Source organism: Protopterus annectens, chromosome 2.part1 (genome assembly GCF_019279795.1).
Source record: "Protopterus annectens isolate FY-2018-M chromosome 2.part1, PAN1.0, whole genome shotgun sequence".
Classification (NCBI taxonomy): Eukaryota; Metazoa; Chordata; order Ceratodontiformes; family Protopteridae; genus Protopterus; species Protopterus annectens.
In genome coordinates this window covers 1007320497-1007392585 of record NC_056729.1, presented here as the reverse complement: position 1 = coordinate 1007392585, position 72089 = coordinate 1007320497, and positions in this window count along the sequence as shown.

The window sequence follows — 72089 nt, the reverse complement described above, 5'->3', positions numbered from 1 at the left end:
CATCTCCGATGGGTCCGACTTCCGTCAGCCAGTCCCAGGGACAGCCTGCTCCGACATCCCAGGTTGTTCCGTTGGAACATGATGTTGCTGGTGAGGTCTCCTCGGACATCCCTCCCGAGGAGGTTCCTCACAAGCGCAAGAGGAGGCACTTGGACTCCCGTGAGTCCTTGACCGAGGACACAGATTTGGAGGAAGGGAAAGGTTCCCCAAGATCACCCCCCGAGGACGTCTCATTTGGAGACATCATGGAGATGCTCAGGATTAGGGGGGTGGTCTGCCCCAAAGCCTACCTCGGACGAATCTGTGTTCCTGGAGGCGTTTGACGCAGGCCCGTCTATCTTTTGGGTGTCCCCTCCAGCTGACCCCCTGGTAGATCTGATCACTACCAGGGCGTGGAAGGAGCCAGACACTGTGGAGCCAGTCCCAAAAAGACCTGATAAAATACTCAGTCCAGTCTTCGACAGATCACACTGGAGTAAGGGAACCCCTGTAGATGCCATGTTGGTGGCGGTGGCCACTAAAAGGGAATTAGCCCAGGAGAGTCCCTCGGTCCATCCTCCAGACAAGGAGTCTTGGTCGATGGACCACTTAGGGAAGCGGGTTTTTAGTTCAGCTACCTTCTCAGTGAGGTCACTGAACTACATGGCACATGTCATATGACTGCAGCGAGACCTTATCAAAGAGTACACCGCGTTGCCCCCGGAGTCCATGTCGGCTAAGGACAAACAGTTGTACTCTTCCCGAATGACCACTCTTAGGTCTATTTCGAACACCTCTATGCGGCTACTGTCCCACGCCATGGAAGGGGCCACTAGAGCTAGCGAAGCAGGCGTCGTTATGAGGCGACAGGCCTGACTCCACCACTGTGATTTCGCGGAACCCTTTAAGGCATCTTTCACTAATGCCCCTTTTGATGGTTTTGCCCTCTTTGGCAAAACCGTACATGATACCTTGGTCCAGAGTGAGAAGGACGGGAAGACGTTGTCTGCCGTCGGAGTCTGCTTCTCTGCTCCCCAGAGGTCCTTTTCCAAGAAGCAAAAGGGACAGAAGAAGATGTGGTTCCAGAAGTCGCAACAGCCCGTTTCACTCCGAACCCCCAGTCCTTCCGCAGCAGAGGAGGACAGGGTGGATGCTGCCCTAGAGGCAGAGGGGGCCCAAAGAACTTTGGGTCCAGAGAATCATTCTCTGACTGACCCACGCAACAGCCCTGAAGGGTTACCCGACTGCTCCACTCTGGATGCAGTCGGGGGGGGGCACTTCTCGAGGCACCTAGCAGCTTGAGAGTCCATCACGGCTGACTGCTGGGTGCTTCGCATCATATCCAGAGGTTACCAGATCCCATTCTCTCATTTCCCTCGCAATCCCAGACACCTCCCTGACGTCCCACCTGAACAGAGGGAGGCCGCAGCTGTGGAAATCCAGCAGCTGCTAGAAAAGAAGAGCCATCTAGCTCATCCCCTAGACCAGTACGGATCAGGCTTTTACTCCAGGTTCTTCTTGGTGCCAAAAAAGACGGGGGACTTCACACCGATCCTTGACCTATCCCTCTTGAACCTGTCAGTAACCAAGGAAAAGTTCCGGATGGTCATGCTTCAGTCCATTCTCCCCCTCCTGCGGGAGAATGACTGGATGTGCTCTATAGACCTCAAAGATGCGTACTACCACATTTTGATGGACAGATGATCCAGGAGGTTTCTCTGCTTCCAGCTAGGAGCCAGCCATTACCAATTCAGGGCCCTTCCCTTTGGTCTCACCACAGCCCCCAGGGTGTTTACCAAAGTTCTGTTGATGATAGCGGCCCACCTGCGACTGCAGGGCATTCAGGTTTTCCCATACCTGGATGACTGGCTCCTGACCGCTCCCACAAGGCATCTACTCTGCGCAGCCAGAAACTCCTTTCTTCACCTAGCGACCCAGCTGGGGATCACTGTCAACATACAGAAATCTTCCCTTTCTCCAACTCAAACCATAGATTTCATCGGAGCCAGGTTGGACACAAACAGGCGTCTAGCCCTCTTAACTCCAGACAGAGTGCGGACTTTAAGACTCCATGTGCGGGCCATCCTCCTACCCCAGGCACCCCCGGTGGAATTGGTCCTGAGGGCTTTGGGTTCAATGGCGGCCACCATCAACCTATTGCCGATGGCGCGTCTGAACATGAGAGTCCTGCAATGGACTCTCCAAGTTCAATGGTCTTTTCTGCAATTGCCCCTGTACCACCCTATTCCCCTCAGCAGGGTTTGCAGGAAGGCCCTCTTATGGTGGCTCCAATCCCCGGACCTCCAGAAGGGGCGCCCCTTTTCTATGTCCCCTCCCCTAACCACAGTGACCACGGACGCCTCTCGCCTCGGGAGGGGGGGGGGGCATTGTACAGGCAGGACAGTCCAAGGCACGTGGAACAGCACGGAGACCTTTTTGCATATCAATGTCCTAGAGATGAGGGCAGTGCTTTTGGCGTTGCAAGCACTACAGAGCCTTCTTCCCATAGGAACGATTGCAATCCAGACAGACAACATGGCAGTGGTCTGGTACATCAACAAACAGGGAGGAACCAGGTCTTATCCCCTTTGTCGAGAGGCCATGCGAGTGTGGAAATCGGTGATTTCCACCAACCGCTTTCTCATAGTGATGCACATTCTGGGACGGTCCAACATTTTAGCAGACAAGTTGAGTCGCACCATCCTCTCACCGTATGAGTGGTCTCTGAACCTAGAAGTAGCGAAGCAGATATTCTCCACTTGGGGTCAACCTTATTGCGGTCTTTTCACCTCTCCTTCAAATGCGAAATGCAATGACTACTTCGCTCTAATTCCCCCACCCGGGGAATCACCACGAGATGCTCTGGTGCATGCTTGGCCCCCCGGACTCCTTTATGCTTATCCTCCTCTTCCGCTGAAGTTGAAGTTTCTACAGAAAGCCAGTCAGTTGCGGAACAAGATAATCCTCATTGCCCCATTCTGGCCTCACCAGGCTTGGTTCCCGTATCTTTGGTCTCACCTAGTGAATCCTCCCTGGATTCTGGATCCCATTCCGGATCTCATATCCCATCCATTGGATCTTCTGACCCCGAACCTGGACAACTTCAAGCTCACAGCTTGGTTGATCCAGTTCCAAGGTTAGCTAGGACTCCCGGTATCTCTTCCCAGGTCAAAGCTATTCTTGTGGCGGCACATAAGCCATCCACCAGAAAGGTCTATGATAGCAAATGGAAACGTTTTTCTATTTGGGCGGAGCACAGAGATTTAGATCCTTTCACAGCTCCATTGCCTGCGGTGTTAATTTCCAATCAGGACTCTTCGATCAGGATGCCAGCTCCAGTACAGTCAAGGTTCAATTGGCGGCTATCTCTCACTACCACGTAGGAAGTGACCTTGGACCGTTGATCTCCTCTAAGTTATGCAAGGCCTTTCTGCAGGGTACTTTCCTACTCAGACCCCCCGGTAAAGGAAGCAGTCCCTCCTTGGGACTTAACTTTGGTATTGCAGACACTTACAACCCCCCCCCCCCTTTGAACCTGCAGCTTCAGTAGATCTAAAATTTTTATCATGGAAAACTGCCTTTCTTGTAGCTATCACCTCAGCTCGAAGGGTTTCTGAACTTCAAGCCCTTTGTGCGAAACCACCTTATTTGTCCTTCCACAAAGACAGAGTCTACCTCAGGACCAATCCCTCCTTTCTTCCAAAAATTGCATCCGAATCAAATATTAATCAGTCCATTAACCTACCAGTTTTTTTCCCAACTACCAGAACAAAGGGGAATATAAGTTACATTCGTTGGATGTGCACAGACAACTGCGCTTTTATTTACACAGGAAAGCTGGTCATTGGCAATCAGATCAGTTGTTCATTTCCTTTGCCAGATTTAACTTAGGAAAGGCTGTTTCTAAAGTCACACTGTCCAGATGGATTTCCCAGTGTATTCTGTTGGCATATGAAAGTACTGGTTGGCCCACAATTCCAGGAGTCCATGCCCACTCTACCAGGTCTATCGCTACCTCGGCGGCCTTTCGTTCTAGACTCTTGTTGGATGATATCTGCTCAGCAACAACATGGGCTTCGTCTCATACCTTCATTAATCACTACAAGCTGGATATTGTCTCCAGAGGGAGAGCATCCTTTGGCTCTGCAGTGCTCCGGAACAACCTTCCTTGAGGACCGCCCAAGATTTAGGTAGCTGGGGACTCTGTCCCATAGGTTGATGCACAAATGAAGTTAACTACTTCAGATTAAGAAGTTATGTACTCACTATAACATTCCATCTGAGTAGGTAAACTTAATTTGTCAGCAACTGACACCCCCCTCCGTCCCCCTGACCTTCGGATGTTCGAGATGTTACCTTCCTTATGGCAAGGGTATGTAGCTAGTTTTGCGGGTGATTTTTGTATACTTATCTAGCTGTGGGCAAACTCGATCTGAGGTCAGGTAGAGTTGGCAGGAGATTATGGGTAGGGGGAGGAGCTTGGAGCTCGGATCTATGCTGTTGGAAACTGCCGGCTTGGATCCGATATAGATCTGAAGACCCATAGGTTGCTGACAAATGAAGTTTACCTACTCAGATGGAACGTTATGGTGAGTACATAACTTCTTAATTTGGTTGTGAGTTCTTTCTGTGAGCCGGTTTGCTGTCCGTTGTGTAACATAAGGATTTACATTTACTTTAATTAGCTTATCAGTGATGTCAGAATGTGAAATGGTATCAAATGCTTTGACCAAGTTCATGTTTTCAGGGTGAACTGATTTGCCTGAATCCAGTGTCCTGCTGGACTTGTAGTCCACCAGGATTATGATGTAGGATCTGCCTTTAACAAACCCAAACTGGTTGGGGTCCAGAGTTTGTAGTTACTCTCACCCTTTCGTCATCCAAGCACTTGGTTCTTAGTATCCTGTAGCAGATCCCCATAAAATGTTATGCAGAGTTGAATACTGTAATTGTGGCATACCAAACTAAGAAACTGTTTTTTAAATGAAACCCAGTACAATATTACCATGTACAAAATCATGTTTCATTGTTTTTCTCTGTGTTACATCCTGCCAGTAAATTTAACCCTTCAAATTTCTATTTCAGCTCTGTCTTCACTGGCAGTTTACATGGACCATCCTCTCTATTTTGTCATTAAAATACTGTTACCCAGACTTGTGTATAAACCCTTGCATACTGCATTAGGATCAACCCATAATTCCACAATAATTCAAACTATAGAAAACAAAACTATTTGATTTGTACATCTTGACAATCATAAGGAACATCACTGCTTCACTATATCCAAATATAAATTGATGCCAGTGCATACTAGACCTTTATGTTTAAGTAAACACATGTACATATAAACTACTAAACAACAGACACTGCCCACATTTGGAAAGCAGGCTTTTTGAAAAAGAACCAACATACTCTCTTAGAAATATTCTAGCGAAACAATGCAAACGGATCCAAACAGGAGCACACCAGGTGTAAAGGTTCCTTAACGCAAATTTATTTTATACACAATATAACAGCGTTTTCGCTACACAAGGATGCACAAGCGAAAACGCTGTTATATTGTGTATAAAATAAATTTGCGTTAAGGAACCTTTACACCTGGTGTGCTCCTGAATCATGCATTGTTTCGCTAGTCTGTTTCTGTATCTTGTGGTATCTCTTAGAAATATTGATGGACTACTTTTTTGCTTGGCCACAATTCAAATTTACTCTCACAGAAAAAGCATTCTCCAAAGTTACAGACATACACTAGAAAAATTTGCCACCTGATATTTGACGACCTCAAACTCTTCAAAAAAAAAAAAAAGAAACAAACAAAAACTTGAATTGTATGCAAGCAGCCTAAATAAATGCTGCTGCTTCCATGGTAGTGGATAAAATCTCAGTAATGGGCTTTGCAATGATATGGGCAAGTGCCAGCATAGCCAGCTGGAGTTTTGTAAAGAATGATATGTCCTTTGAATATCAAACTGCTTTATATAAAGATACTTGTGTTACAAATATATTAGAGCTGTATGTCATTTGTATATCAAACTGATTTTGTATATATGCTTGTGCTGAAAATGTATTTGTGAGCTTTGCTTGTGTTGAAATGTATCAACAGTGCACCCTGCTGAAATGAAGAGAAATGTACATGTATTATTTTAGCTGAATTAATTGTATATGTTTTAATAGAGGATGCTGGCACAGCAGAGGTTAACTTTAAGAAAAATAAGGGAAATGTAAATGAGCTGTTAAACCATTAAAATGCACAACACAGTGTTAAGTAGGACCGGAGATGCTGGGTCTGGGGAAGAGCCTTTGTCCATTAGCTTAGTGAAAAGAGGGGAAGCCCCAGGCACTGCCTTAAACATTTGGATATGTATTGAGGCTGTTTGGCTAAATTCCTTTGTCAGCTTCAAAGGGGAATACCGTGAGAACCTAGAGTCAGGTGATTAGATGAAGTCATTCTGCCAGCCCTCTTGGAAATTATATTTCAGATAATACAAAGAGAAATCTCAGAGTATTGAGGATTCTGTTTGGGAAGCTTGATTAGAAAAGGCCCTCACCCACAGGAATATAGTGAAGCTTGCCAAAAAAAAAATATTAAAAACAACAAAACCAGTGATTGCAGAAATTAGGGGAATAGGTTCATAGGTTCATAGGTTCATACTAGGCTATCTGCCCTAGGGCATTTATAAGCCTAGCCAGAATGTGTTTGGCTTTCGCCACCCATTTTAAATTTATTTTGCTATGCCCTTTTTCGAGGTTAGTATACTGTGCCTCTGTCTAACAGTGACACAGAAGTGATACCCAGGGTAAACCTACGATCTCCCATCCACTCATCAAGATTCCTCTTGAAGAGAGTCATTGAGGGACTCTGCCTAACCTGGACTGGGATTTTATTCCAGAGTGAAGGGAGCCTCTGGGTTATGAATCTGTCCCTCCAGCATGTCCTATTTATTTCAGTGCTGAGGTTCAAGTCTCTCGAGCGCATAGCTCAATGGGATTTGGATTTTCTGAGGTGCAGCATGTCCATTAATTCCGGGTTGGACATGGCTTTATACGTCAGGCACAGATCGCCCCTGAACAGGCGGTATGCAACTGAGTAGAGCTGGAGTTTCTTTAACCGGGCAGCATATGGCATCTGTTTGAGCCCTTTGATCCCCTTGGTGAGGTACTTTTGGGGTCTTTCCAGTTGCTGCAGGTGTCTGGTAAGGTACATCCCAAAAGGGGCATTGTACTCAATTATGGGCCTGATGAGGGATGAGTAAAAAGGCACGATGACCTCCCCTGATCTAGATGTGAATCCCTTCATGATTAGGTGGGCTATATAAAATGTTTTTCTAACCACTTTGGCCAAGTGGTTGTCAAATGAGAGATTGCTATCAACTTGGGTCCCCAGGTCCCTAATTACTTCTTCTGTACTTAATGGGTTACCACCTATGTGGTAATTTGTGGGCACTTTGTTTTTGCCAAAGGGGATGACTATACACTTTTTGGCATTTATCTTGAGGCCATGGCTCTGGCACCAGTTGTCTGTTTCTATGAGGCCCTTTTGGAGGATACTTGTGTCGGCTGGAGAGTCGATTATGGCGCCCAGTTTGCAGTCATCTGCGAACTTGGTCAGCCACAGTCCTTCCATGTTGGCCTGTACCTCCGAGAAATATATACCAAACAAGAGAGGTCCCAGGACTGAGCCTTGTGGGACACCACTTGTAACTGGTTTGGAGTCTGACATGGCTCCAGCAATTCTAACCATGTGGGTTCTGTCCTTGAGCCAGTTTGCAATCCATCTAGTGACATAGGGGTTTATATTTAAGCTGGTGAGCTTATCTATAATGCTCCAGTGGGGTATTGTATCAAAGGCTTTTGCGAGGTCCAGGTAGGCTGTGTGGACCACCTTCCCCTTGTCAATGGCCTTGGTGACTGTTTCAAAGAAATCAACCAGGTTTAAGAGGCAGGATCTGCCCTTAACAAAGCCAAACTGGGTAGGATCCAGTGTCTGTAGGTCCCCAATATCTTTATTTATGAGGTCCATGATGATCCTTTCCATAGATTTGCAGACCAAGCTAGTCAGGCTTATGGGGCGATAGTTTCCAGGATCCATTGAGGCACCACCTTTATGGAGAGGGACCACTGTTGCTGTACACCACTCTTTGGGCACATATCCTGTAGTAAGGCTGAGATTGAACAGTAGTTTTATGTTTGGGTTTAGCTCTTCTTGGAGTTCATGTAGGATGCAGCCTGGGACACCGTCTGGTCCCATTGATGCTGTGTTTTTTGCTTTGGAGAGGGCGGCTCTTACCTGAGCATCTGAGATGTCAGGGGGGCAGCACTCTGCTGGGATAGGTATTTGCCCTTTTGGTGGGGGGAGAGAAGTTTGCACTGAACCTGTCAGCTAGGATGTTGGCAATGTCTGTGGGTTCGGTGTATTTTTTGTCATTTTGGACTAATTCTGAGCATATCTGGGAATTACCACCCAGGTTCCTAACATAACTAAAGAAAGCCTTGTGATTATCCTTAGTGTCCTGTGCAATTTTTGTCTCGAAGCTGGCCTTAGACACTTTTATGAGTGCCTGTAGTTTTTTGCTAATACTGATCAGTGATGCCTTCCCTTTTTGGGATTTTGCTCTATCATTTAGTAGCTTCCTCCTTCTATTGTATAGTTTGTTTATGGCTGGGGTCCACCAGACAGGACGTCTGCCTTTGGAGGATTGGGTCTTGGTTTTATTTGGGATCGCATGATCCATGCATTCCTGAAGGTGTTCATAGAATGCATTTATAAAGGATTCTGCGGTCTGGGCCGTATTTTCCACAGGCCCGGGGGCTTTGAAGGATTCCACCTCGGTTTTGAGGAGTGTGAAATTTGCTTTAGAGAAGTTTTTCACTGTGGTTTTCTGGGCAGGGGTGGGGTCGGGATGTGAATATCCAGTGAGATTAGTTTATGGTCTGATCTTACTAGTGAGGGATACACTTCTGGTCTGGAGCATAGAGTCCCCATGTTGGTGATGATCAGGTCCAGTATGCTTTCCCCTCTTGTGGGAGTGGTAACAAGTTGTTCCATAGCATTTGAGTTTATAAATTCTAGGAACCTTTGGGCTAGGGTGTTGGAGCTAGAGTAATGCTCCTAGTCTATGTTTGGGTAGTTGAAGTCGCCCAATATAATGGTGTTTGGAGAGACCTTCATATTTTCCAGTGTTCTCAGGAAGGCTGAGTGGGGTTCCTGGGTTTGGGAGGGTGGTCTGTAGCAGGCTATAAACTGCAAGGCAGTTTTACCCACTGTTAGTTGCACATGGATAGTCTCTGATGCTTCGTGCTTTGCCACCAACCTGGAGGTGTGGGTATCTTTGATGAATATCGATACTCCCCCTCCTTTTGTGGTTCGGCCCAAGTTTTGGGGCCGAAAAGCATGGTATGAGGTATAACCTGGTAGTGCTGGGGTGCTCTTGGGGGCCCTGAACCAGGTTTCTGTTACTGCACAGATATTGATGTTCTCCATGCTAAGGAGAGTTTCAAGTGCGTGCATCTTGAGGTTTAGACTTCTGGCATTGAGTAGCATTACTCTTAGTTTCTTATCCCTTGTGATACCTATGGAGGTGGGTTTGTCTTTTGAGCCTTGCCTAAAAAAGGCACTATGGGGGTAGCAAGAGCCTTTGCCAATATCTGAAAGCCCAGGGGTGACAGGTGCAAGCCGTCCCTAGCGAAGCATCGTGGCTTGCCGAGCATATCATCCCAAGCTGACAGGCATTGAATCCCCTTTGAATGACACCAGTACTTAAGCCAATTGTTGAAATTGATCATCTTGTCTTCATATTGTGGCATCATTCTTGGTGAGGGTAAGATGCTACTCAAGGTCAGAGTCATACCGGCCTGGGCTACATGCTCAGAGAGCTCCTCTATGTCTCTTTTCAAGTAGTCCAGGGAGGTACATCTCAGGTCATTCACACCAGCATGGACAATGACTGAGTCATATTTGTACTTGCCTTGGAGTGACCTGAGTGCTTGTGTTATGTGGTGGATCCTAGCGCCCGACAGGCTGCTCACCGTGACCCTCTCCTTGTTCAGCCTGGTGAGCGGGACGTCAGTGTGCCTGACGATAGAGTCGCCTATTACAAGTGTATCAGGTGTGTTGTTTAGTCTTAAGGGCTGTGGCTGTTCTGCACACTGGCTTTGTGAGATATGTGTTGCACGTGTTTTGTTTTGGGGTAGTGGTTGCTTGGGTGTCTGCTTTGGAGGTCTCTGCTGCTTAGGCAGATCTTTATTTAGAGCCTCCAAGTATGTTTTTGTGTGATTATGTGTTTGGTTTGCTATCGTGGTAGGTCTATGTGAGACTGGAATTGTAGTGAGTGTGGTTTCCTTCTCCTCCTGACTGGTTATGCCAGTACTGAGTTGAGAGAGCTTAGCCTCCAGTTTGGCTATATGGTTGCATCTCTCACATGTGTTGGAAGTTTTTAGGAGGAGGAGAGGGTTGTCTGTGTACATGAGGCAGTTGTAACATTGCCTCAAGATTCCCAGATTCACCAGCTGGACCGGAGAAGAGATTGACAACTGACCTTTGGACATGCTAGAATAATATTGGGAATTCCTTTATAATTGAAAACAAGGGCCAGTTGGGAGTGAGGGTGTAGTGCTTTTAATTTTTAGTGCTGACTTATATAATTGCTTTAGTGAGCAAGTGCCAGGTAACTTAAGTGCAATGTGTTACAGGTAACTTAAATGCAAAAATGACAAACAGTAACTTTCTTTCAAGTGAAACAAGGAAGTAAGTACAGTAAGCAATGCAGATATCACTAGTGATCCACAGAAGCTCTGAGAAGCCGCGTATTAGGTGGAATTAGCATTCCAGGGAAATAACAAGCAAACAAACAAGCATATAAACAAAGCTAGATTCAGCAGGCCTGGATCTAGTCTATGCTACAGCAAACAAGGTGTACCAATTTCAGTAAGATACAGTTCAAATATTCAGGCACTATAAACCTTTAACCAGAAATTCCCAGCTCAGAAGGGCAGAGTCCAGCCTCTTCTCCCACAAGAGTGCAAACCACAAACCTTCTTAATGTAAAATAACTGGCCTGAAGCCCAAGTGCTTAAACCAGAACTAATGCACTCTTAGAATAACAGACACTGGGCTCTCAATCAGCAGTTCCCAACTTAGAAGGATGAAAGCTACCTGTCCTGCCACCACAGTGCATGCCACAAACCTTCCTAATGTAAAACAACTGGTCTGAAGCCCAAGTGCTTAATCCAAAAGACTTAGAATGATAGCTACACTTTAATCAAGTTACTACCAAGCAGTAATAAATACAACTGAATACTTTAGAGAATGTATTATAAAACACTCAACTCTCTAGCACCTCAATAAATACACCTTTGACAGAGTTTAAAATACAGCTACATGAAGACACATATAAAACAAAGCAATTAAATTGCTTAATTAAATAATAATTCAATTAAATTAATTTCCAGTTAAGGTCACTGTTTAGTCCCTTAGGGACTAAAGTATCAAACTTCAATATGAAAACTGCCTCCTTATAAAGCAGTTGATTTTTCAAAGACATACCCAAATTAATTTTAACTTTTTCAAGAATACTACTTTTCAAGCAACTACCATCTCCCTGATGAAACAAATCAAAATGTGTTGCCAATAGGCTCTCTATTTTTTATTTTTTTATATCTCTTAAGTGTTCTTGTAACCTAACCCTAAACGTTCTTTTAGTTTCTCCTACATAAAACAAATTACAATCACATTTTCAAATATATATGACACCTTCAGTAGCAGAAATGTATGTGTCTTTAGGGCTAAATGGAACCTGATTAATTTAAGAAAAAATGGTTCAGTATACCTGCAAACAGAACAATGTAAGCCCAACATCAACAGGCTGAGTAAGCTGTACCTGTGCCGGTAGTATAAAATGACTGTGTACCACCAATCTTTATTGTTCCTACCCCTTTTGTAAGATATAATGGTTCTACTGGGCAAAATATGACATAAATCTTTATCCTGCAACAAAAAATTCCACTAGTGTAAAACAATATCCACCAATCTATTAACAGACACATTCTAACCTGTAAATGAAGCAAAAATATCCACTGAACACTCAAAGAATGACAGCCAAATCTTAAGTGTATAAAATATTTAATCACCACATTCATTCACAGAGGGACTTCTTTAGAACAGCACAATTAACTCTTGAACAAGAAACAATATATATATATATATATACATCTTGTGTTAATCAACCATTTATCAAACTAATACATTTAATTATCAAAATTCTCACACTAATTAAAAATATAAAAGTGTAAAACATTATATAAACTAGTGACATAAAATCACATTAAAACCTTCACCTTGTATCTTTTAAAAACACTTGATGTTAATGGACCTGTTCAAGCCAGGAAAAAAATCAGCTGCTAGCTTTAATTGCCAAAAAAGTTTCCCTTTTTATGACCGTTCTTTATGTCACCACCCCTTTTATCTAGAGGTACAAGTTCAACTACCATAAACAAAAACTGATGAAACTTGTTACATTCCAAAGAATGTTTGTATAATGCATTCCTATCATTTTTTGATTTTATTGCATATTGATGTTCCTTGACTCTGACGTTCTGGTGGTCATACCAATGCAATAAGCATTACATACACTACATATAATGTAAACCACTCCTTTGGATTTACAATTAAATTTATCCAGTATTGGAATAGTGTAGTTCAAATGTTCCAAAAACAAGAAAGGACCTTCCATAATAAATCTACAATTGGAACGTTGACCATATTTATACATACCTTTAGGTTTGGTACTTAGAAGTCTGGGGTTATTAAAGTTAGTGTCATCTCTCTGTAAAACATTCTTTTAAATTATAGGAGTTTCTAAAAACAAATTTAGGTTGAGTCCCCACTCTTTTGATTAAATTTGTGTTTCCTTCTAATATTTTCCAATTATGGATATTTGAACATATGTACCCCCTGTCAAATGTGATGTCTACATTACATCTGACAGTATTTTTATTTGAATTGTGTTTTGGGGTCAATTTTTGAAAACTTTTCAACAAAATGGGAGGGAAAAATTATTTTCTCTTTGATCTAATCTCTTTGGCTATTCTAAACAACATATTAACATCATATCCCCTCAACTTAAACAACATGTAATATCTCTTCTCCAAAATCACTATACACTGACGTTATCCCTGAGGCTCTTATTAGTTGGCCCCTAGGAATGTTGTCTTTAATAAACTTGGGTTGATTGCTTAAATAACTTAAATAATTATTACTAAAGGTATACTTTCTAAAAATCCTACTCTCAAAAGTTGTCACAAAGAACACTTTAGAAGATACACTAGTCCCATTTCTATTCAACCTACCTGTTACATTATTATATTGATTGTAATAAACATCAGTAGTACATTGCCCTGAATATAATTGATCAAAGGCAGCTTGAACAAGTTGTGTATCATACCCCCTCTTTTTAAACATCTCACAAATACTAAATAACACATAAAAAGTATCATGGTCATTGCACAACCTACTAATCCGTAACTTTTCAGTATATGGCAAAGCTTTAATTAAATGGGGGGGTGACAACTTCTTCCATCTAAATAATGATTAATATTATCAAACTTTCATAGGTTCATAGGTAGGTACTAGGCTATTGGCTCTAGGGCCTATACAAGCCTAGCCAAAAATGTACCCTGGCTTTCGTCACCCAAGAAAATTATTTTCCTGTGCCCCTGTCAAGCAGAACCACAGAAGTGATCCCCAGGGTGAATTTCCTATTACCCATCCAATCATCAAGATTTTTCTTGAAGAGTGCTAATGAGGAGCTCTGTTTGACATAGATAGGTAGTCTGTTCCAGAGTATGGGAAGTCTCTGGGACAGGAATCTATCCCTCCAGCAAGTTTTGTTTATTGTGGTGACAAGGTTTAGGTCCCTAGAGCGTGTAGCTCAGAGGGATTGGGATTTCTTTAAGTGGAGCATGTCCAACAGCTCTGGGTTTGACATAGCTTTGTATGTTAGGCAGAGATCGTCTCTGAGTAGGCGATATGTGACGGAGTAAAGCTGGAGTTTTTTGAGACAGTCTGCGTAAGGCATCTGTTTGAGGTCAGTAATCCTCTTTGTGAGGTATTTTTGCAGCCTTTCCAGTTGTTCATAGGTTCATAGGTTCATAGGTTCATACTAGGCTATCTGCCCAAAGGCATTTATAAGCCTAGCCCAGAGTTTTGTGGCTTTCGCCACCCCTTTAGTTTGAAGGAAACTATGCCCATTATTTTGCTGTGCCTCTGTCAAGCAGTGACACTGAGGTAATCCCTGGGGTATATCTGCAATCTCCCATCCATTGGTCAAGATTTCTCTTGAACAAGGCCAGCGAGGTGCTCTGCCTCACATGTACCGGGATTTTGTTCCACAGCATAGGGAGTCTCTGGGTGATGAATCTGTCCCTCCAGCACGTCCTATTAATAACCGTGTCAAGGTTTAAGTCTCCCGCCCTTGTAGTTCTGAGGGATCTAGATTTTTGAGGTGAAGCATGTTCATCAATTCTGGGTTGGACATGGCCTTGTATGTCAGGCACAGGTCACCTCTGAGCAAGCGTGCGACTGAATAGAGCTGGAGTTCTTTCAGTCGGGCAGCATAAGACATATTTTTGAGACCCTTTATCCTTTTGGTGAGGAACTTTTGGGGCCTTTCCAGCTGCTGCAGGTGTCGGGTCAGATACATTCTGAATGGGGCATTGTACTCAATCATTGGTCTGATGAGTGATGAGTACAGGGGGACAATGACCTCCCTTGATCTAGATGTGAATCCCTTCATGATCAGGTGGGCAATGTAGAAGGTCTTCCTAACTACTTTAGCAACGTGAGTGTCAAACGAAAGGTTACTGTCAACCTGGGTCCCCAGATCCCTGATAACCTCTTCTGTGCTCAGTGGATTGCCACCTATATGGTAGCTAGGGGTAACCTTGTTTTTCCCGAAGGGTATGACTATGCATTTCTTGGCGTTTAACTTTAGCCCATGGCTCTGGCACCAGTTATCCGTTTGTATGAGACCCTTCTGAAGGATATCTGTGTCAGATGTGTTCTCGACTATGGCGCCCAGTTTGCAGTCATCTGCAAATTTTGTCAGCCATAACCCTCCTGTGTTTGCTTGTACTTCTGAAAAGTAGATGCCGAACAAGGGTGGGCCCAGGACTGAGCCCTGTGGGACACCACTTGTGACAGGCTTTGAGTCTGACATGGCGCCAGCAACTCTGACCCTGTGGGTTCTGTCACTTAGCCAGTTTGCAACCCATCTTGTGATGTATGGGTTTACATTTAAGCTGATGAGTTTTTCAATGATACCTGAGTGGGGTATTGTGTTGAAAGCCTTTGCCAGGTCGAGGTAGGCTGTGTGGACTGCTCTTGTTTTCCTCTTTTTGCTCTTGTTGTAGATGTCTTGTGAGGTACATACCAAAAGGGCGTTGTACTCTATAATGGGTCTAATGAGTGATGAGTAGAGGGGAACAATAACCTCTTTTTTTCTGGATGAGAAACCTTTTGTGATGAGGTGTGCCACGTAGAAGGATTTCCTGACCACTTTGGCGATGTGATTATCAAAGGAGAGACTACTGTCCACCTGTGTCCCAAGGTCACTTAATACACTTTTGGTGTTAAGTAGACTACTGCCTATGTGGTAGTTCATGGGTACAGAATTTTTACCAAAGGGGATGACAATGCACTTTTTGGCATTGAGCTTGAGACCATGTCTTTGACACCAGGCATCTGTCTCAGTGAGGCCCATTTGTAGGATGTCCACATCGTTAGGAGTTTCAATTATGGCTCCTAGTTTGCAGTCATCTGTGAATTTAGTTAGCCAAAGACCTTCTGTGTTAGCCTGTACTTCAGAGAAGTAGATACCAAACAGGAGAGGACCCAGGACTGAACCCAGTGGTACTCCACTTGTCACTGGTCTGAAGTCTGATTTGGAGTCTGCTACTTTCACAGTATGGGTTCTTTCAGTAAGCCAGTTGGCAGCCCATCTTGTGACATAGGATTTATACCTAGTTTAGTGAGTTTATTTATAATTCCAGAGTGGGGGATGTGTTGAACGCCTTGGCAAGATCTAGATAGGCTGTGTGAACCACCTTTCCCTCATCTATGGCTTTGGTGACTACTTCAAAGAAGTCTATCAGGTTTAGGAATTGGCTTTGGAGAGTGAAGTTTTTACCTGTGCAGCCGTGATTACAGGAACTTTGCATTCTTCCGGTATAAAGATGGGCCCTTTAGGGGGTGAGAGGGGGGTAAAGTTAGCACTGAACCTATCTGCCAGGATGTTGGTAATATCAGTTGGTTCTGTATGTTTAGTGTCATGCTGTAACTCATAGCAGATCTGAGTGTTGCCATTGAGATTTTTGACATAGCTATAGAATGCTGTGTGGTTGTCTTTAGAATCAGTGGCAATTTTGTTTTCATAGCTAGCTTTGGTGGATTTTATGAGGGATCGCCGCTTCTTACTGAGTCTGACCAGGGAGTTCCTCCAATCGTGGGATTTTACTCTTTTTTTGCAACAGTTTGTTTCTTTTGTTTTAGAGTTTGTTTATGGCAGAAGACCACCAGATTGGCTTCCTTTTTTTTCTATGAATATGTATCCTAATTAGGCCATGATTTTGACCACACAACTCAACATCCAAAAAGGCATCCTTAGGGCCTACTTGTAGGCTATCAAAGGCTAATCTAAACCTATTATGATGTAACTGGTAAAAAAACAATTCACTTCATCTCAGCCCCATTACACAAAAAAAGATCATCTATAAACCTATAATATCTGACAACATACCTTTGAAAAAAAACTGATCGTGGCAACTCTAAAGGGGATAATGGAGCTTGTAAGCCAGGGCAGACAGATTCAGATGAAATAAACACTATGGAAAGAAGAGAAAATTGTACTGAGTGTTCTCTTCGTTTGACTATTGTTAATAACTCTTTTGTAGTTCATAATATCTCAGGTAGTCCATTAACGGATACTGAAATTGCAGTATTGAATTGTAGCCTTAATACCCACAGTTATTCCAAGGTTACACATACTAAAGATGGAAATGTTTTGTTTTTTTTAGAAAACTGCATTTAATGTGGCATTTTTGTAATACAAGTAATTCTGATGTAATGCAGTGGGATACAGTTAGTGTATCTGAACTGGAGAGTGACGATACATTTTTTTCATGTAATTCTTTTGATGATGATATTATGAAAAATGGTTATTGCCATTTGAATACTGCTAATGTTGGGTATAAAAGCAAGTATATTCCACCTTATGCAAATGATGCTATATGACATTTTTCTGCAGTGGTTAATTTTTCAGTAGAAACATATTTTCATGATTTTATTCATAAAAGAAGTGAAGTTATATATAATTTAACTAAGAATGAATGGTTGGAATTTAAACCATTGGGTGAAAATAAAAATTTAGTGTTTAAGCCTTCTGATAAGGGTAGCAAAATCATTGTCATGCATTTTACCCAGTACTTTAAAATGTGTTATGAAAATCTACACAATAGTGAAGTTTATAAAGAGGTCAGTTGGTCTGAATATGAAAAAGCCCTTAATAATTTTATTGATTCAAAGAGGGTTTAGACTGGGTTATATTTCTAAAACTGAATTACATAATACATTTTCTACTGAAGGTTGTACGATGGCAAGTTTTTATTGCCTCCCTAAGATACATAAGAGTGGGATAGAGCCCCCTGGTCACCCTATTGTATCGGCTAGTAATTATTTTTTACACAATGTGGGTATTATGTTACATGGTTATTTATTACCAGAAATGGAGAAATTACCATCATATATTAAAGACACATTTGATTTTTTAGATAAAGTTAAACATGTTCAGTGGACAAGTTCTAATTATTGGGTGACTGTAGATGTTAAGAGTTTACATACAAATATTAAACACCAATTTGGCATAGAAGCTCTTAGATATTTTTTAAAAGATAGCCTAATGTCAAAATATTTATTTATTTGCAGTTTGTTTGCCAGAATGATCCACTGGGCCACGAGGAGCCCGTTTTCAATGGAGTCCTAGGGAGAAAAGCTCTGAAAAGTACAGATATTACAGTATACAAAGTTATACGATTACAAATATACTACAATTATAAAAATACACAGTTACAAAGTTACAAAATTTGGCATTTGCAAGAGCAAATTAATACAATGCATTAAAAAGAATTCATTTCAGACAAATTAAAGTTCAATATAGATTGCTAGATCCTGAAGTTTTAATGCTAGGCATTATAAGGCTATAGGTGATTGTTCACAGATTATCTGGCTTGTAGAAAATATCTACAGTCAGGGAAGTTATACAGGATGGGAGCAAGAGTATTCCCATTGTGAAGTTAGGTGTGAGTGGAGCAAGGATTTGAAGGCAGCGAGATTATTGGTGGTTTGGATGGGAGGTGGGATAGAATTCCAATGATGTGCTGCAGAGAAGGATAGAAAATGTTTGCCAGTTAGGCGTGCAGGTCTATATGCGTCAATTAAGGTTTGGAAGATGGATTGTAGATGTCTATCAGGTAGATGCATTTGGAAGGTAGTGGCAAGGGAGGGGCAGAGAGAGGAGCTGAAAATAAGTTTGTGTGCTTGGATAAGTTGAATATAGGTAAGGTAATTAGGCAGATCAAGTCAGTTCAGTTGATGTAAAGAAATGAAATGATGGGCAGTGGATCTATGGCCTGTTGCAAATTTTGAAATTTTATAGTAACTCTTTCTTTCTTTCAGCTTATCCTAGTTAGGGGTTGCCACAGCAGAACAACAGTCTGCAGAATGATTGGCAGTGGAGTTTAATGATGTTGAGTTGCCAGCCTGTGCCCAACCTTCCACAGAAGGCACACACACGCACATGCACACACTCACACCTAGGGCCAAATTAGAGTGTCCAATCCACCTATAGCATGTGTTTGAGATGTGGGAGGAAACCAGAGCACACAGAGGAAACCCATGTGACCACAGGGAGGACATGCAGACTCCGCACAGAGGGCACCCCAGCTGAGAATTGAACCGGAGAACCTCTTGCTGTGAGGTGGCAATGCTAACCACTACACCAATTTTATAGTAACAAGAGGAGAGTTTTGACTTGAGAGAAGATTGTAGATTAGTAAGGATAGAGGCACCATATAGTAGGGCAGGGATAAGGTAGGTGGTAGCAAGAATGAGCCTGGTAGAAGAAGAGATATAATGGTTTTGGGGATAAAGTATGCCCAGTTTCTTATGTTTTTTTTTTTTTTGATATTTACTAATAGATGGCTATCAAATTTTAACTGATCATCAAGGAGGACTCCTAATAGTTTTGCAGTGGGACTATTTCAAGAAGGGTATTGTTTTGGCTGGTGATAGAGAAATAGTTTTTATCTAGGATAGTAGTTTTAGAATGGATAAATAACATGAGTTTGGTCTTGGTTGCATTGAGCGCAACATTATTATCTAGCATCCATTGCTCAGTAGAAAGGAATGCATCTTGGGTTAGTTTTGCTAATGAGGAAATGGAGGAGGCAGAGCAGATTATAGTTGAGTCATCAGAGTATTGGATAAGGTTGGCATTTGGGATGACATGATGGAAGTTGTTTATGAAAATATTGAATAGCAGGGGACCTAGAATTGATCCCTGTGGCAAACCTGTGGAAGTATTTAGGAAAGGTGAAGTTGCTTTTTTCCACCTAACTGCTTGTTGCCTATTTGACAGATACCTGGTGAACCAGTTGCTAAAGGAGTGGGATAGATTCAGTTTAGCAAGCTTAGTGGGGAGAAGGTTATGAGAGATGGTATTAAAAGCCTTGGAGAGGTCCAGGAGGAGGTTGGACACGATATGACCAGAGTCACGGGCCTTGTTGACTCTTTCTAGGAAGGAGAGGAGAACAGTAGTGGTGCTATGGCCAGGTCGGAAACCATGCTGGGTAGGAGTAAGAAGACCATTATTTATGAGATAGGGTAAAAGTTGTAGGTGGATACATTTTTCGAGTAGTTTAGAAATGGGAGATAGGATAACGATAGGTCGGAAATTAGGAATATCATTGTTGGTTTATTTAATTGATTTGTTTTATTTTTGTCTTACTAATAATTTTTTTGAATTTAATGGTAAAGTTTTTCATCAAATTAAAGGTACGGCCATGGGGGCATCCTTTGCCCCCATGTATGCCAATATATTTATGGGGCATTTTGAAACTGAACATTTATATAAGATCAGTTTTGTTTTTCAAAGGTATGTTGTCAAATATTATAGGTTTATAGATGACCTTATTTTTTTGTGTAATGGGGGCCAAGATGAAGTAGAATTGTTTTTTTTCACCAGTTACACCATAATAGGTTTGGATTAGCCTTTGATGGCATACAAGTAGGCCCCAATGTTGTCTTATTGGATGTTGAGTTGTGTGGTCAAGCCCATGGCCTAATTAGGACACATATTCAAAGAAAGTTTGATAATATTAATCATTATTTAGATGGGAGAAGTTGTCACCCCCCATTTGATTAAAGCTTTGCCATATACTGAAATGTTATGCATTAGTAGGTTGTGCAACGACCATGATGCTTTTTTATGTGAGTTATTTAGTATTTGTAAGATGTTTAAAAAGAGGGGGTATGATACACAGTTTGTTCAAGCTGCCTTTGATTATACCTTGTGGACATTGTTCTGTTTGCATGTATGCTGCACCATTTTTTCTTATATTAATTAGGTTCCCTTTAGCCCTAAAGACGCATACAGTTGTGCTACTGAAGGGGTCATATGTATTTGAAAATGTGATTGTAATTTGTTTTATGTGGGAGAAACTAAAAGAACTTTTAGGGTTAGGTTACAAGAACACTTAAGAGATATTAAAAATAAAAAAAATAGAGAGCCCCTTGGCAACACATTTGATTTGTTTCATCAGGAAGATGGTAGTCGCTTGAATGGTAGTATTCTTGAAAAAGTTCAAATTAATTTGGGTATGTCTTTAAAAAATTGACTGCTTTATAAGGAGGCTGTTTTCATATTGAAGTATGATACTTTAGTCCCTAAGGGACTAAAATTGCCTTGTTTTATATATGTGTGTCTTCACGTAGCTGTATTTTATACTCTGTCAAAGGTGTATTTACCAAGGCACTAGAGTGTTGGGTGTTTTATAATAAATTCCTGGACTTTTTGGAATCACTGATTTTGTTTTTTTTTTTTATATTGTGAATCTTAGTTTAAATATTGTTTTTCTTTATTTGTCTGAGTCTGTCCATCAATGTTCTTTTCAATATTTCCTGTGATCTAAACTCTGTGGTTTACTGTGACTATATAGTCAGTATGTACTCTTATTATTTATTATTAAATATATTTAAAACTTTTATTTGTGGCTGGTCCTTTTAGAAAGTGTCTAACCTTTGAGAGTACTGATATTAATTTGGTGACACTCTGTGGTCCACTCCCGAAGGCCTAGCTCTCTTGGTGAACTTATACCATTGGTATTAGTATTAATATTACACAGTATAATGGGATACCCTTTTAAGAGCCTTATAGCAGCCGACTGGTGGCAGTGATAACTACCTTATAGTCTGGGCAAAGTTGGTGGAGTGAGTAATCTGTGCCAGCCTTTCCCGGGTGTATGAAAATTAAAAAAGAGTTTGTGTGTGTGTGTGTGTGTGTGTGTGTGTGTGTGTGTGTGTGTGTGTGTGTGTGTGTGTGTGTGTGTGTGTGTGTGTGTGTGTGTGTGTGTTACCTACTTGGGGCAGGGACACTAAGCACTGGGTTTACAGAAAGGGTGCTGGAGGACTTGGCTTGGACACTTGCCTGAGGACCTAACCCTACAGCTGTATGGGGATCTGGAGGGAGACAGACAGAGACATCCAGAACTTGGGCTGAGTGTATTCCCTGTTTGTTCTTAAGGGAAATTGTACTTGATGCAAAGAGGTCTGCATCTGGAAATACTGAGTATATCCATTTGTATTCCAAGTGCACATCCCTCTCCAGTGTCAGTGGTAAGGATTCAGGCTCTTTGATTACTGGCCCAGCATGGGGATGACAATTGGTGGCCATCACATATTGCTAGCAGTGGTGGACATCACATGCTTCGGCTGCTCTCGCCTATATCCTTGGTTAACCATTGCATAGGTACATTTCAGTGAGTATTTTAGAATTTCCATAGTAGTGATTTAGAGTAGCACCTTGTTAGAAGGTATTGTTTATTCTTAACTTTTTTATTAATCTTCTGTACATCAGATGTTGCAGATACTTGCTATATAAGCTGCAATGTGTGCATAATGATATTATAAGTAATTGTGTGTAATTTCATGTACTATGCTGTCATTATGCCACTGTTTTTGTAAGCCTTGTTACTCATTTGTCTTTTATTTTTGAATTGCATAAACTAATTTTATTGTTTATTTGCAGTCTTCTGTGTCTATTGACCTGGGCAGAACCTGAAAATGAACCACCGGGATCAGTAATTTACCCTGGTTAACAAATAAAATAAAATAAAATACTTTGTGCTTTGTTTAATGTGCACCTCTGGCACACATTGTAATAATATGCCTTAATTTGCTATAACTGCATTTTTGTATGTGTTAAACATTGTCTTGCCTATAAGGCCTGTATGATGGCTGAAAAGGGTTCTCAGAACAGTTCACTTACCTGGTTAATAAAACAGAATAAACAAAAAAAAAGTAATTAAATAAATATGAAGTTCCACATCTCCAAATCCTTACTAACTCTTGCCTAGTTTCTGTTAGTGGCTTCTCTTACACTCTTCTCATATCCCACTTGGAAAGCAAAATACATACATACATACATACATACATACATACATACATAAATAAATAAATAAATAAATAAATAAATAAATAAAGTCAGTGAATCGCTGCATGCTGTGCATCAGGATGTCAAATAAAATAATTTATTTTCATCTTCCACTTTTTAAATAAGAAAAAATCTCATTTACATGACATGCAAAACTCAAAACTATTTATATTTATGCGTCCTTGATTTCCACCGACTTTTATACCTTAACCATAAAAAAGCCTTTTCAACTGCTGTGAATTAGCTACTAAGAATTTTACCATGCAGACTAAATTAAGACAGTTATAATGTAGTGTTGGATTAATTCCATCCAGTCCTCATTGTTTTCACCTTTCTATAGCAGGCCTTTTTCTATTTGATTAAGTCTTGTATCTCATGCGATATTAAAATATTTTCAACAGTTTTGTTCCATAGCTGTAGGTAGAGTGCAGGCTATACTTAAATATCTCCTGTAGTTAGCAAGTCTAGTTTAATTGAAGGTAATAGTCATAAAAAGAGACTATGAGAGAGTGAGAGGTGTATAGTTTCATAATTTCTCTACTTACCTGTTAGTCATCCGCCTCCACCATAAGCATTCATCCTCACCACCAAGCTCTAACCTTAACATTTCTCCTACTCTGATAAGAAAAACGTATGGCAAATTTAGTTTTATTTTATTTTAAAATTCCTTATAGTATTAGCAGGCTGGTCAAAGGGTCCTTTTCTGCAACAATTCCAGCACCAAGACAGCAACTGTTTACTATAAAATATGTGTTTGAAATAGCAATGTTCTTACATAAAGTGATGTTTCTGATATTAATACATTATCAGTAAAGCATTCCTTTAATTTAGTTAGTACAATAGAACATATTTCCATGGTTAGCATGTTGTTTAAACATATTTCCATGGTTAACATGTTGTTTAGTTAACATCCATTTGATTATCAATGATTAGCACATTTTGAGAAAGTATGCAGTTTAGTATAGTATAATAGGTAATTTTGTCTGTAAGTGTGCTACCCATTGCTAACAAATATTTATACTGACAGGGCGGTGAAATATACTGCATGGAGTAAAACATTCTAGATAGCCTTTGCTTGACCGTTAAGAGTTTACCACAATTACAGATCATTATTTACAGGATTTACTGCACCCCCCAAGATTAAATTCTGAGAATGTATTCACATTTATTAAGGTATATTGCATAGAAGTGCATGTAGTAGGAATAACTATAACAAGAAAATACAAACACAAAAATGAGTGTTACATAAATGTTTACCTATATTTTTGTACAAGTCTATGCTCTCCTGTCTTTCCCATCCTCATTCGTCTTTCTCCTCTCCCTAGCCTGATCCTATTTCTTTATTCTCCAGCTCTTCCTTTTTCTCAGTGTTTAAGCTTCTCTTAAACTCCAGTCATCTACTGCATCATCCCTGTTCCCCACCCACAACTGTCCTGTAAATAATGTACATTTTCTACATACTGCATGGAATTTGTTTCTTAATGCCCATTTATATTTTGTATTGCATATTTTCCTGTGTATTAAAATGAAAAATGTTTTGATTGTTCTTACGATGTGCTTTTGTTATTTCTGTTTCACATAACCCTGAAATAATGTTGAAATATATAAATGCTCCCAGCAGAGTAAATACCTCTTGGCTCAAGAGTACTATAATGCAAAAAAATCCAAATAAAACAGCTAAGAGGCAACCACAGCTCAATGACAAATCCAGTATAAAAGATATACAAAGTAGGAAATATTCCATTTGTATAAAACAAGTTCTAATTTTAATTTGCATGCATCAGGTAAGCGCTTTCACATAAAGCTTCATCAGACCGTTAGTATTCAAAAAATTTTTTGGTAGTCATCCCTTTATATAATCATCATGTGTTGAAACCTATTAGTCAATTAAACATTTTAAAGGTACGCTCTTAAGTTAAAAACAGTGCTAGAACTACCTTTCTTTCACACAATATGGCATAAAACACTTAAAAACTGTAGGAACTGCTCCTACAGAGACCCTTACTTCTGCGATACGAACTGACTGCCCTACGACTTAGATGTATACATAGTCGGGTTATAAGTGAAGCTTGAAATGACCAATTCATTAATGTCTATATACTATACTGACTATTATATATATGCACGAAGAGCCTATAAAAATTTTTTTATATGAGAAATACATATCTATATATAATATACATGGAGCCTATAATCTGCTTCCTTGTGCAGCATCCTATTCATTAAAGACTTTTATATTTTATATAAAGACATTTCAATTATAATACTCTGTTTAATACAACATCTAAGCATAGAATGTGATATATAAAAATGTATATAACATCATACGACTTTACGATGGTATACACCTTCAAGTTGGAATTCATATAAACGGAACATGTATATATTCCTATCTAATTTGTGGTGCTGCCTTAAAATAGATACAGTGTAAGGGCAAATAGTTATACATATATGCCCAAATTATTTATAAAGCCCTACACCATAAAATCATACGACAGGGCAACAATAGATGGTTAGTACATTACTATATGTTAATATAACATTCATATCAAAATTAATGCCTATAATTTATAAATTATATTTACCAAGCTTCGATATTAAATGTTGGAAACTTTATGTAATGTAAAGACATGTATGTATACAGTGGTATATGGATGATCTATTGCTGTATACTAGTAAAATATTTATATTGAAATTAGGAACCTAAAAATATATGTATGTGCATTTTCCTATCTAACGCTATTTCTAAATAGCCAAGTTTTTAATTATTTCATCATTAATGTACACCAATTAGTGTGTGAATAATCCTCATAAGATGACCTTCCTATATAGTATGGCTACTTTACAGTTAAGCGTCTAGCTCTTAATACAGGTTTGATTGAGGCTCTCTCATTGAGACCTTTGCCTTTGTCTGCCCTCATTCTCATAATCCAGTTGATTTCTTTCTTTTCTGTATTATTTCGTATATTACCTTCTCTCATTAGGGGAATTGTATGATCTATAACCATAAAGCGGAAAGCATGCTCCTGTCCTAACGCCATGATGTGTTTGGCCAGGGCATTGGTACCATGGCCTATGCTAATGGCATAAAGTTGTTCTCTAATTCTAGTCCGAAATGCCCTGCCGGTTTTGCTGACATAAAAAGATTGGCATTTCTGGCAAACAGCCAGATATACCACATGATCAGTACCACAATCTGCGGACACATGAAACCTATAATATTGTCCTGTGTCTGGATGTACAAAACTATCTCCTGTTTCAATACAAACACAAAAATTACATTTACCACAGCAGTGAGTACCGATGTAGATATGATTATTGGTATTTGCTTTTGGATGGCACACTAGTCTTTTAAGATTAGGTTTGTTCTTATATAGGAACTTTGGTTTTTCCCCAACTATATTCCTTAGTTCCTCATCAGTCATAAGGATGCGCCAATGGTTACTAATCAATTCCATTAAATCTTTATTATCACTGGTATAATACATTGGTATTTTTAATTGAGGCCTACTATCTTTCTGCTGATTAGGCTAGTATTCCTGAGCTGAATAATATGGAGCTGCTCTATTTTCCCTCAACCGGTTAATATTCTGTAACCCTGCTTCAATCTCGAATTCTTTATATCCACGTTTAAGAAGTCTATGTTTAAAAGTGTTAATTTCTTGTTGGTATCCTTCTTCTGTCACATTTAAGCATGATAGTCTCATACTTTCTCCCTTAATAATATTATTAAATATATTTATATTTATATTAAATATATATACTACGTCGATGAAGGAGGGTGTTCCTATAACATGTTTTCCTATGAACTCCTGTATTAACATAGGTATTCACTACCCTTTCTATAAAGATGTCTAAATATTCAATTCTAGTATCTGAATAATTGAAGGTAAATTTTAAGTATGTAGTCATATTATTCATAATACCAATATACCATTCCAGTTTTTCTGGGTCACCTTCCCATACAAAAAAGACATCATCGACAAAACGTTGATAGAATTGAATAGGTTCCTGATGCCATATATTCTGGAAGAGTTCTTCTTCTTCCCACATGGCTAGAAACATGTTGGTGTAGCTATTGGCACAAGATGTGCCATAGCCACACCATCATGCTGAATGTACATATTATTGTCATGAACAAAGACATTATTCTCCAATATGATTTCCAAAAACATGCTTATAAGATCTATTTTCTGTTCTGTGTATTCACTATGTTTGGCTAGGTATTTCTTAATGGTAACTACTCCTAGCTCATTAGGTGTAATAGTAAACAAAGATTGCACATCTATAGTTACAAATAGCATGTTAGGTTTCATTTCAGTTTGATTAAAAAATCCATATAAATCAGATAGGAATTGCTTTGTATCTTTAAGTATATATCTATTTCTATCTATTACAGGTCTAAGGTGTCTTTCCACATACAGGGAAAAAGGTTCAGTGCTCCATCCCCTACCAGAGACTATAGGTCACATCGGGGGATTGACACCATCTTTATGTATCTTGGGTATCCCTTGTATGTTTGGTATCATTGGATATTCGACTTCCAAAAATTTTGCCAGTTCTGTATCTATGATGTGACTATTAAATAATTCAACTATTGTTCCATATATGTTAAACTTGATTTCATCTAGTCTCTGTTTATTTATTGTATCATAGTATTCATTATTACTAAGCATGTCAGTCATAGTTTCGTGATATTTTATCTTATGCATGACCACCAAGGGTCCACCCTTATCGGCTGGTCTAAAGACCACTGTGTCATCCTGCTGCAATCTTTGTAATGCTTTCCTTTCATTATATTTCAAATTATTTTTACTATTTTTCCTACATATCTTGCACAGTCTTCGCTATACTTTTTATAGACATCATCTTCAACTAAATTATAGAAGGCTTCCACTTAGGGGTGATTCTGTGGTATATATTCACTAGATCTCTTAAACATCTGATGGCGACTGCTTTCACTGTTTCCATATTGATATCTCAACATAACATTTCTGGTAAATAATTTAACATCAGTTAACACATCTGTGATTTGGCTGTGTGTAGTAGGAATAAAACTCAAACCCTTGTTTAATACATTAATTTCATCATTATTCAATCTCCTATGTGAAATGTTCCAAATCAAACAGTCTTCATTTGATTCCACATCTTTTTCAGGGTTTGATTGGGCCCCCTCTCCTCTGAGAGTTTCCGCTTTTGCCGCCCTCGACTCATCGAGCGGTCTCTCCTGACCCCCTTCTCCATGGTTATGGAAAGGGGGAATTGTTGAAAAACCAAGGCATTATTTTGCCCATTGCTGGCTCTCTGTGTGGGCCCTATTACTTGGTTAATCTTGGGGCGCACAGCCAATGGATGTGTTACATCGTCAGGTGTATTGTTAGGTAATTCCTTCTGAGTAACTGTCTGGGATAGATTACTTTCAACAGCTGAGTTATGGGCTTTAGGTATTGTATTTACATTGATGCCTGAATCAGTCACATTGATGGAATTAGGACTGGTATCATTCATTGCCAAGTCATTCCTGCTCTTATTACTAATATTGTCTTTACTTATTTCGCCATTCAAGGAAGTTACAGTAGTAGATACATTCCTAGCTGTTACTGGCATCTGTCTAGATATTTGACCAGTTCTTGGCCAAGTAAAGACCTGGCCTAGATGGAAATCTTGAGTGTCTCTATCTATTTTGTTTCTTTTTTTGTTGTAGCAGTCACCTCTCATAAACTAGAACTCCATCCAGTACATTAGAGAGTGCATTGTCTATTAGAGTATTTGGGTAATTAGAATACAGCTCTTGTTGTTGCCCCAATATGGACGTAATTAACTCCTCCTCTACAGGCTTGAAAAACTCTAACAGCAATTGAATGTAGATCTTACTCATCTCTATGTTACGTTTTTGCCATTTGGTGAGTAGTTCTGGATATTGCTCTCCATATGTGGGCATTTTCAGGACCCGCAAGCCTCTCGGTATAATACCTCTGCTGAGGCAAACCTCAAAATGCTGTTGTTGGGTGGATAAGCGTTTCAGCTTTAAAAGGTCAATTTCTAGCTTGTCTATCACTGTCTGCATTCGCCCTGCAAGTTCCGATGCAGCTGAAGTTGTAATTACATTATTATTGGCTTCATAAAATAGTAAAGAGTTAACATCCCTCCTCACACATGTCAGAAGTTTGGTCTTTAGTCATTTGCCTCCAATATGCATTGCATATGACCCAGTTTCATTTACATTGACGCCATTCACAAACCCTTTCGGATCAATTGCACCCGCCCCAAGGTTGGCGTTATCTTCTCCTCGCACAGACCCGACTGGTCTGTAATCTAACTCGATGTTCTCATTAATTTCTGCCATGTCTGCATTGGATGCATAAAAAGAAATGCAGACAGTGTCGAAATATATAAACACTCCCAGCAGAGTAAATACCTCTTGGCTCAAGAGTACTATAATGCAAAAAAGTCCAAATAAAACAGCTAAGAGGCAACCACAGCTCAATGACAAATCCAGTATAAAAGATATATAAAGTAGGAAATACTCCATTTGTATAAAACAAGTTCTAATTTTAATTTGCATGCATCAGGTAAGCACTTTCACATAAAGCTTCATCAGACTGTTAGTATTCAAAAAATTTTTGGAAGTTATCCCTTTATATAATCATCACGTGTTGAAACCTATTAGTCAATTAAACATTTTAAAGGTAAGCTCTCAAGTTAAAAACAGTGCTAGTACTTCCTTTATTTCACACAATATGGCATAAAACACTTAAAAACTGTAGGAACTGCTCCTACAGATACACTTACTTCTGTGATACGAACTGACTGCCCTACGACTTTGGCTATTTAGAAGTAGCGTTAGATAGGAAAATGCACATGCAAATATTTTTAGGTTCCTATATATTTTTAGGTTCCTAATTTCAATATGAATATTTTACTAGTATACAGCAATGGATCAGCCATATACCACTGTATACTTACATGTCTTTACATTACATAAAGTTTCCAACATTTAATATGGAAGCTTGGTAAATATAATTTATAAATTATGGGCATTAATTTTGATATGAATGTTATATTAACATATAGTAATGTACTAACCATGTATTGCTGCCCTGTCATATGATTTTATGGTGCAGGGCTTTATAAATATTTTGGGCATGTATGTATAACTATTTGCCCTTACACTGTATCTATTTTAAGGCAGCACCACAAATTAGATAGGAATATATATATATATATACATGTTCCGTTTATATGAATTCCAACTTGAAGGTGTATACCATCGTAAAGTCGCACGATGTTATATACATTTTTATATATCACATTCTATGCTTAGATGTTGTATTAAACAGAGTATTATAATTGAAATGTCTTTATATAAAATATAAAAGTCTTTAATGAATAGGACACTGCACAAGGAAGCAGATTGTAGGTTACATGTATATTATATATAGATATGTATTTCTCATATAAAATATTTTTTATAGGCACTTCGTGCATGTATATAATAGTCAGTATAGTATATAGACATTAATGAATTGGTCATTTCAAGCTTCACTTATAACCCGACTATGTATACATCTAAGTCGTAGGGCAGTCAGTTCATATCGCAGAAGTAAGGGTGTCTGTAGGAGCAGTTCCTACAGTTTTTAAGTGTTTTATGCCATATTGTGTGAAAGAAAGGAAGTTCTAGCACTGTTTTTAACTTAAGAGCGTACCTTTAAAATGTTTAATTGACTAATAGGTTTCTACATGTGATGATTATATAAATGGATGACTACCAAAAATGTTTTTGAATACTAACGGTCTGATGAAGCTTTATGTGAAAGCGCTTACCTGATGCATGCAAATTAAAATTAGAACTTGTTTTATACAAATGGAGTATTTCCTACTTTGTATATCTTTTATACTGGATTTGTCATCCAGCTGTGGTTGCCTCTTAGCTGTTTTATTTGGACTTTTTTGCATTAACCCTGAAATAAACCTATAAATGGTCCTTCTGGATCAATGGGTTCTGCCTCAATTTACAAATAAAAAATAAATAAGCACATTTACATAATTACAGCAATGCGTATTGTCTTTGACGAGTTATACTGTTAATGTAACAAATTCCTAGTAAGTGCACCACGCGTTTATAAGTAACAGAGTTTAAACTTGTCATTGTCTTGGAGGATGGTGCATCTGTAGCCTTGTTTGAGTGGCTTAAAAGTTTTCTTCTGCAATTTGAATAACTGGTTAATTTTCTGATATCCTTATGAAAGTGGCTTGAATTCATTGGTACTGATTTGAAGAAGCTCTTTTTTGCTTATAGACTGAGTGAGCTGCCTTTGCAATGAGAGTGCATTATCAAAACTGTTCGATAGCTGGAAATGATTTAATGCAGATCTTTTTGATAAGAGAGGGAACGTATTTACTGTATAGCAGTTTTAAGGTGGCTGAAAAAACAAGGAGTGGCCATGGCAGCGACTGGGTGTCTGACTTTTTCTTGGTAAATAATCTGATATACATTATTATGTTAGGGTGATTTGTAGGGTGCGTTGCAGCAGCAGAGTTTAGTGCATGTGTTGGAAGGTCATACTTAGCTCTAAGTATAAAGTTAATAATGATGTGGCGGATTTCACTGCAAGGTGGTTGGAGACACTGTAGTGAGCTTTAAGTTGATTGGAAATGTTCCTATTATGTGTTCTGTGCACTGGGCAAAGAATTAGGTCCAGTAGCACTCCTAGATAATTGATTGTACTCGATTTATTTTATTACCAGGATTATGTATGACAGTGGTTTGGCCTGAGCTTCTGTTTTTTGACAAAAAGCATACTGACAATTCAATGAAATGTTGAGTAAAAGCCCATTTGCTGCAAACCAACTATAATTAAATGTGAATTCAGCTTGAAGTTGTGCTTCAATCTTATTGGAGGAAGGTAACAATCTATAATGTCACCGGTGTACAGGGCAATAGCTTTGGGTGGTACTGCTGCAATTTTGTCATTTATGGACTGGGGAAAAAGTAATGACCCTAATACTGAACCCTGAGAGGCGACTGCTGTAAAGATTTCCAGTTTAGATAGTGTTACACTTTTGTTTATTTGTTAGATGTTAAATCATTCAGGCAGTTTTATAGCCTATTCAAAATGTGTGGGCTGAAGTTTTAGAGTCTGTGATTTTTTTGGGGAATAGTATGAGCTACACTCTCAAAGTCTGCCTTTAAGCATATAAAAAAGATGTTCTTTCTCAATGTTATAGTAAATCTTACCTGTAGTGGAGTAAATTGCTACAAATATACTATGTCCATTTTGAGATCCATGTTTCTGGCCAGACAGTAGGCCTTATTTATTATGGTGTTCAAAAATTTAGGCATGCAATTTTTTTTCAGATATCTTAATTAAGAGAAAATAATAGAAGGAGTAGGTATTCCTGTGGGGTGAAGAGCGAGGAAGTTTTTGATATATGAATAATTGTCCCAAATATTTTTCAAAATACCTATTTATTGGAAGTAAGACTATCCCCATGTCATATGCCATCCTAATGAATTATAAAGTGCTTACTTAAACATTGCTTCATGTGAATTTAGCAGCACGTCATGAAGAAATTTCTCAAAAACTTTACTGATATCACAAACAAGTTTGCTTCCACATTGTCCCTATATAAGCTATCCAACATTTCCCTGATTTAACAATAGCAGACCTCTGATAGCTTTTCCTCTACCACTGCCATAAACTTTGTTCTGCACTCAGCCCCTTTCACACTATTTTTTTTTATCCTAATATGTAAAAGATTCATCCTATAACTTGTGAATATTCAAGAATCAGTAGTCTCCAGTTGCTAAACTGTCATTAATTGCTGACTTTCAGATTAAGCAGAGAATACCCACCACCACTGTATAACAAACAAATCCCTCAGTACACCATTTGTTAATAATCTTGAAAACGTTTTTTCTTCTGTGAAGGGGCAAACTTTAAAGTCCTGTTTTAACCTTTACTTACCTGGCAAATATCAGTGTTTAATGTCCTTCAAAATATTGTCCAGTTCACATAATTTCCTTTTACAGAGCAGTCATCTTTTTCAATCAACTTGAAATTAATTGGACTGTATGGTCTCCACATGCATTTCACCAACAAAAATTCTGTGTCTCCAGCTAGAACCTATGACAGCCAGTCACCTCTGTTTCCAGTGCTATCCAGAACTTTTTCTAACACTTTTATTATTTTTAACCTTAGTACTTAGCAAGGGTAAATATCTTCTCTCCTGCTTCTCAACATGTACTGCTGTCTCCTAATCCAGTTTCATCCTATCTCATTTCCTCTTGTACAGTTCCATTTTAGAGCCCTTATACTTCAAAATCCCCATACCTTCATGAGCATCCCTCAGTAATCTCATGTAATTTTCTATTTCCTCTTTTTTGACTGCAACCTTTATTTATGTTTAAACTCAAGCCACTAATTAGTCTAGTGCCCTATAAATGTCCCTTGTATCTAAGTGGTTCTTCCATAACCTACTTAACATACATATAGACTCCCTCTACCTGCAAATTATCTTTATCTGTTCTAACTATATCCTTGTCCCCAGTTGCTTCTAGCTTTTCCTAGTAGCTTTTGTATTTTAAGCCTGTCATCTCTTCACTTAGTAACTTCTGAGTGTCTTTCCAGTTGCTTGATATCTCTATCCTATACTACAGGTTTTGGAGAGGGGACATCCACAGCATCACTTATTGGACACACACATTTGCTAGATAGAAATGAATGTTGGTATATGCACCATCCAAGCAAGGAACAGGCCACATATAATATGTTGTTTATTGCAAACTGAGCTGAATATGGCAGTTGAAGTCCATTATTGTTTTAAGTAGTAGTAATTCTGGTTGGATAAATGCCAGGGGAGATTTGGTAAAGTGAGAATATGTGAACTGTCAATGTGTTGTACCAGCAGAGATACAAATTAGTTGTGTAAGTGCAATACTGCATAGACTTGAATAACAAAAGAAGAAGAAAGCTATGGATTTAGTTGACTATACAAAGTACTGCTTAATAGCACCAAGCACAGTTTCCCTTAAGAGCACACAGGGAATACACTCCTGTCCTGGGGCTAGGTTTCTTTCTGTCTCATCAGGCTGCAAATAAGACTCCTCACTGACCACATCTGTAGAGTTGAATCCTCAGCTGAGTGTACCAAGCCAAGTCCTCCACCACCCTCTCTCAGAAACCAGTGCTCACAGGTTCATAGGTGTTTACTAGACTAACAACCACAAGGGCCTTTTTAAGCCTAGCCCTGCATCCCAAATCTCTGGTAAGTTCTGATACTCTTGATAAGTGTAAGCATGGGCCCGGGAGATGAACCATTTACAGGTTACCTGTGTCTATTAGAGACATAGGTGCCAAACCAGGGATGAATTTCCGGTTTCCCATCCAATTGTCCAAGTTGCACTTGAAATGGGTTAGGGAGGAACTGTGCTTTACACAGAAGGAGAGCTGTTCCATAGACGGGGTAGTCTATGGGATACATACCTATCTCTCCAGCAGGTGCTATTTATATCACAGGCAATGTTTAAGTCTTTAGAATGGGTAATTCTGGTGCTGTTTGCTTTGTGGCTATGCAGGAGGTCTGTCATTGTGGGATCTGTGTTCCTGTTCCAGACTGTAAGGTAGGTACTGTCACCAGAACACTCCAAAAGCAGTTATTCTAAGGCTGTTACAGGGGTACCCAATTATAGTGAGTAAAATTAACACTAATACATATGGTAGTGTTTGACAAATGCAGCAAGGCTTTCAGGACCAGCCACAGAGTCACCAAATAAATATAAGTACTCTCAAAGGTTAAAATATTCTCTAAAAGACCAGCCATAATGAAAAGTTTAAATATATTTAATTTTATTTATTTTACATTTTGTGACCCGGATAGTCCGACTGGATGCATGTCCATTTTCAGCGGAGGCCCGGGGAGAAAACCTCCAAGGGTAAGCAGATACAGCATTACATAATGCCAGCATTATATATTACAAACAGACTATTTACAGAGATTGCATAAGTAAGCAAGTTAGTTCCACAGGTTACAGTTAATCCTGAGCACAAGTCAGGATTAAATTAAATTACACAGTAAACTGGTTAACAGATTTTTACACATTCCAGAGAGAGTTAGCCAGGCTTGATACATTGACATAGCCAGTTAAGTGACAAATGTTGTTTGAGTCTAGTTTTAAATTGACCTAAGGTAGAAAGTAAGATAATATCAGCTGAAAGAGAGTTCCAGGGTCTACTTACAGAGTTTGCAAAGAGAGAGTCACCGGCTGTGTTATTAATTTCGCTAGTCTGAATTAATAGTTTGTTAGAGGATTGAAGCGGTCTAGGATTGTTATAGGGGGTGATAATATTTTTAAGTGAAGGAGTATTGTCCGGATTATAGAGGATTTTATAGGCCATAATCAGTTGGTTATACTGGATTAGGCTGTTTAGTTCAAGTCACCCAAGCTGATTTAGATTGATGCAATGATGTGTCCTAAAAGGCAGCCCAGTGGCAAACCTGGCAATGTGGTTGTAGTAAACTAAGAGTTTGTTAAGGACAGTCTTGTTTAAATTCGAGAGTAGAGGGGATGCATACAGAAGGGTTGAAAGAAGGTGAGAGCGAGCTAAGGCAATTTTAGCTGGAGGGGTTAGGAAGGCTTTTATGCTGTAAAGTGACCCTAGTTTTTTATTGATGGTTTTGATAGTTTGGTTAACATCTAGGTCGAATTTTAGATTATTATCTATGATGACACTTAATAGTTTTGTAGAGGGGTCAGGGGAGATTATTGTGCCATCATTTGAATTTATGGTAAAGGTGAAAGCGGTAGACCTATGTGTTGGTGAAAATAACAGCATTTTAGTTATTTTGGGATTTAGGATCAGACGACATTCAGAAAGCCAGTTTTCTATTGTATTAAAGGTGGTCTGGGTAGCTGACCATAACTCTATTGGAGATGTGGCCAAGCAAATCAGAGTAGAGTCATCAGCATATTGGATACAGCTGACTTTTGGGATGACAGTATAAAGGTCGTTAATGAAGATGGAAAACAGCAAGGGCCCTAGTATAGAGCCTTGTGGTACTCCAAGGGTGTTAGGTAGAAGATTAGAGAGTTTGTTCTGCCAGAGGACAGCCTGCTGTTGACCATTCAGGTAGGATTGAAACCATTGAAGGGCTCTAGTATCTAGACAGAATGTTTGCAGGGTGTGGATTAAAAGTTGGTGATCAACCATATCGAATACCTTGGAAAGATCCAAAAAGAGTGCTGAGGATATAGAATTATTGTTGCGATTATGGTTTATGGTGTTGGTAAAGGCTAGGAGGGCTGAAGTAGTGCTGTGATGAGGACAGAAGCCATGCTGAGTGTCTGCCATAAGGTGATTCTGGATTAGGTGGTGCATGAGTTGTTTATGAATACATTTTTCCATAATATTTGCAAGTGGAGAGAGTATAGCTATTGGCCTATAATTGGAGAATTCAGTAGAGCTGCCTCCTTTGTGAAGTGGGATTACATAGGATATTTTCCAGATGGTGGGAATTTTAGCTTCTACTGTGGTTCGATTGATTAATATTAAGACGGGGTAAGCAATAGCATCAGATGATATTTGTAGGTACTCGGCAGGGAGTTGCTCAGCAGAAAGTGTAGTGGGTTTTAATTTTTTGATCAAGGTACGGATAAGTGAAGTGGTGACTGGTTGGAAGCTGAACGTGAGTAGGTTTCTAGGGGTGGTACTTTCAGGACCAGGGGAGCTAGGAGGTAGTTGGCTAGCTAGGGCTTGAATTGTCTCAGTAAAGAATCAGTTAAAACTGTCAGAAACATCTTCAGGGGGTTTATCAATAGTAGCAGCAGGGATTGGGGTTGAAGTTTGTCCAGGATGTAGTAGATTACTTAAACCTGCCCAAAACTTCTGAGGGTTATTTTAATTTACTGTCTGTAAATTACAGTAGTATTGTTTTTTGTCTTGTAAAATGGATTTTTTTGTTTTGTTCCTGGATTGCCTGTATTTAATGTGATCTTGAGGGTCTTTAGAAGAATGCCATAAAGCCTGTGCTTTGTTTCTAAGGGTAATTTTGAGTTTAGACTCTTTAGAAAGCCATGGCGCAGTTTTTGCCTTTGTTCTCTTTGAAAGTACAGGTGCATGCAAATCAAGGATCGCAAGGAATTTGTTGTTAAAGTATGCTACTGCTTCCTCTAATGGGAGGTGTTTTAGAATAGACCAATTACATGAGTTTAGTTCTTGTTGGAATTTGGCAGGATCAAAGTTTTTATTGTTTCTAACCTTTCTGAGTAAGGGTTGTTGGGAATTAATGGCTTTGTGCTTAATTACATATGTGAGAAGGTGATCGCTTAGGCCATCAGGGAGGGTACCAGAGGTGTATAGTTGGGAGGTGACTGTTTATGAGTACCCAGTCAAGTATACTTTCTTTTTGGTTGGGTTTACCTATCCTGGTAGGGGTGGATATGATTTGTGTAAATACATGCAGGTTAATATGGGTAGTTGGGGATTCTGAGGAACAGGTGCCCCAGTCTATGTTAAAGTCTCCAAGTAGTAGGGTTTCTTGGGGGTAGTGACATGATAGCCAGTGCAGGATATCTTCAAGTGTAGATATATTGTTACCTGGGGGAATGTACATGCAGATGATATTAATGCATTTATTTTTATTAAGTTGCAATTTGGTGGCAAGAATCTCTTGAGTTATTAATCTGATGTGGTTGTATTACATCTATGGTGACATTCAACTCAGATTTATAGATTACAGCTACCCCACCCCCCCTTCCTGGAAGCACGATCCAGCCTGTGTATGTTGTACCCAGGTGGTAACACTTTATTGTCTGTAGTGTTAGGTTTTAACCAGGTTTCAGATAAACAGAGAATCTCAGGGGAGTGGACATCCAGAAGTGCATGCAATTCATGTACTTTGTTATTAATGCTTATAATAAATAATAATAAATAATAAAAGAACATGAAAATACTAAATATCTATTTATAATATGAACCAGATTTTCAGTCACAGGGAACAATAAAAATAACACCGATGGAAAGATTCTCACAGATACAGAAATTGTCCTGACTGATCTAAAGAATTACTATTCCCTTACTTACTAAAGCAAGGCAAGGTGAAGTGGGTGAGTGGTCCTTCTTTGTCAGGTTTCAAAAACAGACTGCCTTGAGACTTCTTCCTCATCTAGTATTAAAGCATCATTTCAGCGCTGGCTAACAGAATAAACATCACATACATCTAGTCATCTGACTCTGGTTTCCACACTACCCCCTTTATTAGAACCAAACCAGAATCCAGCACATATGTGTCATAATACACACACATAGAGCTTTGCTAGGATGTGTTACAACATCTGGAAGCTATACAACCATTTAAAAAATGTCCACCCTTCCAGGGTAGCAATTAGTTCACCCCTAAGGACAATACATTAGGATTATCAGTCCTGTTTTTCACAGACATCTTATCTCTGGCTGCAATCAGAACTGTAAGATACAGCCTTTATTGCCTAACCCAGGTAATATAACTTCAGATTATTTTTCAAAGGTAGCTGGACTGAGATTAACTTCTTCTCTTCTAGGATCCTCTGTTACAATATATTCATTTCAACAGTTACAGTGCAGTCTGACATATAGGTGTATTTCTGTTTTGTCCAGCAGGACTCACTGTTGGTACATTTTTAACACAAGCAACTTTACAAATACTTGTTCAATAGAAGCATCCGTACAAATCAGCTTGGTATACAAATGACTTATAATGCTTTACAGACCTCCAGTTAGCTATGTTGGCATATGTTACACATCCACTGTCCTAATTCTCCTGGCATAGCTGGCACTACCTCATATCATCACAGGTGTATTACAAAGAAAGCACTTTATTATGCATACTGCATGTTTTTTAGTGATTTGATGAAAAAAGGTAAACTGAAGATGTAAAGTAGGAAATTATTTTTTTATGATGTTGAGGCTTAAATATTTCCTAAGGATTGGCTCTTTACGATCATGAAGGTTTTTGTTACATGGAAGAGACTTGAAGAAACTTAATTCTCCTTTATTCTTTGACAACATGACACCTGATTGCTGATGCTATAGCTAGTGCAGCAGTTAAGTACCTGTTGACTAAATACTCAGTAGATTTTTGTACTGAAATTAATGCTGCACAAAAGAGGTATGTTTTAAGTAAATGTTTAATGAAACATCCAGAAGATTACCTTTAACGTTGATGTTTTAATGATAGATTTTTTGTTGTATTATAACAATGTATTCACTCCTGATCCTGTTTGAAAGATTTTGCATTTATTCATTTTCTGGTGTTAATTGCATTGAATTTTATCCAGTAAGAGCATTAGTATTATAACATTTAGGAAAACATTAATGGGGTTTGTTTATTATTTAGAAATAACTCAAGAATCATTGAATTAATTTTGGAATTATATCTCTGTGAACTAATAAAATAAAAATAATGAGGTATGGATGAACTGTGGAATAATTAAGGAAATGTATGAAAAATAAAGAAAACAAAAATGACTCATTTTAGGAGAGGTGCAGTTAACACTTCCAAAGTATTATTGTAACACAGATGAGAGAAACTAGTGAGACTTCCGAAATATAAAGTTTGGATGAATGGGAAAAAAGAATTATGAGGAAAAGTATGATTACCAGTATATGTATAGTTGACAAAAGAGAGTCTTGAGTGAGGGGGAAAGGGACCTGGGAAATAGGTGAAGGAGTGAGAACTCTATTTAATGAGAGCATATATTAAAATGTTAAAATGAAGCAAAAAATAATTGACAAGTTTGGATGGAGGTCGATGAAATCTGGAATACTGAGTTATGGGAAAGTTTCCCTGATGAAAGGTTGATAGACTATGAAATGAGAAGTTTGAAGATAAAATTATGGGTGAAGATGGTGGTGTTATAGTGTTTAAGAGAGAGAAGGATCAAGAGTAGATATTGATTTGTCTAACAAGTTTACCGGGGAATCCTTTTGGAGAACCTGACACAAGTATTGCAAAATAAAGAGAAAGCAAACAAGCACACCAATTTTAGAACATATAATATTAGTTCAAAGAAGTTTGGAAGATTGAAAGGTAGAGGTATTTTGGATAAATGGGAAGATTGATGATTTTTGGTATAAACTGTTGGGAGGCAGAAGAAATTTGAACGACCCCTAAAAGAAATGATAGGCAGGATATTTGTGAAGAATATGTAGGACAGTAATGGCAGGAAACAACTGAGGAGGCTAGCCAAGTGTATAACGGTGGAATGGAAGACCCAGATATAATAGATGTAGGAAAAGGGTTTAAATATTCAACAGATAAGTTATAGCAAGTAGATGAGATGTATGAAAACATTGAAGGAATGGGAACAAAGGATAAAACCAAAGGGATTAAAGAGGTAAAAGTGACAAAGAAAGGACAAGTAAAAAGAGACATAAGACAGTAAGCGGAATAAGAAATGAAGGTTAGTGACTAATGAAAACAGAGGAAGAGGGAAAGAGTAGAAGGGAAAGTTATTGATTAATTAAAACAGAGAGAATGAGATAGAGAAAAAAAGCAGAGCAAAAGAGAAAAACAACAAAAAGTCTTGGTGTATCATCATAATGGTAAACTATCTGCATTAATGAAGTTACTAAAAAATGTCAGGGATATTTTAGAAAAAAAAATGGACAGGAAGGTTGTAGAGCTGTAGCTTAGAAAGGGGAATGAAAGAGCTTGTATTATCAGACAAAGTTCGATTAAAATTAGAGAGAAATTATATTACCAAAACAGAAGGAAAAAAGAGGGTATACTGTGAGAACAGAAGAGAAGAGAGTACAATGATTCTCCTGGTGGGGATTACTGATAGCAGATTTTGTAAGAAGGAACATCAATATTTTTTATTGGTTACAGGAAAAACAAAATGAGGAGGATGAAGTTTTGAAAGTGGATATAAAGACTGAACAGTTAACAGCTGAAGATCATAAGGATTTCTGAAAAAATGATTAAATGGATTTTAAGGAATGTCCTTGTAGGTGCAAACATAAAAATGTTACAGAAAAATGTACCAACCCTTAAAAGAGCACGACTAATTCCTTGTGGAAATCTGACAATGCATTCAAACTGTATATAGGGACAGTTGAAATTAAATAGGGTAATCAGAGAAAAATGAATAGGGAAAAATGTGTCTATGATGGAAAAAAAGTAGATTAAAAGTAAAACAGGATGATGAACAACAGGGAAAATATCTGGACTGAATTCAGAAAGGATATTGTGAGGTGTACATGATGTGTATACCTTACTGTAACCTTTCCACATTCATAGATAGCTCTATGATGGTACCTTTACATGAAGACATGCAACACCATGGTGGTCTGTCTCCATTGCCATGCTAGCTGCTAATGAGGCAGTTTGGGGAAGAGGCAGTGAAGCATTTATGCAGACAGGTGATTCAGAGAATTGATCAGCTCATAATTTAGCATGGATGCCTTGGGTAATGAACATGGTAAACAGGGCACCTTCATCTATCTTGGTAGAGGTATGTGCTGGTGAATTTAGCGGTTAGGTAGTGTGATAGATAGGATGTGTGAGTGTGCATATGTGAGGAGCTGCATTGTGAATATATGTGTGAGTTTGTGTCTGCCTGGAGGGTAGCGGTGGGGGAGTAGTGAGGGGGAAGCCTTGGTGTGTGTGGGCTGGGGTTGCTATCATGCTCCCTGGTACCCTGGCAAAAATTTGCCCTTACCACATGAAGTCTCCCATGAAAACATGCTACTGCCCTAGTGGGACTAACACAGTCAACAAACCATAAATAATTAAAAATGTATCATTTGATTGTTTGTGGATTCTGTACAATTCCTTCTATATGTTTGAGCCTTGTGGCCCAGGTTGTGGCTAAAATGGTCTTTGAACAAGTGTACTTATCTAGTTAAGAAATATAAAATAAATAAAAACAAATATTTTTAAATTTTGACACCATGGACCTAAGTGCGAATATTTGTTTTCAGCCCATAGGAGTTGGGTTTTTTCATTTTAAATATCTGAAGGCTAAATTTCATATACTTTGTTATGCATTGGCTGGGATACATAAGGTTCAAGCTGAAATGTCACTTAGAACTATGATGTAGTGTATATATGTGTAAATATATCTCCATTGACTTTTTATGGGGAAGAGGTGTTGCATAATAAATGCTGTATGAGTTTACTCAAACCAGAGTATAAGATCATAAGAAAAACTTTAGGCTCATCTAAGGTTTTCCCAAAGTTCTGTTTAAAACGTTAACTGAGACGTACCTAAAATTTCAACTGTGAATTACTCATGAACAAGCAATTATGACTACAGTTTGGTTGCTAGAAGGATAAAGTTATGATGCTATGATACCATATATTTGATGCGTAGGATGTGGCAAGAAATTAATTGCTGGCATGACTCAGGAATATGGGCATGTGACCTTATAAAGAGATTAGGTATAATCTCCAAGTTTTATGGTCTGGAACATTTGCACAAATATTTAGCAAAGAAAATTATTTTTTAATAAGAAGTATATTTGCTATTTGAGAGAACTATAATAAGACTGGGGGGGATGCAAGACCTCATAGCAGTAAGAGAAACAAAGTTTTCTGAGCTGTTTGCAAGAAACTTTTGTACGGAAAACAAAGCTGAGTGTCTGGACATTTTAGAGGAAAATATTTTGAGATTGTTACATATATATATATATATATATATATATATATATATATATAAATTCACTTCAGAAGACTGAAAACCCACAGTCTCGAATCCCAGAAGACTGACACCCAAAATTTTGAAAGCCCAAAAGACTGAAACTCAAAAGACTAAATCTCAAAAGACTGAAAACACACAGTATACAAACACTGACTATATTCCAGTACAAGGCTACAGAGAAACAAAGACAAGACAAACCATATTACTTTTCACCAACTATGAGCAGGGGGGCAAGCCCCCCTGTACCCCCACACACCTTCTGCTACTTAAATATATCAACTCTGAGATCGCACTCCACAGAACAAAATGGCAAACATACCATTATGTGTTTCATGCCTGCCTGTTCTAACGTTAGTAATGTTCCCTTCTAACTTGCTATAGTACAACATAACTCATGTCAGTGTAGTGAAGTGGAATCTCAGAGTTGATATATTTAAGTAGCAGGGGGTGTGAGGGGCGCATACTTGGTGGAAAGTAATATGGTTTGTCTTGTCTTTGTTTCTCTGTATTCTTGTGCTGGAATATAGTCAGTGTTTGTATCCTGTATGTTTTCAGTCTTTTCAAATTCAGTCTTTTGGGATTCAGTCTTTTGAGTTTTCAGTCTTTAGTTTTCAGGATTTTCGGTGTCAGTCTTATGGGATTTGAGATTGTGGGTTTTCAGTCTTCTGAAGTGAATCCACACACACATATATATCTATAGTAGACTCCCTCTTATCTGGTCTCACTGGGACCGGACCATATGCTGGATAAACAAATGGCTAGTTAATTGGAAAAAGCACACAAAATAGCATTTAGAGGTTATAAATCAGCCAGAATAACATGATTTGTGTTAGTATGCATTATTCTAATAACTATGAAGTCTAAAACACAAATGTCTGTCATTATTTAGCCCAGAGGATATGGAAGTGCTGTTCTCTGTTGTCATTTGCTATGGCTATGGCAAAAATTTGATGGCCAGTTAAAGAGGAGGCCGGTTAAAGAGAGGATGAATAAGAGGGAGTCTACAGTATATATATTAAATATGTTTGAAATTTTTGATGCCAAATCTAGTTTCATCGAATAAGCAAGGAAGATGAAACCCAGGATTGTCCGTGTGGTTTGAATTGGAAGATATGGTACACATATTGGTACAATGCCCATTTTATGAACATCTAAGGAAAAAGCTAATGTTGACAGTTGGGTGTTGTCAGCTAAATGATGTTTTTCAAAATGAATATTACTAGATGAATGCATTGCTTTCTATAGATGCTGAGTATTCACTCAGTTTGTACAACAGAATGGAAATTCGAAATTGGATTTATAATACTTTCAATGTTTTCAAGATGTGCGTTTATGAAATGATTTGCTGATGCATTTGTGGTATTTTCAATATTTGATGCTGTTTGGGATATAATTAGACCACTGCCACTCACTGTCTGTCATGCTTTCATTCACTTGCACTTTATAAAGCCACCCTGTGTTTACGTTCTTGCTACTCCCTAGTGCTCCTTCACTAATCCCAAATAAACCTTTTTTTGAGACACAGCTTATTATCCCCTTGCCTTTACCTCTGCATATTGGTTACAATCCCTTATCCCACTTTGCCTTAATGCTTCTCCTTTTGACGCTACTTGCTGTATTTTACTGTTCCATTAATACTGATAATCATTCCTGTGTTTACTCTTGCTTATAAATTTCTATTTTCAGTGACCCACATTTTTGCCATTTTTTTCATTTTTAATTTATTACCTCCACCTCAGAGAGCCCACATGGGTGACTATATGTCTTATATTTTCCATTGCTTGTCTCATTCTCCTGCCTCCTTATTTTTTGTCTGTGTTACAATATCTCTTATATGTTTCTTTGTCCACAATATCTGCAATTCTTTGAAATCAAAAAAATAAAATCAGAAGTTACAATGCTACTTAACCTGTACACTGCTCCTTGTATACGTACCAAAACCTGTATTCCGCTGTATTGCTTCAGTGGGCATGCACAGACTGAAATACATGCACAACTCATTACGTGGTGGTCCATTTCTCTCTCCTCCTTCCCCTATCCACAACTGCCCACCTGAGTCACTAGATGTAAACTAAGACCATCTCCTCTATAGCTGTTTATCATCATCAGTCATACCGCAGCATGAGTTGTATTCCACCACCTTCACTCTTATTATTACTGCACCTAATTCTTTCATAGGCTCATAGGTGTTTACTAGGCTAACAACCACAAGGGTCTTTTTAAGCCTAGCCATGCATTCCAAATCTCTGACAAGTTCTGATACCCTAAATAATTCTAAAGCTGGAGCTTGGGAAATGAAACATTTACAAGCAGGGGCCTGGGAGATGAACCATTTACAGGTTGCCTATGTCCATTAGAGATATAGGTGCCAAACCAAGGATGAATTTCCTGTTCCACATTCAATTCTCCAAGTTGCACTTGAATTGAGTTTAGGAGGAATGCTGCTTCACATGGATGGGGAGCCTGTTCCAGAGATGGGGTAGTCTCTGGGATACATACCGGTCTCTCCAGCATGTCCCATTTATATCACAAGCAAGGTTTAAGTCTTTAGAATGGATAATTCTAGTGCTGTTTATTTTGTGGATATGCAGGCGGTCCATCATTGTGGGGTCTGACAATGCCCTGCATGCCAGGCATAGATGTCCCCTCAAAAACTTGTAGGAGACAGAATACAGGGATAGGACCTTGAGGTGGTCTGCATAGGACATGTTACTTATGCCCTGTATTCTTTTAGTGAGGAACACCTGTGGACATTCCAATTGTTGGATATGCCAGTTTAGGTACATACCAAAGGGGGCATTGTACTCAATGATAGGGCTGATGAATGTCACATACAGTGGAACAATGACTTCCTTGGAATTAGATGCCATTCAACCTTTCATTTTCAAGTTTGGCATTACATATGTGTAACAGTAGTGATCTGTCACTTCTACAGGCACAGCTGATAGCAACTATTGATTCAGATTTGACATTACATATGTCAGACAATAACAAGCTGTCATTCCGAAGAGTGCAACATTTGGCAGTAAACTCTGAATTAGCCTCTTCAAAACATTTCATGCTGTCTGTAAGATTACTGTTGCATTTGTCTATGCTAATGTTGCAGTTATATGAGTTTCAGAGACTTGCATGTTCACTGTGACATAAAGTCTTATCTGGAAAAGTACAGACTGCCTGATTCGTGAAACATCTCAGGGTCACTGACTGTCTTCTTGCTCAGTGTTTTCTTAGTACTGACTACTTAAATTTGTATATCTCATCAATGAGTCATGGAAGCTAGCTAACTGCACCTTTTTTTGAGTGTTTTTTTCTTTTTCCTATTAGCTTTTTAGGTTGAAGATTTACTTTTTTTCTAATGACAAAAAGTGGTGATCAGTTTGAGTTAGGGGCACACGGTGTGGAAATGGCAAGGGTAATAAATGATGGTCATGACTTTATTTTTAAACATGCAGTTACCACATTGTGTAACTTAATTTAATGTCTGTACTCTATTAGTTCAGTATCTCTACCCATTAAAGAAATAACTACTATTCACTTAAACTACATGCCTGCAGTCTTAAATAACACCATTTCCTGATAAAAGTTATTGTTTCATTTAAGTGGTAAAACAGAAACATTTCTGAAAGACTAAACTACAGTGTCTAATAAGAAGTACTTAAAATATTAATTTGATGCCATACTGAAGTGTTAAGATCAAGTGTTCATTGTGTTGTTCATTTCAGTACTGCAAGCTGTCTTAATGAATATTATGATCCTCCTGTAGAGGTGAATTGTATTCCGCTGTCACTATAAATGTCCATGCAGTTCTAGGAGGAACATAACAAATGTAAGCCAGAAAGTTAAGCTTTAGTAAATGCAGCCTTTACAGTTTAACCCAACAATAAGTATTCCCTGTTTTAAGTGCAGTAAATGTAAATGTAAATGTAGAAATGATAAACCAGTTACATACAGAGAAAGAGAGAGTTTAAGTTCTTTAGTCTTAACAAGCTGCACAAGTTTTCAGTTTAGGTCAGCAGTACCATATCTTTCTTTTCATCTTTTGTTAAGGCAGTTGTTGTTCTCCCAGGTAAATCGAATTGAGACATTTTGTAAACTCCCTATAGATTGCATTAAGGCATGTTTTGACACTTGTAGCTATAATGCAGTAAAGTATGTTCAAGTCTTTTAGATACATTAAATGTAAAAATGTAAATCTAAAAATGTAAAAAAGAAGTGTACTTTGACGAACCACTGTATTGGAGAAGAAGAGAGGGAAAAAATACAGGCACGAGAGAAAAAAAAAAAGTTAAGACAGAATTCTAACAGTTATTAAAGGCACAAAGGGTGGCACAGTGGATAGAGTTGTCTTAGAGCAAGATGTTTCGCAGTTTGACTGTCGGCTGTGGTGCCTTCTGTGCAGAGTCTGCATGTCCTCCCTGTGTTTGTGTGGATTTCCTCCAGGTGTACTGGTTACACTGCTCATTCCAAAGAAATGTAGTAGGTAGATTGGGCACTCTAAACTGGCCATAGATATGAGTGTATGTGTGAGTATGTGGGGAGGAAGAACTACTATGAGAGGGCTAGCCACCTGGTGGTGTAAATCATGGATCTAGATGATTGTCACTGTTGAAGTGATACCCTGACCCCATGTGCAAAAATGGGAAAAAAGGGTTGTGGATGGATGTCAGTGTAGGTTACAAAAACCATCTAGATGCATAACTAGGGAGCAGCAAAGGGGGAAGCTGCCCTGAGTGCAAGATGTTAGGGAATGCAGTCAGCAGATGCCAGTCAGTTGGCAGTGCAGTACTGGCCAGAAATATGAAAAACAACTTGCTATAGCTAAACATCACACACGAGCTCTGAAGCATGTCAACCCTTAGTGCAAATGCCATACCAACATTAATCACACCCCTCAACACCTTGTGGTCAGAATGTATGGTCCCTTTACTTCCACTAGTTAAGTCTCTGTATGGTACTTCTGGGTTACACTGAAAAATATGCCTCTAATAAGTTTGAAAATTCTGTCTTAACTGTTTTTTTTCTTTATCTGATAAGGTATATCTTCACTTAATGTAGACATTTTGTGTGAAAAAAAGATAAAACACAAAAAAAACGGGTCTATATCAGTTCCACGAAAATCCATTTCAGTGAATACCAAAAGAGCGACATATATTAATTGAACTGCAAATAGACTGAATGCACTAAACCGCGAAATTTAAAACATCGAACAGTCATAGTCGGCCAACCCCACCACCCACTACATACTACCTACCCAAACAAAATAAATAAACCACATACATACAGTAACCAAACCCTACTCTTAACCCTAAAGTAAAGCACCAAAACCCAACTTCTAACCCCACACTAAACCCCATATACACAACTATCTATGCACTATCCTTAACCCCTCCCTAACCCTAAGGTCCGTAATTACCGCACACTTCCCCTAAGGAGATACACCCAAACAAAATAAATAATACACATAAATAAATTTAATAAAACCCTACTTCTAACACTACACTAAACCCCACATACACAACTATCTATGCACTATCCTTAACCCCTCCCTAACCCTAAAGTCCGTAACTACCGCACACTTCCCCTATGGAGATATACCCTAACAAAATAAATAATACACATAAATACATTTAACAAAACCCTACTTCTAACACTACACTAAATCTTACATACATTACCTATCTATACACTTACCTTAACCCGCACCATACCCTAAGGTCCATAACTATCGCACACTTACCTTACGGAGCTGTACCGCAGACTGCCAACCAAAACACTTCGACATTTCGGATTTTGCTGTTTTGGACGTTTGGCGTTTATGTAGTTCATGCAATACGTGTCGATAATTTTGTATTCGCGGAAATGGCGTTTCGATTGTCTGATGGGGACCCAAAAAAAACTTACCATATATTCCGAGATGAATCAGTGTATCCATGCAGTTTGGAGGAAAAAGCTAAAATAAAGTTCCTTCAACTTAGTAGATGTATGAAGAGGCCAAAAGTGCCATATTTTTTTCTACAAGTCAGTTTTTGCTCTACCAAGTATATGAAAGGTAGACATTTTAGAAACTTGCTATATACTCCAGTGAAGCTTATTGACCAACAGCCAGATTGTAATTTGGGTAGGTATACAGAAACAAACAGTGCACAGTATTATAAAATAGTGATGTTAGTGGCAATGTCTAGGGATGTGGAGATTCAGAGGCAGATGTGGTGTGAACTCGCTGCCAGAGAAGCAACATATTTTATTTTATTTGTTTCCTGGGGTAGAACATTGATCTCCATGGACCATTTTCATCCTCAGGCTGGTTGCACTGTCTGGTTAAGTGAATTGCTCATTGCATAATGCTTTGCAAATGAGTATCAGTACACTAATGAGAACAATCACGTATGCAAATGATGAAATCAAACTGGGTTCTGTGATTCAGAAAAATATAAAATTATCGCAGTGAGTAGCAGTGCTCATCTATACTGAGCACCAGGATTTTCCAGCGTACAGTTTGCTGAGTAGTATATTTATTTTCCAGAGTCAGCAGATGACAGGACCACCACTATGTGGGCTTTCTACAATATAGTACATTCCTATGAGGTCATAGGGACCATTAACTGCATCACCCTCCCCCGCTTCACATAGCATCCTGTGTGTCAAGTCAGTAGGATTCCACTTCAGTAGTGTGACATGCCTCTCAACTGTGCAGATATTCACAGAAAGTCCAAATATTTGCCTCATATTTTTGGTCTGTTATTCAAAAAATTTGTGGTTTTCTAGCAAATCACTAAGTATTGAAGTCACTAAATAATGACATACATTTGAGTTTCAGACTTCATATCCTTCAAAAAAATGCATGATTACACAATCCTATTATTTTAGCAACTTTCCAAGTTTATAAGAGCAATATTTAAAATGTGTCCCAATTTTTGGGCCTTTGTCCCTCTTATTTTAGGCTTTTCCAGATTTTCTGCAGTAAGAGGTTGAGAGGTATGATTGCCAGGTGGAGTGCAGTGCAATGCACAAGGTATTGTATACAACGTGTTGATGCACCATTCAGATATCTCCCAAGATTCTCACTTCTGACACACTAGTAGTGAGCTATACAAGTGGTTCATGTACAGTGATTTTCTACACATATGCCTTGGTAGGTGCATATATTCCCAAATACAGAGTCCTTGATAGGCTGTTCTCATGGAAGTAGGCAACAGGCCACTCATAAAGGTGTCTACTGTTGTATTTTACAGGTGATAAAGGAAATATCTTGGAATTGAGTCTGATGATCCCATTTGATGCTTCCAGACCAAGGCAGAGATGGTGAATAACGCAGTACTGTCACAGGAATGGAACATCACTGACTGCTTGCTTAGACTTGTGAAGCCGGACTGCTTCGGCATGGATAAATATGGTGGTTCACAGCAGGATGCAACGGAGACCTGCAGTAAGATATTTATTGTCTGTGTCATGCTATGAAGCATGGTGTTACAAAAGCAGTTACAGTGTGAAGATATCATAGTACAACAGACAGACCAGTGGCAGCAGTGGAGGAGGGGTCAATTGAGGAGTTGTCAGAGGAGATGGCTGCAGTGGTACCCCATGTGATATAAAGGTGGAGGCAGTATGTAGTGGTATAGCAAAAAAGTCCCAAAACAAGTCCCAAACAGGATGCAGTGAGCAAAATACATTGACAAACAAATCCCCAAAATGGCAAGAAGGCAAGTAGATAAAATCAAGTAAAATCCAAGAAAAACTTTATTCTGCGTAAGTGCTTTCATAACAACATTATTTCATCAGACGCGTAAACAACAATAATGAATACTACATGTATATATATGTATATATATATATATATATATATATATATATATATATATATATATATATATATATATATATGTATATATAGTAATATCCAATGGTAAGCCTTAGATTTCCCTCCTTTTCTTAATTGTAAAATAAATTATACTCATTTAAAGTTATACATACAATAAAAGATGCATCATAATAATCTAAAAACACACCATGGGAATACCACTAATTTCCACATAGTAATTATATAACATAAAAATAAATAAATTAAATAACCTAACATATTAATGCTTAAGTCTCCTATTCTTTAAAATAGGCTTAAGAGGTACCATGTCATTCAAACCTGAGCCACGGTGGGCTCCAAAACATAGGATCCAACGTAGCTCCTGTGTCTCAGTCATATTGACAATATCACCCATCCTAAGGTTCTCCTGAATTACTTCAAGTACCTGAAACTGAATTATGTGATCTACCCCTTTCAATACTACATGTTTAGCAATTGCACTGTAGTCCTGTTTTCATCGGACACAATAATCATGGTCCCTTATTCTTTCTCTCAGCCTACGATTGGTTTTGGCAATGTAGAATTTGAAACATTTGGTACAATGGGCTATATATACTAAATATATATATATAATATATAAATATAAATATATATATATATGTATATATATATATATATATATATATATATATATATATATATATATATATATATATATATATATATATATATATACTAAATTGCTGGTATTGCAATCCGCCTTGCATTTAATTTCCCAAAGGTATCGAGTGTCTGGATGTCTAAAATATCTAGATTCGTCTATAAAGGTACAATAATTACATTTCCCACATTTGGAAGTGCCTGACATAAACTCATTAGGGAAAGATTGGAACTTCGGATAACATAGCTTCTGCTTCATTGTTGGCCTGCTCTTATATACAAATCTAGGTGTTTTCCCCACTATCCTTATGGTCTCCTTATCTGTCGCCAAAATGTGCTAGTTCCTATTAACAGTATATCGAATCTTATGTATATCCAGGAGTGGCCTTAGGTCAACTGGTGCCCTAGGCAAAAGGGCTCCACAGCGCCCCCATCACACAACCCGCTGCCCCCATTCTGGTCTACCTACACCAAATAAATACAGAAAAAGTGCCCCCACTAGAACGGCGCCCTAGGCGACCGCCTAGTTGGCCTATGCCTAAGGCCGGCTATGTGTATATCCAATGCATAGGATGAAACAAACCGGAACCTCAAATATGTCCCATGACTTTTGTATAATTTTCTACATTCATTTGAAAAATAAGGCTTCTCTCTACCCTCTCTCTCTCTCATTCAAAACTTTGGAGCAGGTATGTGCTACAGCCTTATTAGGATAACCCTCTGTTAACAAATGCTTCCTTTAAAGAATGAAGTAACTTGCTATCTTCATGACGTATGGATTTTATATCAGGACTTCATTCTTTAAAGGATGCACAAGCCTATTTTAAAGAATCGGAGACTTAAACATTAATATGTTAGGTTATTTCATTTATTTTTATGTTATATAATTACTATATGGAAAGTAGTGGTATTCCCATGGTGTTTTTTAGATTCTTATGATGCATTTTTTATTGTATGTATAACTTTAAATGAGTATAATTTATTTTTCAATTAAAAAGGAGAGAAATCTAAGGCTTACCATTGAATATTGCTATATATATATATATATATATATATATATATATATATATATATATATATACATACACATACACATATGTAGTATTCAGTATTGTTGTTTATGCGTCTGGTGAAGTAATGTTATTACGAAAGCGCTTACACAGAATAAAGTTTTCTTGGATTTTACTTGATTTTATCTACTTGGCTTCTTGCCATTTTTGGGATTTGTTTGGCAGTGTAGTGGTATAGACAAAGAGGCAGAGTCTGGCCACAACTGTGGACTATGTCATAGACAATGCAGAATAAAACTGATGCATGTGTTAACTCACCCAGGCTATGCAGTACAGTGCATTGACTGGCTACACTGTGTATCAGATGTTATCATACTCACATAGGCCAGAGGGGTGAGCAGGGCAAAGTATCATCATTTTTACTGGTGGGAGGCACAGTGACAGGGGACAGTGCACATGGCTAGGAGGTTGGGGAAGTCATAGATCACATCCTCTAGTGTCAAGGTAAAACTTCCACATGGTAAATTCTGGCTGAGTGTTCCATACAGACCTGTGTTATCAGAACTGGAGGCATCCTGTCTAATGAATGATATTGCACTATGGAACCATTACTGTGGACCTTTTATGTGAGGAGGCAGTCGAAGGTTCTTTCCTGTGACCTCACAAATGATCACAGATAGGTGTTACACTTGGTAGTCCAACAACGGAGTTGGTTGGTACGGAAATGTAGGACCCAGACTGGCTGGCCTTGTTGGATATCCTCAAGCTGGAGTTGGAGGAGCATCGGACATGACCATAAGATTGTCCACACCAAGCAGTGGAGACAACCATGGACAGAGATGACAATGATACAATTTGTGGAAACATCTGTACCATTTGTGTAATCCTGGTTTGCAACTGTGCACAGTGAATCTAACCCCTTGCAGGCCATGTATTGTCATAGATGTACCAGTGACTACCAACATGGTCACACTGACCTTAACAACCTTGCCAACTCTTTGTCCCTATATGCCTTATCTGTGTGTCTCTCAGTCCATAGAGTGGTTGTAGTTCTTCATGCAAGCCACACAGCACTCTTAACATCTCTGACATGGTACAGCTAATAGCATTCTGTGCCTTGATTACTGACCTGCACATCTGCTAGTTAATGCCAAGGGTGACTCCCAGGTGATGTCATGTCCTGTAGTCATGGTGGCAGTGCTCATCTACACACCTCTTATCTGAGATATGGGAGATGCATGTATGTTCACCAGTGTTAACATTGCTGAAAATCCCACTCTGTTATCAGACTGTGCCATATGCATGATGCCATCATAGCAGGTCACAGGTGACCCACTAACATCAGGTGTGGTATTCCTTGTTGTGTTTAACTCTCTGTCAGTGAGAATTGTGAAATCAGAACAATAACATAATTATGTCAATGCTGGAACATGTGCATCACTCTCACTGACATTTGGCACACAGACTAATGCATGTCAATTATTTCCATATTTATGGATACGTGCATCCCTTGTGCACTACAAGGGATGCATGAATCCATACATATGGAAATGTTTATCCCTTGTTGTGCAAGTTATTTTGATTGCAGCCCTGATACATGTGGAGAGCAGATAGGCATATGTATTCCGTTGACTAAACCAGTCACACTACTGGGTCACTATACTACAATAATGTGACATTCTAGTACTATGCTGGTACATTCCCTAGAGACACTAGAGCAGTTGTCACTGGAAAAATGCCCTAGTACTGATAGAGCATGGTGTGGCCTAGGTACAGGATGTCTCACATCTCCCATAGCAGATCTTGCAGCCTGTATGCACATGTTTCTGTGTTGCCCACCCTACATAGCAGAATAATAACATTTCCTGACCTTCTTCCATGTCAGGTTGAGCTCCACAGAATTACTGTATCCTCTTCTGACCTTGAATTTACTTTCTTTTCTGGTAGATCCTCCTGTTCTTACCTTGTTCTCCATAACCTGTCATGGTGAACCTCCCACAGCATGACAGTCCCCTGCCATGCCTTGAGCTATGGTACCCCCCACCTCCAATTAGTATCTGTTCCTGTTGCTTCCCTGCACTCTTATGTGCTCATTGCAGTCCTGAGGTGTACTACCCTGTTGGTTTGCCTGTATGGCAGTACACTCTGTTGTTCACAGTTTTCCAATTTCTAAAATGCTCATTAGTCTCCTCAGCATGATGACTGCACCTTTTGTCACACTTAAACATGCATTGTAGCACAGTTATTATATTACTGAGAAGATATAGTGTGATCATCTCTGAACTGCAGCTAAAGCACCAAACATTGTCAGCCACAGTTCTTCCCATGTCCAGACTGCGGGGTTATGTGCACAGTGCAGACATGCACAGACACTGCAGAGTATCACCACTGTCCACAATGGTCATAAATTGCATTATACAGTCATGCTACCTGATGATGCAGTCATATGGAGTCCACTACAGGCAGCAGTGCACCCTGGGCTATCATAGTTTTCCCCAATTTGACATGCAAAGTGGATATGATCCTTTCAGACTCTGATTTCAGTGGGGTTGCTGCCTGGTGCAATCAGGAAACAAAAATCTTCCTCCATTTGCTGCACAGCGACTATAGAGAGAGAGTGTGTGCTAAGCCAGTATGATGTCATCAGCTTTCCATTGTGTTGAGTTATGTCACTACCATTATCCACTCTAGTGAGCAGTGCAGACACAAGTACATTTAACAGCAGAGGCACCACCCAAATCTGTTCCACCTATAAGATGTAGAGGTTAGGAAGATGGTGCCAAACTTATATATTGTAATTATTATAAACTTGGTTTGGGAATGCACCTTCTGTCTTTCACCTATTGCTATAATTGTCTTATGTTGTTCAGGATCTGTAGTAATTATTATTGTCTGTTTTATGTTTTATTGTGGTTTTGGAGATTAAATTCAGTCAGGATGTTTATAGCTGCCTGTACTGTAATATTTACATAAAAAGTCATAAACATTCATTAATCTGTTATATTTTTTTCTCTCTTTTTCTCTTTTTTTACGGTCACTTGTGATACAGGCTGAGGTGAAGTAATGGCAGTCTACCTCTGCATTGGCCAACATGCCTGCTGCTGGGTCAGCAGTATTGCCCTTTGCTACATCTTTGCAGATTGACAAAGGTCGCCTTGCAGAAGGTGAGTTGGAGGACTCACTGTTGGCCTCCATGGCCACATCTCAAAGGGGGGGGGGTGCAAATTCTCTTCTCTGATAGAAGTCCTAAGGATTTCTCCTGGGTCTCCCAGTGGTTGGTGTATTGGCTGTTGGGGATTGAGGTGGATCAGCTGCCATATTTCTCCATTGACATCTGGAGCGTACTCTTGTGTGGCTAATGAGATTGCATGACAGGCCAAGACCACTAGAAGTGCCAGCTGCCCATGATATCAGCAATGTAATTGGCTAATATCTAGGTAAGTTCTCTTCTGGGTTGGTTAGGCAGACCCTTCATACTCTTTCCTACCTCCCTTATGGTGTTCTCCTTTCTTATGCATCACTTCCCATCCATCCAGTGTTTGTAGACTGTTTCTCCGCATCACTGGTTGTACACTTTTTGTCAGCCTGCACCTCATTAATGTTGATGCCTTGTGTAAGTACTTAAGTTGTCAGCCTTTGTCTTCATTTATGTTTGTTTGTTTGTCTGCTAATGCTTACTTTCCCATACCCTCCTTCCTCCTTGTTGTTGCTCCTTCCTACCTTCCCCATTGCTCTTCTTTAAAAGAAATGAGCATGTGTCCGACAAAAAATTTCCCTTCTTCCCCAAGTCCACCTGTTTATACTTCATATTGTCTTTCTGTGTGTTTCTCTGCTTTGTACTATTCCAGTTTTGACTTTATTCCCTCCACCAGTTGTATAATGCAATGAGTTGACACTTTACTGTGGTGGCCTTCATATCTCTCACCTGTCCAGAATTTCACAGAATGTCTGGATTTACTCAAATTTTTGTCTGTTCATCATAAATGTTGTAATCTTCTGGCAAATCACTGTGATGATCTGGGGACTGAAGTCACTAAATGATGACAAACATTTGAGTTTCAGACTTCAAATCCTTCATAAAATATATGTTAACACAAACCCTGTTATTATAGCAACTTTCCAAGTTTATAAAAGCAGTATTTAAAATATGTTCCTATTTTTGGGTCTTTGTCCTACCATTTTGTCAGGCTTTATCCAGATTTCTAGCACTAAGAAGCTGAGATGTGTGGTGGCCTTGTATGGACATATATCAGTGTACTTGTTGCAGCTATGTGGCACTTTGTTGAAAGTGTGAGCATGCATAGCATCTAGCATGCCACCTTCTTGAGGCTTTCTCTTTGGTCACATGACTGTTTATAGCATGTCCATTCCAGGAGCATGATTATCTGTTGTTATTTAAACTGGGATGTTTTGCTATGTAGCCATTTCCCTCACATTAAGGTAATAAGGTGGAGTTCATGCATAAGGAATCATTATCAAGCCAGGCCATACCTCTCAACTGTTCAGATTTTTGCAGAATGTTCAGATTTTTGCCTAATATTTTTCTCTGTTCCTCATAAAATGTGTGGTTTTCTGGCAAATCAGTGTGGATTGATGTCACTAAATAATGACAGACATTTAAGTTTCAGATTTCATATCCTTCAGAAAATGCATGACAACACACAATCTGTTATTCTAGCAACTTTCTACGTTTATAAGAGCTATATTTAAAATTTCTCACTATTTTTGAGCATTTGTCCCCCAATTACTTTAGGCTTTGTCCAGATTTCATGTATTAAGTGGTTATCTGTGATATTGAGTGGACTGCAACATAACTCTCTTCCTCTTAGCATAAGAAATCTGGACAAATGATAACATAATGGAGGGGAAAAAGGCCTGAAAACTGGCATAGATTTTAAATATTGCTCTTATAAACTCAGAAAGTTGCTAGAATGGCAGGTCTTGTGTCAGCATGTAAGGATTTAAAGTCTGAAACCCAAATATATGTCATTATGTAGTGAGTTCAGTACTCAGTAATTTGCCAGAAAGCCACAAATTTTATGAGGAAAAGACCAAAATATGAGTAAAAAATGTGGACATATTTGGAAAATCTGGATAGTTGAGAGATATAGAGTGCAGTGGTATTACAAATCTTTCTGAATACCCCCATAGTGTGCTCAAGTCTTGAAAGCAAACCAAAAAGAACTGCAGATACTCCACCAAAGGCTGCCTGCTTACAAAAATTCCAAAGGAAAGAAGAAAAAAGCAAGTACTAGCCACCACTCTGAACAGCTTCAAAACTTTTATTTAAAACACAATTAAAAACACAGTAATGAGCGCTTTCGGGACCAAGCCCTTCTTCAGATACAAAACTCAAATGAAACTGCAGTTTTTGTATAGCTCTTCAGTTAACATTCAGTACCATACCCTCCTTTTCTTTAGTGCAGGTCTTAAAGGTATAACCCTATTTAAACATGAGGTTTTGTATGCTGCTAGCTCAATGAATCATTTAGTTTCATTCAACTCTGTCTCATTAATCAGATCACCTCCCCGTTTGTTTTTATTTACACATTGTATAACCGTAAACTTAAACTTATTATTTTCATACTTAGAAATGTGCTGGAAGAGTGCATTATGTTCATGTTTTAATCTTACAGAGGACAAATGGTTCAAAATTCTATTTTTCAACATGCAGTTAGTTTTTCCTACATAGAATGAGCTGCACTCCTGACAGACAGTCATGTAAACAACATTCTTTGGTGTACAATCTGCATACAAATCAAAACAATATTGTTTTCCTGGTACAGGGTGTACATAGGATTCTGCCTCCACAATGTACTCACAAGCTTTACAATTTCTGGACTTTTGTGTACCTGCACGTTGTGTAAAATTATTCCTACTTTTTTCTGTCTTCCCTTCATGACATAATAAATCCTTCAGATTTGTAGAAGACTCTGCAAAGATAAACAAGTCATCTAAATATGGGAAAATGTAGATACCCTATAGCCTGCAGTGAGCTAAAACTGGAACTAGACACTTTTAGAACACTTTTGGTGCAGTGGATAGTCCAAAGGGTAAGGCAGAGAACTGATAATGTGTCCAGACATGCAAAACCTTAAGAAAGGTCTTAAGTCTGGATGGATAGGAATGTGATGATGAGCATCTTTTAATTTTATTGTTGTCAGAAGACTTGAACGAGGAAGAAGAAGTAGCAGGTTGTGAAGTGAATCTGGGCATTATCACAAACAGGTTTAGGAAGGAAAGCTCCAGAACTGGTCTCCAAGACTTTTCTTTCTTTGGCACTAGGAACATCCTTGAATAAAAACCCTTCTTCTCCACCTGGGAAGGAATAACTGGTTATATCACCCCTTGGAATAGCATATGACGAAGAACCAGTGGAAACAAAAGAGTCTGATCTGGAGGAAGATGAATGACCCCCTGGAAAGAATGAAATTCCTCCCACTGCCATCTGTAACCTTGATGAATGATTTTTATAATCCATTTGACTGAAACTTTCTGTTGCCAATGAGAAAAATGGAGATTCAGATTTTCTGGAAGAAAAAAGGACCAGGATGGGAGGGGTACACAAGATTTCTTGAATAGTCATTCAGACTTGTTGGAGTTTTGTTGTTTATTGGGAGGTTTGAGACTTCTTTTTGGAACCCTCTTGCCATTTCTTTATAAATGATTATATATCTGTATTTTGTTAAAACCTGTTTATTCTGAAATGAGGAGATAGAAATTCCCTTGAAAAATTGGAGAAGGAGGGCTAAAAAATTTTAGAGATTCCTGGAACAGCTTGCCCTTTTTATCACGCCTTTTTAACAAAGTGTGTACAGGGACATAGAAAACATATACTGCTTGAAACATTAGCTCCCTCATACTAAACTAACAGAAGTTTGATACTGCCATAGCAAACATGCAGTAAACCAAAATGCAAAGACAGCCAGCCCACATTTTTCTTCATTGTTTGCACTGCTGCTTGTGAAATGAAAGATGTTTCACCACAGAATTTTCTCAACACAAGGTTGGCATATAATCCATTTACCAATTACCATTTAAGAGTCATGGCATATGTAATATCAGTCACAGATGTTATTCAGTGCTGTGAGTATGTAAGCTGTGATGTGATGTGATGAATATCAGATGAGGGATCAGTGTAAAATGTATGATAGGATAACTACCACATAATCTTTCATTTCCTGTCATATTATGCCATATGAATCAATAAGGCTTTTCTGTTACTAGCAACAACCTTTATTTGCAAATTCAGTGGGAAGATTAATATAGCCATTTTCCATATTGTCCACTGCATGGGCAGTGATTTTGGATGTTGTCGGTCATTCAGAGCTAAAGTCTAGGTATTGTCTATTCTGCAGTTCACAGTACAATATTTCTTTCCATATAAAAGGAAAATCCTTTTAGTCAGGAAGTAAAGGCTCTGGATAATCCATTTTTGTTTTCTGGAACAGATGTCGGTTCCAGTATTTTTGTTCAATTTTTTTATCCCTTTAGGCAAATATCAGATGGAACCGAATGCTTCATCACCATGAAAGGCTGGACACTGTTACCAGATTGGAACGCATCCTCTCTAGTAATGCAATCTACTTTCAAGATTGCTTGTTTTAAACTGCAGCCAACAATTTAGGGGCAAGTTACAGCTATCTCCTTTCACCCTGTTTCTGAACTTTTCCACATACAGTAGCTCAGTCCTTGTATGTGGCTTTCAGAATGGCTGTGTTTTATTTGCCACTACAAATTGTAATGCTGCAGAAATGTTTGTGCTTTTGACTAAATCCTGGAAGCATTTCTCTGGTTGAGTGCATCAAAAAAACGCAATCCCAATTTCATGATGTACTATTAAGTTGCTTGTCTGCTCTCTTCCTGCTCACCCTTCAACAGGGAAAGTAAATGCAAGTCCAAAGTAACTTAGTACTTAGTATTTATGTTACACATGGTCTGCTTTCACCATGACAGATATTGTTTGTTGCAGTAGTATGGTGAGTTATTTTCCTATATCATAACTGTAAACCTTTAAATAAACTGAATTACTAATGAACAGTTCTCTGCAGTATCAAAGAGTTAAGGAAGTCTATCACACTGTGTGAATTATTTCTTGGCTGACAAGTTGCTGATTATGTATATGGTTTTGTGTATGTAGTTATACCATATTAACAGGCAAACCTAAGATGTAAACCACCACAGGATGAAAATAAATAGATAAGTAAATAAATGAAAATATTGTATTTATTTATTTATTTATTTGCAGTTTGTTAACCGGGAATGTCCATTGGGTCGAGGTGAACCCATTTTCAATGGAGGCTTGGGGAGAAAAGCTCCATAGTTCAGTATTTACAAAATGTATAATAAAGTTTCAAAATACAGAAATTCAATACTTACAATAATAAAAGAAACAAAAACATGTGAAGTATTACACAAAATGTATGAGGCCATAAATGGATAATTAACTGGAGATATACAATTTAGCATTTTTTTTTTGTATGCTATGAGGAGATTTATAGAGAAAAAGTAAAATATAAAGAGCAGGAGGAGGTCTTAGGATGATTTTGAGATTGAAGGAGGCCTTAGGATGATTTTGAGAAAGGAAGGAGTGGAAGCAGGAGCATTCCCAGAGGGAGGAGAGGTAAGAGTGGAGTAGGGTCTTAAAGGTGGAGAGATTATGGGTAGCTCTAATGTGTGAGGGAAGTGAGTTCCATGGCTTTTGCAAAAGAAAAGTAATTATTCTTGCAATAGAAACATTAGATTGGTTTGTCTTCTTATAATAATTTTAAACATTTTCATGGCTGGTCCAGATTTTCTTACTTCTACAGCTAATAAATAAAGGTGACAGGGTCTATAAAGCTAAACAAATGACATTCATTTACTTAACCTGAGTCCTGTAGTATGTGCTAAATTTATCATGACTATTTAACAATTTTACCTAGTTAGTCCGTAATGCAACACTACTTATTTGGCATTGCTTATTATTACTACTATTCAAGACTGTGCAGATCTTTAAAAAATCAAACCATGTTGCAGATTGCAGACTTAAAGATATACCACATTATCCACCCTCCTTGACTGTATAAGTGATTATAATAAATTAATGTTTAAATAAATTGCACTGTCAAATATTTAGCACAACTTCTAAGGGATTCTACTACAATTGTTCAAGTCCCAGTTGCTCATAGACACAGTCTTGAAAATGGGGACTCGTATTCTTTGCAGCTCACATAGGCTGCCATTTGCACTTGAATATATTTTCTGGCAAGGTGCAGCAGCCATGTGGAGAGAGTGAAGCTGGTGGTTACCACTTGAATACATAAACCCATTCAAGTAAGGTAAGTATAGCAAATGTGCAGAGGGAGTGAGAGGTGGAGGGAGATTAATTGTTAGGTTTTTAGGCAGCAATTGGGAGGAGGAGGATTTAAGTTTAGGGAGCAACTAGGGAATTTAGGTTTTGGGAGAGGGAGGGGAGTTTAGGGTTATGTAATGATTTGGAGAGTTTAGAGTTGGGGAGCTGGAACGGAGTTTAGGGTTATGTCATGAGAGGGGAGTTTAGTTTTATGGACAGATTAGAGAATTTGGATTTACTGAATGGGATGGGAGTTTAGGCCTAATGAGAGACTGGGAAAAGTACAGTTGCATAAAATCTTACCATAACAGTAGATGTCCTTGCCTTCACTGCTGCACTATTCTTAATGCTCCTTGTGTAGTGTAGGGCATAAAGGTGACATTCAGGCCAACCGGAATAAGAACTGAATACCTCAGTAGGAAAGTCCAAGAAACTGAAGATGCAACCTGTACATTTAGGAAGGCAAAAGACTGGCCCCCGGATTCATGAAGCTTGCGCCAGGTGCAGGCGTAGAGTGGGCGGTATAATGCCAAATATGTCCACCGAGCGATTCAGGTACGAACCAATCCCACGTGCACTACCGGCGTATGCCAGAGCTATGCAGCCCTCGGCATAGGTATGCAAATCACCCCATGCGCAGTGTCACACCATGCTAATGAAGGCATACAGCGATTCACGAAGTGGTGCAGGCGTAGCGCAAGCCCATGGAAATGTAAACCAAAAAACACGGTTTACATTTTCCCAAACAGAACATCGGAGTTATGGAAGCGGACCAGACGCATGTATTACAAAGTTAACATATGCCAATGGCCAAATACACAGCCAATGGCACAAGAAAAGATGCACAACACCTAAAAAACAACATTTAATGTCATGTCCACAGTAACGGACAGTACAACCGCAGGCATGTGTGTGGAAACAGAAATACAAAGGAAATATATAAAAATGTCAGAAAATCGCAATGAAAGACAAATTAGGATTGCACCATAATATGCAATGGTAGGCATGGCACACCACAAGCAAGGCGCAAGGGTTGTCAGGGGCCCGCAACAGTGTTTGGCACTGTAACTATGAATTAGTAGTCAATGCCATGCAAATGAGGCAGGTAATACTGAATCGCAAACGTCCCACTGGATTAAGGATGTACCTGACGGCGCAGCACTATAACACCGAGGAGTGTATCAAAGGTGATACATGACATCAGCAGAGGGGTGTGCCACCGTATCAGTAAGCACATTGGAGCAATGCAAATCTGGCCTGGCCATTGCTAAGCAAAGCTGAAGGACAGGGGTGGGGAGGAGGGTATAGAACAGTTTAGCTGAGAGCACACATGGTGCCTGAAAGCGCATGTGTATGGGGATGAGATCATGCTCGAAACCTGGTAAGCAGATGCACGCGCCGCGAACAATAGCACAAACAGGAAGGTCAGGGGAAGAAAAGAAGGAAATGCCGAAGCAGGGTAATTGGCATACTAATGAGCAATTAACACCAATCAACTCACGGTGGCTAATCGACGGCAGTAGACAAGCCTGCATGCAGAAACCTGCAAAACAGGATGGGGAGGCATAGGATTGCAAAGAAAGGTGGGGAGGACCTGGAATGCAAAGATAGGAGAACTGTCATAACAGAGCAAAGCAAACCCACAGTAGATTGGCAATAGCACACATTACGCAAGATAAGCCAGATCTAGGAAAGTACAAATGAAAGCAGGCAGCTGGATGCATGCCAGCAAATGGTAAGTGTAATGTGCACAAATGTAAATGGAAGGGCAGGAGGTAATTCATGGCATCCAAATGTAATGCAACACCAAAGGCAGCACAATAGTGGTTTTGTAAATAAAACACAGAAGATACCCTGTAGCCAGGATCGTACATACACACACTATGACATCATCAGTGTTTACAGCAAAACAGTATAAAGTGTGAAAGCCCCCAGCACACACCTGTGTATTCCCAAACACCGCACCATAGGTGTAAACAGATGGGGAACTTTTAAAATGTACATGTTGGGAGCTGCCATAGCTGTGATTCATCAGCATGTGTTACAGACTGACGGTGTTGTGGAGGATGATGCCGACAACCACTGTAGGCCTCGGAGGAGGAGAAGAGTGTTCAGACCAAGGGTAACCTACCAGGGGCTACATGATCTGGAGATAGTAGAGCATTACAGGGTGGACAGGGACATCTTACAGCAAATAGTAGAGCTGTGCCGGCCACGCCTGAGAACCAGAAACAACAGAGGGGAACCCATCCCAGTGGACACGAAGGTATGTGTAAGTTTGCGAATACTAGCCACAGGTACCTTTCAAAGGCCAACTGGAGATATAATGGGAATCTCACAGGCATCGGTATCCAGGGTACTACACCAGTTCCTGGATGCAATGTTAACACATGCCAATGAGCATATAAACTTCCCCCAAACTCAGGAGGAGTTGGCCAGCAATATGCGTCACTTCCACCGTGTGGCAAACTACCCAGAGGTACTGTGTGCGATAGACTGCACATACATACAAATTAAGTCACCACCCGGTAAGTATGGTAGGCGCTACATAAACCACAAGGGATTCCACTCCATCAACTGCCAGGTCATGTGCAATGCCCAGGGCATTATCATGGATGTGTGTGCTGGCAGCCCTGGAAGCTACCACGACTCCCATATTTGGTATGCCTCACAGCTGTATCAGATATTTCTCAGGGGGGACATCCCACAAGGTCACCTTGTGGGGGAACGCTGGCTATGCACTGGAGCTGTGGATGATGACCCCCATCAGAAATGCACACACACCAATGCAAGAATGCCATAATGAGGCACACGCACAAACCAGAATCATCATAGAGCGTGTGTTCGGGATGCTGAAATCATGGTTCCGGTGCTTGGACACATCTGGTGGAGCCTTGCAGTACTCTCCAGGCACGTGTGCCCACATCTTCATAGTATGTGCCATGCTATATAATATGATCCTGCGGAAACAGCTGCAGCAAGGTCAAAATGGGGGAGGGCCTCACAGCCCACCACAAGTGCCAAGGCCAACACAGGCACAGAGGGGTCCAGACCATGGACCCAGTGTGCCAGCCCCAGTAGGCAGATGGAGGCATGACCAATATGCCTACGCCTTGGCAAAGAGGGAACGTATAGCACATACCTTGACAGTGTAGGCTTCCACGGACTGACAGCCCTCCCCACCTGCACACACAGTAACATGGATGGCACACAAACACGACCACCTGTAAATTGTGATGTATAGGTGGCCCACTGTGGAATCCTACATAGGCAGCACTCAAACATTGTACACGCAACAGCCATGAGAACACGGAAATGTCAACACCTGACCAGTAGATGTGCCCATCAGCATCTGTCGGTGCTGTGTGTATAGGTTCCCAGGTACATCGGTAGGTACACGCCCGATTGTCAGAGGCAAAACACCAAACGGGGAAAACAGTGACTCCCATCGCCACAACATCGAGTAAGCAACTGTCGCGTACTGGAGCAGAGGCAATAGTGGGAGCACATGTGTGTAAGCACTGTCCTACACACAGTCATCACAGATTACCCGCCACGTTACTGAGGGGCTCCACAAAATGTAATCATGGATGTTGTGTCAAGGCAGGGGATGTACCCATGACAGGCATTCGTCACCCCGGCATGCTGCATCCACGGTCATATGAAGGTGTAGCAAATTATTGGGTGTAGCTAATTGTGATATACATACCCAGTGCCGGAGTACAGCCAGTAAACATCACATGGACATATCATTAACTGGACCCATCAAGTTGTAAACTAACGGAGTCATCCATGTGAGTGTAGTGTGGAGTAACTGCTGTAGTGTACTGCACATACAAATTGACATAATTCGTGTATAACCCCGAGATGTCCAAGTGATACATGCAGTGACTGTCGTGCATGTTCCCGGTCCCACGTCCCGCAAGGGATGTAATGTAATCCCGATGGCACGGGTAATGCATTCCGGATGCAGGTCATCAGAATATGTGTAGCACATGTTAGTGGGAATAAGCATTGCCCACAGCTGGTAAGCGATGTTTAAATACGACTGTACGGATATGCGTGAAACAGGGCTAAGAGTCACCGACCACTGCGCAGATCACGGTAAATGATGTACAGAACAGGTGACACCAGCATTAGTCACCCCTGAACAAATAGCGCCTGCTCTGAAGGGTAAAACGACCACTGCCAGGAGTGCAACAGGCAGTCATGTACACAATCACCCAACACTATTGCTAGGCAAGATGTACGTATGGTAGGGTTGCCACAGTTCAAATGACCAATGTGGGACATACGCCAGATGTCAGCAGGATGACACACACCTGGCCAGAATGAAAACCAGAATGTCAGTGTTTTGCATAGATAAAAAGCTTAGTCTAGTAATGGTCGCAGGTACATGTTCCGTGTCCTGTAACACATAGGTGGGTCAGATACAGAATAAGTGTGTTATGCAACTATGACATAAACTATAGGGAATATGTTTGTCCCAAAGTCGCAGGACATTTGATATGTTCACAAATATTTTGCAGGACACAACTGCACAAAGAGGGACTGTCCTTCGCAAGGTGGGATGGGAGGTAATCTTAACCTATGGCAGGTGTGTAATGTGACAGGTACAGACACAAACGTGCGGAGTCCAGGAAACACAGTATACACTGACAAACACACAATGAAAGGCGTAGCGTGCCTGTCACCACCCCTGTCCAAGATATGTATATATATATATATATATATATATATATATATATATATATATATATATATATATATATATATATATATATATATACACACACACACATAGATATAGCTACACATATATAATACAGATAGAAAGGGTGATAGTGTGATATATGTCAATATACAAGGGGTCACTGGCATCTGCAAATATGTAGATAGGTCGACGACATTCCAAACACCTTTGAGGTACAAATAAACAGGTTACCGCCAACTATGGAACGTGTCACACACCGACACTCGTAACCAGGAGGCTGAAAGACAGAAAGAACGCAGTACTGGAACAGTAGAACCGCGAGCAATATGACGATAGTAAGGACATGTAGTCACCGCTGGCGGTGGTGCGGTCCACGTAGGTACCATGTACAACTGTGGTTGTGAGTGATGTAGCCTGTGTATGTGTGTGTTGAGGGTGCCATGTGTGTTCCCGTGTGACTAAAGTGTGTGTGTGTGTCCGCATAGTGTGTCTGTAGGTGGCAACTCGGAGGTAGATGATTACGGTAGGTGCGGGCATAGCTAGCCATAGGCATGCAGTAAACACCTTTCCCACATTGGGAGGGACAGCCCCCCCTGGGCAGGTGTGTCCTGACATGAAACATTAGAAAGGGCAACTGTCCATGAGTTTAGGACATTAGTATGTCCCACATAATATGCAATAGTTGCAGGAAATACTCATGCATGTATGTAAGAAATGGAAATGTTACATGCAAACTGATAAGTAGTGAAGGACCAAGAACAATTGGTATGTAATGAGGATAAAAGTATGTGCTATCCTGTGTACTGACCGTGGCCATATGTCAGCCTGTAAATACCACTGTGTGACCCGCAAGTGTCCAACTATGGCCATATGAAAAGGTGGCAAGCCATGTGACAGAGGGTCTGACACCAACACCACTGCAATGACTGCAAATATCTGGGACAGACATACACAGGATAGTGTTCATTTACAAATATCCCTGCACATATCGCCGTACATCCGGAGGTATGGAAGTATCAACCGCACCTGCATACCATATAGAAAAAAAATTAACAATGGCCCAAAGTAAATTCCCATAACAGAAGTCTATTAAGTGATAGCACTCTAATTAGGGAAGGGGTCCACACACATATATATGGACTACGTAGAAATGCAAGCCCCACAAAACCGTATATGCTACGTACACTCGCCTACATCTGCCACACTGGAAACAATAGCAATACAGACATTAACCACAGCCCAAACATCTAGTTAGTCAATTACATCTGCTGAACCGTTGACATACCTTGTGAGAGACACATTTAAAGGCACCATGCAAAATTGTATCCGTCGTATAACGGAACAAACGGCGATGTTACAGGTGTTTGCAATAGTCCTTTATCAGACGGGTGGGATGACTGGTACAGTCACAGGTAGAACCACATACTCAAGTCGTCACACACAATCCACGGGGGACATGACACCAAAATAGACTTGGCTCTACACAAAGCAGTTGCAATTACACACAACAAAACACAATACAGGCCGTCTCCCCGAAGGCAGGGCAAATGGCCAATGCCCAGGTGGAGAATTCAATTATACCCCACTGCTGCCGCATAATTGGCAAATGGAGTAGCTGCACAGCTGAAGTGCACGTAATTAGTCACACCGGACCACCAATCGGTAGCAGTAAACCACATGTTGCAGGTATAGACGTATATAAGGATGACTTGCCAGATATGCAAACTGTATGCTCGTACCGTATAACAGTTGAAAGAGTGATACAGAAGAGTGAGATAGAGACAAAACACCAGAATGATATCAAGGTATGTAGAACACTAACTGTATGTATAGTATGTTCTGTATTACATAATGTCAGTGTATGCATAGCCTGGTTTGCAGTAATTAAAAGTGTCCGCTATGCATAAAGTGGGGAATGGGATTTCTGTAGTGATGTCTCACTGATCGTACTAATGCTTGTAGAAGATGTGCGTCCAGCAGTGGGCCACATGGTAAACAGCACAGACACCACAAGGGATGCAGCTTGACGGCGTTAAACAGAACAATGTCATATGACCCACCGTCAGTGGCAGGGTATGTCCAATAAGTACGTGCCATAGCAGGGGATAGTATATGTAGATATACTGGAACAGTACGCATGTGTATGGGCATATAACGTCAATGACATGTCTAAGGTGGACCCTCTGTGCAAGTATGCGTTGAATTATTGGATACCATGTAAAACATGTGTAATGTATAGTACAGTAGATTGATACGTCAGATATGTTACACAGGAGAACAGGCATATGATGCATAACAAAGGTATCATATAGTGATGTGAGTAGTATGTAATTAAGATATGTATAAACAGTTATGATGAAATAATTATGTACTCCACTCTGTGCATTTGCAAAGGACGCAAACATTACTCCCATACTAGAAAAGCAGAAGAGATGTGACAGACAAACATGAACATGATTGGCGTGTACAATAACAGTATACATATGGCCTGTAGTCATGGGACATTGTAATAGCGTGACAGCCAATCTAACTGGAAGGGCTATACCAGTAACCATGCACAAAGGACATGTAATAGCTCCACAGGTTCATAGTGGGGTACCATGCAGTCTGGCAAGTCAATGTGTAACAACAACTACAGTGTGCACACCAATGGCACCTCTCTAGGGTAGTGTCCTGTGAACAGAAGAGCCATGTGTAACTTGCATCACTGCACAGTACAGCCACTGCAGTGATCCCTGGCGTACATGTGTCCACCATCCACCAAGCGAGGTTATCACATGAACACTGCTACTGACTGTCCATGCGTGATGTACATAGGACTCATGTCCCAAAGCATGGTGAGTGTCCGGTCTGGGAATGCAACCTCCAAGCACATGCCACACACTGTTGCGTGTGTGCACATATTCATGAGCATCATGATATTAGTGGCTATTGTATATGTCTTGTATGCGGAGTATATCCATAAACATATTTGCAGACATGGGCCGTGTCTTTGCAGCAGACGTCACCCCTGAGTATGTAGTCTGCAAATGTGTACAGATGTGGTGTCTGTACATAGGCCACATACTTTCACAGTTGTAGCTCAATAAACATCATGGCGTTTTAATGTTGGGTTATGTAAAGCTGTTGTGTAAGGTACACCCTACGTGGGGTGTTGTACCCATAGATGTGTGTATACGTCCGGTGTTCAGAGGTACAATGGGTGCCTATGTACCAGCTACATACCCAGTACAGACATGTGTGGACATGTAGAAGGATATCCACGCCACAGTGGCAATGTGGTAATCACAGGAGTGTGTGTGACATACATGTGTCTTACAAACATGTACAATGCAACATGTATGTAGGGGACTAACACCTATGTGATAACCAGTGGGTGGATGGTGTACTGCAAAGGTGATGTTCACACCAAGTGTCATGCAGGTAGAGGCCATGATGTTCATATCGGTATCTGTCATAGTGACATCCATATGGATGGGGTCTGTATCAGCTGGTGGAGCAACAATGGTGCTGGGTATGCAGTGGTCTGTAAAGCTAGGCAGGGAAGTCCCCTCAGTGGTAGCCTGTACCTCAGGGAAGCATATACCGAACATGAAGGCCCCATGACTGAGGACTGTGGTAAGCCAAGTGTAACTGGATTGCAGAATGTGATATGGTATGCCACCCTCAGTGTGTGTGTCCCGTCTATTAGCCACATTGCATAACATCCAGAGACATATGTTGTGATGTGCAGGTGGATGTGTATGTAGTCAATACCAGAATGGAGAACGGTGCTGAATGGCAGCGAGAGGACAATGCAGGGTGTGTGGACACCCGTGTCATCATCAACTACTCTGGCGACTGTAGGAAAGGTGCTCAACAAGTGTAGGAGGCATGCTGTGGCCCCAACAAGACCAACCCAGCTGGCATCAAAGGACTGGAGCACAACAAAGATTCAACAAATGATGTCCATGATGATGTGTCCTATAGCCGTGCATAACAGTCCAGTGAGGTGTGTAGGGCAATAGTCCCAGTCGTTCAGTGTGGCGCCACCTGTGTGGAGTGTTACTGTCGCTGTGTGCCAGTCAGGGGCCACAATGTCTGGTACAAGGCTATTACTGAATATGGTGTCCCAGTGGGTAGACATGCTGTTCAGAGTTCTGTGGACATCACAGCCTGGGATACTGCAGGGTGACAAGGGGCCTGTGTCCTAGGACATGTAGAGTGCAGGTCAGTAATGTGTAGGTGTGACTACAGGTACACCACAATGTACCTGTAATGAATATGGCCCTGCAGGGAGTGAGAGGGTGTAATGTTAGCAATGAAGCCATCAGAGAGCATGTTGCCAACATCACCTGTTACTGTCATGTTCCAGAGTGACAGTTGTATGTGTGAGCAGATGTGGGTATTGCATACGACTACTGACGTACCACCATAATGCCTTGTGGTACATCTCGGAATGTGTCGCAGTAATGTGTACGTAGCTAGTTATGGAGTATGTGATGAAGGATCCTGTGGCCCTACCGAGGCTGACCAGTGAGTCACCCCACCCATGGGAATGTACACCACTGTGTAACAGCCCCCACCTGTTGTTGTAAAGTATGTCCATGGGACCGCACCCCCAGAGTGTCGTCTGTAATCTAGTGTGTACCATCATGGCTCTGTGTGGAATAGCATGAACCACATTGTCGTGTACATGCTATTGAAGTGCACTGGGGTATGTCTCAGCGTTTGCATGTGCGTTGTCCACCTGCACGTGTGTCATAAAAACTACCACTGTCATACGACATCTGTAGTTGGTGTTGTAGTACTCATCTACTGTGTATGCCGTGAAGTGTGTGGCGCTGGTATGTGGCTAACAAGGGTGGGTAGCAAATGTTCGGATTCCACCAATGAGGGGACAACCCCAGGTGTGGAACAGCAGTCACATGTTGGTAGTGTCCATGTCAAGGATACTGTTGGTCTTGGAGGTGGTGTATGGGTTGAACCAGCTGAGCAGAGGTTATGACTCACACACAGTGTATGCCTAATGTGTCAGTACATGTGCGGCTATCACAGTTAAGTGTGGGTTACTGTCAGTCTCACATTAGTAGCAGCAGTAGTTCCGGACACAGTTATATGCATGTGGAGCACCTGTGATGCATTGTGCGAAGTAACCAGCCGGGATGTGTGTACAACATAGTGGAATATGGGGACACCTCAGCTGTGGGTGTGCCAGTCCAGGTACGTGCCTGAGAGGTACGGTCTGTCTATAACCAGTCACTGCAGGTGTGCTCTGCAGAGCCAAGAGGCAGGTCCCAGTCACTGCAGTGATATTGCAGTGGTGCACTATCAGGTGTGCCTTGCCTGCGTGCGTCACAGAGGATGATGTCAAGCATTGTGTGACATGACCACATGCTTCGCTAGCCAGTTCCTGTTCTGGTGGTGACTGTTATTGGACACTGTGCAAGACAGACAGTATAAAAGCAGCAAGAGTCCAACATGTGATTCGTACTCCCAGGACTGACAGGTGCAGGTCAACTGTGCCACAGCATCATGTTGCTTGGCCGGGTCTGTCAAAGTGGACGTATACTAGATGCCTGTGGAATGACAGCAGAAGCATGGACAACTGTTGGGAGTGACACAGTCGTTCGTAGTACAGTGGTAACAGGTCCGGATGACCACAAAATGCTTCCCAGGGCGTGGACCACACCATCAGGGTGACAACACTGGTGGGCTATTGCATGTCCCTGCACACGTAGTCTGTGCCCTGAGTGACAACTTCAGTCACACAAACATGGAAGATGAGTCACATCATACCTGCTGACTTGTGGCATGTGTGCATAGGTTATGTTGCAGAACCAGTTACTGGACAGCAGGATGTAAGTGACTATCGCCTTGTGTAGCCTGCTGAGTGGAACAGCAGTGTGACTGCCGACAGTCACCCAAGACAGGTGTGTTGTGTATGTTATGACACCCTATTGGCTGTATGTGATGGGCATACATGTCTGTGGGATATAGGTTGGTGTGGTTGTGTTTGGCGATGTGGGCTGTCATTGGTGCCCACACAGAGTATGGAGGGGTACTGTACAAGGTGTCTCTGTATGTGTGGCCTGTGGTGTGGATCATGTGAGACTATGTGATGTGTGGGGTGTGTTGCCAATGTTGCACAACCCCACATGACTGTCAGGTGCAGTC